Raw genomic sequence first — 60,948 nt, forward strand, 5'->3', positions numbered from 1 at the left:
CTTGAAATACTATGGCTCTCCTTGTGCTTCACTTTTCTCATTTCCCTGTTAACCAAGAAGCCTGGGCTTACAAGACTCTAGACAGGACTCTGGTAAGCAAAGACCTCAGAGTGGTTTCAGAATACCAGACAGCCGAGGACTCAATAGACAAGTTTTGTGGCTTGCAGTGAATGCCAAAGAGCATAGGTAAACATTGAAATAGAAGAGATCTAGGAACCAAGCATGAATCTGAGCCTCTGGTTATCTGCTGCACTTACAACTCTGTTCCCTGACCCCACTGCAACATGCTCCAGATAACACTCCTCAAAACTGATTTATTTCAGAAGAGACTGCTCCTTAAAATTTGTGACTGGGTGCCAGCTGGTACTTCTTGGCCTTGGGACCAAAAGCCATGAGAAAAGTGACTGAACAAACTCTGAGAAACAATCCAGTCCATGGTGACTTAGTAGCTATAACTACATCCTTGTGTCCTGAACTGGCACCACTAAATTAAAAAAAGAAATTAAAAAATAAAAATCCCAAGGCTGGTCCAGAGTATAGCTGATCTCCAACAATTTCATTATGTCATTGAATCGTATTTGTTAGCAAGTCAGTTTTCTGAATGCTTAATTGATCCATTCAATTCCTTTTAGCAGTTTCTTGAGAGCCTTGGAAGTCATCATAACTACTGATTTTATGGAGTCTAGAGAACCTTACAGGAGACACTTTCATGTATTTCAAATATACTAATTCACTGTGAAGTACCTGAAATCCAAAAGCTCTATAAAATATTGACCTTGTCTACTTCTGAAGAGCTGTATCAGGAATTCTTGAGCTAGGTACCAAGGCAGTTAGTATGTCAGATAATCCTTTAATTAGATTAGAGAGTGCAGCTACTATATGTCAAATACCTATTGGTAAAAGAAAAAGTCTGTCTTGGGGTTTCCTAAGTATGTAAAGTCTATTTATTTGTCATACAGTTGATTTAAAACTACTTCTAAAGGACTATACTGTTCAGGAGAATAGCTAGGTAGGTTAATCTGACCTGAAAAACCTTGAAACATTTCCATTTGTTGTGTGAGCCAGGGACATATTTCAGATCTAGGAGACCCACCTCCTGTCACCCTGTACGGCAACATGCTGGAAAGAGGTAAACATCAGCTCACTGCTCGGCAGCACAGGAGAGGATATATCTTGAAACCTCAAAGTTTTATATGTCTAATACCAAAAAGCAGCCACTTGTGTAACATCAGGTCCCTGGCTAGGAGGCAGCTTTGATCTGAGTTATTTCATTGACAATTACATGGTCATTGCTCAGTGTAGTACTTTCCAGATGTTTTCATCTGCCTCCCTGCCCTCTGAAGTCAGCAATTATTGAAGCTGTATCCCTTCTTCCAGCACAAAACCCAAACTAGTAGTCTGCAAACAATTCTGGCTAGAACACTTTTCTCCCAGAAAGGGACTTCATAGTACAGAAAGGTGTCTTTTCCTCTTTCTAGCAAACTCTAGGCATTGGAGCAAGTCAGCTCAATGTCAATTGAATTACACCAAATTCTATTTCAGCTGAATTTTTTTCAATGGCATCTTTCAGCTGCATATACATGTAACATACCAAATACTGGGTCATGACTCTGGAACATGGAGAACACTAGTATTTATAGAGGCTCTCAAAGCCCTTCCCACTTTGCCTTACTTATAAATAAAGCCCCTGTTCCCAGTACTCAATAGCTATGTCCTTATTCTGCAATTGAATAAAGTATATATTTGCATACCTATGTTGAGAAAAGGTTGGGTTTTTTACCAAATCAAACCTGATTTCTGTTAATGTCATACAGTGAAAAGTTTCACTATAAACTGTATTCAAGATCTTTACTGTTTAAATGGGAATTTTGAGAGTATAAGCTGTGTTGTTGTTTTTAAGGACTTAGTAGTCGAAAAGAAATTCCCTGCATCTACATGAAAATTGCATCCAGTAATGAACTTGTCCATAAAAAGCACAGAGCACTGTTTTGTCTCATGGACATGTTGCTGGTCTTTTTTTTTTTTTTTTTTTTTTTTTTTTTTTTTTTTTTTAACACAAAAGAGGGCTTAGAGCAGGATGATATATGGCCAGCAGGATAACAAAACCACAGAGTGAACCACTCACCTTAATATGTTCCAACAGTTTGTATGAAGTAATGAACATAACTACAGAGCTTTTAGCTGCCTCAGGCCCTGTACTAGGCACTCAGAATACATGGAAGTGATATGTCAGAAAGGAAACAGTATTTGATTTTGAAATAAGAATCAATTTTCTAAGCATCTTGTACCCACCACATCTGTGAACTTCTTGCATAACGTGAAAAATATTGAAATACATGGCCTTCTGTGGGCTAAAGAGTAATAGAATCTGACAACATAAATCATAAAACAAAGCTTTATTGAGGCAGTAGGAATGATGAGACTATAGCAGCTCACACAGTTGCTGATAGCAGATACAGGATCATGACTGATGCCATGGTTCTGGTGGACGGCCAGGGACACTTGGTTTCTGGGGCATATGGCAGCAGCAGCCAATCCTGCAAATGTCTTTTGAATGCAGTCAAGAGTCCTGCCACTCCTTGGCTCCACCAAAGAGAAAGTGATTTGTGAGAATCATACCTTACATGAATAATGTGGCATTCTCTCTACACTACTGATTTTGGCTGAAGATGTGGCATCAGGATGCTGGGTGTCACCTTTTATTTAGGAATAGACATTTATGTATGTGTGTGTATATATATATGTTTAATATTCACACACAAAATTTCATAGAAAATATCAAAAAACTGCATACTGAACTTGGGCGAATATGTATCGAGAAATCTCTCTGTTGTTCTTGTTATGTGGAGAGAGTATTATATCTCTCTTGAGGAGAGAAAACCAGACAATGGTCAGCAATTGTCATTCAGTGCTCAAGTATCAATCTACCTCTAAGGCTTGAAAACACATTTTAATTTCTAAACAATGAATCTAAACTTTAAAATTGCACAAGCACTTCTTTTCAGCTGACTAGACAGAAAACTTGGATACATCCTTAGCCTAAGTGATATTTATATTTTACTCACCATGCATGGTGATAGTGTTAACAAAAATAATGATCATAGTAGCTATTTTCCATTCTCTATTATAAATATGGCTAAAATAAAAATAATTTTCCATTAGTTTCTTTTATTCTCTTTACTTCTATCAGCTTCTGAAAATGACAAACGAACTGTTTTTAGAAAGGAGTGACAGAGTTGTTCTGTATCCTTCTTTATACGAGGCAAATCTGTTGATCTGTTGTCATTTAGAAGAGCAAATTTTAAGACAACCACCTAAAAACCTCTTTTCTTTCTCCTAGCCTACCTATAATTACTGCTAATTGTATCATTTGAGAAATTGGTGGAGCATTATAAGAAAGGGAAGCAGAAAAGGAAAACATCTTTGCTAAAGTTCTTGGAAGAGAAGATTATCTTTGCCTAAAGGGCATATGAGGAAGTGCAATGCTGGGAGCCTGCAGCATGGTATACTCGGTAGATGACATGTTATTGTTTATTGTATTAGTCATATTATCATCATTCCCTGTGGCGAGCAGATGTGTTCTATTATGTGAGAGTGGAGGTAAAAAATATGTAAGCTTTTGCTCAAGATCTGAAAAGGCTAGGGCTAAGACCTTAGGACTAGCTTCATAATATTGAAAAATTCAGCACACATATGGGTGTACAAGAAAAGATCTAAGATTACAAGGATGAAAAAAGTACCTGAATGAATCTTACTGTAACAACATACATGTATGAAATTAACACAGAGCTACACCAAAGATTAGTTTGCCCACAACTACTCCATTTTTGAACTACTATATCTTCATCAAGCTGCCCTTGAGCCTAACTTGAGGAAACTTAGATCACGAGGCTCCCTGTATTTCCCGTACATATCCTATTAAACCACCTATCAGGGAATTGATCTTGGAAAAGAGTGCAATTGGAAAAACCAAAAAAAATATGGAAAGGGGGGGATTGCATGCAAATAGACGCAGATGAAACAAGGGCAGTGAAAAGGACCAAGACTTGGTGAAAGGACTTCAATTCTAATCCTGAAATCAGGGAAGAAACGGAAACTAAGAGAGAGGAGAAGAAACTACTGCCAGAGCTGGGATGACCACAGCACTCAGAATGCTTCAATAAAAACTTCAGAGGCCCTCAAGTATCCATACTATTTTATCCAGAAATCTTTTATACATTTTCTGTATAGGAATTCTCTGGGCAGCTCCACACAGCTCTGGCTCTTTCTTTTCTTCTTCTCACTTCCTTCTGTGGTTCCAGTTGGCTGCTTTCTGTCCCTAACACGACTGCCTAACCCTATCTGTCCTTTGTACTGTGGCTTACCTTGTCCTGTCCCTTCCTCTTCACAGCACCACCAACAGTCACCAATTACCTCTCTACCAACTCTCTCTTTTATCACACCCAGGAGTGAGGGCAAGGCTGTTCCCATTCTTTGGTAATTAACACAACTGCAGTATATCAGAGGCTGGATTGCCTTTAGAACTATCCCTATCTGTCTTCCTACAAACTACAGCAACGAAATCTTAAAATAAAAACAGGAAAAAAAATTTGACACCAAGTGAGAATGGTAAAAATGAATGGGATGACAAGAAGTGCAAGGAAAGGGACAGAAGCTTGGGGAAAGTCTTCCTTTTGGGAAAGGGAACAAAATCTTGAAATCTGAGACATGAGAGTGTTTATTTCCATTCCTTGGCCTTCAGCTTTATGACCTGGCAGTGACACACTAAAGAGAAACACCTGCAACTGCCTTCCCTATGAGATCTGGAGCAGGTGTTAGGAGATCTGCTGAAGAGCACTTAGTACCAAACTAACAGGATCATTTTGACCAGTTGCTCCTTTTTATACCATATCGTATGTTAACTATTATGAAATATATACTTTTAGTAAGTATATAAATTGTCTAGATTTCAAGAGTACATGACTGTGTTTTTTGAACCTGTTGATGAAGAAAAATATGAGGTGTGGTTAATTGATGAAATATGTTGTATTTCAACTAGAAATGTTTTCAGCTGCTTATTTCTTTATTGCTAAAGCACTGGGCTAAATTTAGATTAGAAGGACCATGTTTGATATAATCACTAATGAAAGGAACATTTTTGGGGGTAAGAATTTTTGTTAAAACATGGAAAATAGATTTAGGTCTCCAAATAGATTTAGCTTCCAAATTACAGTAGAGAGATGTGAACAAACAATAGCACTACACATCACCTTCATGGTAATATACTGTTCATAGCCTTTTTAACAAGTTTATTTTAATCAGAGTAGGTAGTAGAAGCTATGTTCAACAGAGATATCAATGCCAAGATGAAGAAGCTTTCATGTTTTCAAAACAATACCCAAAACCTTGTTGGTAGTAGTCCATTTCAACAAAAAATACATATGCAAGTTTATAGGGTAATTCACTCACGGTTGTATAGCTATCTTCACTAATCAATGTTTTCTCCATTTTTGAAAAGGCAAAATCAGCACATGTAAACAGTGCAAACTTGAGAGCAGTCTGCTATGATACTCATCCCAGCCTGGCACAGGCAAGTGCCCCCAGTGACAACACACAGGAAAAATATTAAGATGATTATCCTTTCTTCAGGCCTGAAAAATACACACAACCTGGAAGCCTAGGCTTCTGTTGGAGAGTCAAGTAATGTGACATCTGTGTATTTTCAAACCACTGCTTGTTTTCATTTCCTAGCTACCAGTACTGCCACACAGGCAGTTAAATAGTACAGCAACAATCTTCTCTTTCAAGAGTCGTGTTATTTAGCTAAAACAAAAGAAAACAAAAACCCCTTCCAATTATAGACATTAAACTCTTATTCTGCTTGTATAGCATTCCCTACCCCAAATGCTTCATAATTGAAATTATCTATCAACATCCTTAAGTCTCACTCACAACAAAAGTAATTATGAAAGACAATGGGGAATGAGTTTTTCTTTTTGTTAGTGCTCTTTGGCTTTTTGCTGTTTTGGAGAGGAAAGGATGGAAGCAGAAAGGACCTTCTCCTATTTACTCTCTCAGCAGCCAGCAGCCCTGTGACTATGGATAATGCAGAACTGGCCAATAATCTCTGATAAAAAGTCCTATCTAGTGTCTGTGTGCCATCTGTATGTGGCTATATGGCTTCTGGTGGACTCAGGGCACAAAGTCCGCCCATGAGTGGCTGAGCAGACATATGTTAGATAGCATTACCTGGTAACATCTGCCATAATAATTAAATCCTGCTGAAGACTGGCAGGGTCTCCTACAACAGCTGCTCTCATTCTGTTCCTATAGGAAAGCATTCATGTAGATTAAAAGGTTATCTGACTTCTTTTACAGGTCTGCAGGTTTCTTTAAGGGGAATCAAGGTCTATAAAAGCTTTCTTTCATAACTCCGTGGTGGACTCTTGTTAGTTGTTGCCTAGAAGACTCCACAGCAAATAGTGAGCATCTGGATCATAAAAGGTTAGTTGCTGGTTAGAGCTGGATCCTGGAAGGAGAAGCTTCATTGAAACAGAGCAGGAAAACCTCAAGAAAATATTCTATCTCTTGTTCTGTGTGTAAAGCACAGCTGTAGGAAAAAGCAAGATTTTAAGCCCTTACAGCTAAAAGGCATGTTTACTGGAGAGCAAGCCAAAAAAGGACTTTCTTTAGGTGTTTGGAACTCTTAATTAGGAAGATACATGAAAGGAAATACAGTGATTTTTGTCTCTGCTTCTAGTTGTAAGGGGAGGGTCCATAGTCAGAGACAGAGGGAAATTAAGGCTTTTGGCAAAGTGAAAGCTATTGAACTTGATTTCCTAGGAGAAACTTGTAGAGATATATTCTGCATCAGCTTCCCAACTGGGCTTTTGGCTGTCCTATTTCTCTTAAGCAATAAACTGTTTTGAACATATCTTTAAAAATCTATGAACTAGGCCTGCATAGGGTTTTTGGTTTTTTTTAACAAAGACCATTCTATTTATGAAAAAGCTGTATCCAGCTCTTCTAGATAACAGGCCTTTAGCCTTTTATCAACTAGCACATATTCTTCTGTAGGACAGATACCCTGAATCAACCTGTCGAGGCTCTACCTGAGTGCATCCATCAAGGGTGTTTTTATTGCATTATTTATTTATTTATTTATTTATTTATTGTCCAGTTTGTTAAAAGTCTTTGTTCAGAAGCTTTTACATGTTAACAAGTGGCAGGACAAAGCAAGAGGAAACGGCCTCAAGTTGTGCCCCAGGAGGCTCAGATTGAATATTAGAAAACATTTCCTCGCCGAAAGAGTTGTTGAACATTGGAACTGGCTGCCCAGGAAAGTGGTAGAGTCGCCAGCCCTGGAGGGGCTGTTTAAAAGACATGTAGCTGTGGCTCTTGGGCACATGGTTTAGTGGTGGAATTGGCAGGGTTGGGTTTATGGTTGGACTTGATGATCCTAAAGGTCTTTTCGAGCCTGGATGAGTCTATGATTTTTGCTCTTCATATCATTTTACACAATAGTGTAAGAGAAAAAAAGCTGTGACTGGTTGATTAGCCACAGGAGACTGCAGCAAGTTAGAGAGCAATGGTGGAAACTCAGCTGAGGTTCTCCTTCCAGAAAAATCCTCAAAGCAGGCACTAGATACCTGCTTTTGCTCATATTACAGATCCTAGAACTTGATAGAGAGTACTTAAAAAATGCCTCTAGCTAGTGCCTTTTTCCTTTTCTCTCTCTCTTTCTGTCTCTCTCTCTCTCCTTCTTTCCTTCTTTCTCTCTCTCTCTCTTTCTTTCTTTCTGTTAAAGGCAAATACAGGATTTTAAAAGCTGGTAGAAATGTTATAACCAGAACAGAAAACATTCAATATTTAAAACAGCTTGGTAATTCTTCTCCTTCACTGGTCTTTGAAAATAACTGATGTGCACTTTTTTATGTAAATTAAAAGGTTCTGTACACTGGCTTTAGTTCATATTTTGTTTTATTCTCTAAAGTAATGTTTTCTGTATGATAATTTTCTTTCCCTGGGAATACATTCTTTGCCCTGAGGTGCACACTTAATAAGGGACAGAAAAGAGTAAAAAAAGAACAGAAATCTTCAAGCCCCTTGAAGGATAAAATCAGAAGTTCACCTTTTGGAATATGCCTATTATGTTAGTTCTTGCTTATCAGCTGCCTAAAGATGTGTTGTCTTCATCATATCTGTGCTCACATCTAATTAATTATGAACACCTCAATGTTTATTTATGAAAACACCTAACCTCTTTTTGGAGATCTTCTGTTTAAATTATTTCTTTACAATTAAGCCTGAGCCAGTGAGTGTTCCAGCACGTTGAACTTTAACTGCCTGTATTAGTGGTAATTAACACATTAGCATTGCCAATCACAAGAAACCACCACTGTAGGAGCAAGAGCACTGATGTAGGAGCAGCACTTTTCATCCTGAAACAAAAGAAGTAGGGCATTGTTTGGCTGTTTTTTTTAAATCAGAATAAGAGCAGAAATAACAGATCTATAATTATTCCCTGAGAAGTGCTAACTACTATATTTCCATGCTGTTTTCTCCATTTCCTTTGGTTACATGTTTACAATGAAACAGTAGTGAAAAATGGCAGCATATGGTGGTGAACAAGAGTGAGAAAACAGAAGTGAGGGAATGTACCAAGGCAAAAATAAGTAAAAGTCAAATCTGTGCTGCTGGGTCATTTTCTCTCATATCTCCTTGCAATAAATTAACAGCAAAATATGCCTTATGCACATTAATGTGCCCACTGAGTCCCAAAGTAAGTGATTCTGTCTTCATCCATTAAATTAGTGAAATAGCTTGTGTTTCTTAGCCTTGAATTTTAACTAGAGCTTGAGAAATAGAAAAAAAACCTCAAACAAATAGAATTTCAAATTGAGCCTCAGAAGCATTTTGGGTCTTCAAAATATGTGACTTGCTGTATATCTGAGTCAACAATATGATGTTGGAATACACTACTTTGGCTGCAGCTGGAAAAGAGATGACTTGTACTCCCTCTTTTTAATTCTATGAAAGACCAGGTACTTAATACTATAAAAAGTTACTTCCCTGGTCCAGCCTGAAAGGGCAATGATGTTGTAATTCCGCAAATCCGTAGCTTCTGTTTGTGTCATCCACTCCATTTTATTTCCATTGTAAATAAATCCTAGGTCTTACTGCAAGAAAAATAAAACGTGTTTTTTTTCTTAATTTAATTTAAGGGAGAAAGGAGGAGAACACGGCTTTTAGTCTTAAAGAGATGTTATTTCTTCTGTTGACACACATGTCAGTAAAAGCAACAGTTTTGTTGCTGGTACAAGAGCTGCTGTGATTTGACTAGCAGACTACAAACAGTCTTGGCAGAGTCAGTAAACTGTGACAGCAAGAGATTCTAGCTATAGTAGAGTACAGTTAGGTAGGATGTAGTGCTAAATGCCTGCCTGAGGGATGAAAGAACACACATTGAAGTTCCCTGCAGAGATTTTGGATCTAGCACATATCCTGTAGTAGGACTAGTGCTGAAAAGGAGCAATCTCTTCAATGCAGTGCATAGAGTCTGCTCTCTTTTCTGTCTCTCTCCTCTTCTACCAAAAAGCAGATTTTGGATATTTTCTGCAAGAAGCAAACCTAATAGCATTGCCATAAGTCTACACATACTTTCTCTCTAAAAAAGATTGTCACTTCATGACTACTTCCTATTTGTGTTGAGCAGAGTGATGGTCGTATTTGTTCACTGACTCTAAGTTTATGAAATGCTCTGATATATATTTGAAACAAAAATAGTTCAAAGTAAACTTTAGTCTATATTAACCTGTTAATCTCATTACTGTCTTACTTCTTCTTTATTAAGGCATATATATCTGCTATTATCTGGACATTTGTTTTCTGTATTTCTGGTTGCCATTTCTTTTTTAATACTGAGTTTTCAGATAATAATAATATCTTAGTCATCTATGCGGGTGTTCAGGGCTGCTTACTGGCGAGCCAGCTCACCGATTCTTCATTCAGGGGTACAGCTTTGTACCTTTTAGGTTTGGTGGGTCTGAACCTCAGGTAGAAGTGCGGCAGATGGCGTGGAAGAAAGGAGGACTCTCACATGGGTAGCAACCAGGGTTTATTCCACCTGGAGGGCCCACCTGAAAGTGAGGACTGGCCCTTGGGTTTCAGCTTAACTTCAGGGGGTGTAGACAGAGCAGGGGAGAACCTAGAACCAATCCAGGGAAGGGGGCGGGGGGGGGATGTGACCCAGAACAGAGGACAATTAGCAGAACAATCTATGAATAAAAAGGGGAGTGGGGAACCTGAGAACTTGCTGAATCACCCTGAAGCCTCACTACTCTCTAAGCTTTAGGGCAGTGTGATTGACAGGACCCACCACCAGGGAAAAGCCTAAGGAGTTTGATCATGAAGGTATAGGGACAAACCATTACAAATAACCAAAGCATACAGAATTTTGGGAAACCCAAAATGCACACCGCAACAGTCATCAGTGTAAAACTCCCATTAATTTTCTTCATGTCCTTTACCTCAGCAGTAACTGTCATTTTGAGACTAAATATATAAAGCAACATATCTTATGTTCATCCATGATTCAACATATTCAACTATAGAACTGGACTTATGTTTGTCAGTGTTGTGTGCCTGTGGTTGCTGTTATTGACCTGATATATTCAGGTGTCCAAAACCACACTGTTTTTTGAAGTATTTTTGTTTCTTAACAAGAAATAGAACTGAATTCCAGCCTCTGAAATATTGAGAATATGTCTTCTAAAATAGTGGAGGTTTTTGTTTAACATGTGATAGAAGAGTGGAGATGGCTTCCTACCATTTATCTAGTTCCTACATGCAGAAATGTTAAGGAATTACTCCTCAGCTGATGATGAAATAGAGCAGTCCAAAATGTTCTCAGGACAGCTTAGATATTTTCAGAAAGCAGTGATTTGCCATCATTTTCTCTATGCACTTTCCACCTAAATGGCTGAAAAGAGAAGAAATGGATAGAAAATTTGATTATGTGGGGCAGCGGGGAAGTCTCTGCTGTGCCACAGACTCCCTGTGTCAGCAGAAAGGTACAGAAGCAAAGAAACAACACACCTTTTTTCAAATAGATGAGATTGTTATCATAAAGGAAAAGGGGGAGAAAAGCAGACAACTTTAATTCCTGTTCACAGGTTGTGATCTATTTTACTTATCTTTTTGGCTGTTAATAATCCTGCTAACATATGATAGCCTTCAGCATGCTTGCTGCTGTGCTTATGGAGCATAACCCATCACACATTGTATTGGTATCCTATGTTATCACTTGATTTAAGCACAATGAATACCAAAGGCATATTTAGAGTTGGTCTGACTGGTGTGTCTTCTAATGGTGTGCCTAGGTAAGAAGGAGACTAAAGGTTAGATTCACTCTGTGCATCCGATGATCTGACTGACTTAGATTAAACACAAATTTCCATGGACAGAGCTATTGTCATTAGGCCTGTATGTAGGGGGTAATACCCTCATTTCACTCTGTAAGTATCCATCCAGGCTGATTATGCCATTGTACTTTATTTGTGGCATCTAAGGTGTTGTCAAAGGCAAACTTTGCTATGTAACAGCATTCCTTGCTTTCCCAAGGGAAGCCACTAACAGTCCAGAGCTCTAGAAAGCCTCCTGAATGTTGCTTCATTTTGTGTTTTTTCTCCTCTTTCATAACTGCTCAGCATCAGTAGTTGCTTGGCATGTGGTCTTAAAACTATTCCTGTATTAATCACCTGTACAACAAGAAATGTCTCCCTTGGGCTGCTGCATGACACCAGGTAGTCAGTGGACAATGGACATAAATCCTGACTTACGTATCCGGACAATTCAGCTGAAGTGCCACTGCTTTTCATACCCACTTGCTGTCCTGTAGACTGATGGGCTCAGGTCTCTGCTAATTTGGATGTCTTTACACTGTAACCCTCTCTACAGTATCCCACATACTGATATAGCAAATAGCTGCCAGGCAGCTCTGAAGAACTGAGCTGTAATTGCCTTTCTCTAATGAGAAGAGATCTCTGGCAACGTTATATAAGTCCATAAGCAAGAAAACAAAAACAAACACATGATGGACTTCCTACTTTATTTGCATCTACCTTCATTACTGCCAGTGAACTTGAACAGGAATAAGGCTGATTCCTCCGTTGCCTAGGCCTTCTTACTTGTATGAAATGAATATTTTTGCTGGCATCAGAAAAAAATTCAAGTAAAACTCTACTCTGTCAAACCACTACATACTGCTTTAAATAGCTCTGAACATCTCACTTACATATGTCCTTGTGCTTTTCAGCAATCACAAAGTGAAGAACAACATATGTGCATTGACCTTAGTATTGCTCTTTTGCAAATTCTTTTTTCTCATTTTCCTTTGAGTTTGGGTAATACAATCAAATAAAAGCATTTAGCCCAATTGAGCAATATTTCTCTATTTTCTGTCTTGTTCAGCAGATTTAATTTAGTGAAACTAATCAGTTATTCCAATTATACATGTGAGGTGTGCATTTTATTTTTGCTACCAAATTTGTTTAATGAGGAACAAAATGGCAAATTGGAAAAAAAAATTCTTCTTTAAAGGCACTGATGATTTGGGGTGTTTTGGTGGTTTCTCCTTTCACCTTGCCACCCTAAAAACACCCCTTTTATTATAAAGTATGAGTGGGCATAACCAAACTTAAGAGAATTGACCTCTAAAGTAGAATAGGAAAGGTAGGAGAAGCTTCTTTATAGAAGGGAAATCTAAGTTCTGTTTTATCTCCAGAACAGGCTGTATTTATTTTGCAGTTTGGGGGAGTGTCAATAAAAATCCTTGTCTTTGCTGCAGAATTGTCTAAACTTCTGTAAATAATTTAATTGAGCTGTGAATATTCAATGATTGAAAACTAATTATTTTGGCTTAATTTGAGTACTGCCTGACTGCTCTGGAGTTGCAGGTAATTTAACAATGTAGATAGTGTGTGAACATGGAATGTTAAACAGTGACTGGGAGAGAGTTAAAAAATAAAAAAATAACTTGTAGAGTTTACAAGTATGCTGTGGGCTGGGCTGTTTGTAACATCCAAGGCCTTTCTGCAGACAGTTTTATGCGCAGTGCTTTCTGAAGCATCTATTGCAATATTTTTGTACATCATTAAGTAATTGCTTTCTACTCCTCATAGAATTTTGCAATAATTTTGCTCATAAAGATTAATGATGTAGCACAATGAATCGCATTCACTCATGTGAGCTTCAGCTTTCAGTTTTAATCATTGTTTAGGTATCATGCAAATATTTTTCCTATGAGTTTCTTTAAACATTTCAACCACGAGTCTCATTGTTCCTGGAGGGAATGTGATGTCTATGCTTTTCCTGAGGAGGCATTTCAGTCATGTTAAATTGTGCAGTACGCAATGCTCCTTCATTTTGTGTTGCTGATATCTGTAAAATGCAGACATTATTGAATATTCTTCCTACAGAACTTTAAGCCTTGTTTTCAGGAGTCATGACAAATCAACACTGTTTTTCTTCTTATATATGATTGCATGCCTCTAGTTTTCATCTGACTTGTAATAGACTCCTGATATGAATGTCTACTGTTAAATTATATAGGGAATTAATATTTAGCTGCCCATAAATCAGAAAACTTCTAAAGAAGGCTGCATTTTAAACTACATTCTTATTTTTTAGAAGTGATTAGGTGAAGTTCAGGGAGTGTATGGAAGGAGTTAATTTTTTAAAAAAATGTGTACTATGTACTTTCCAGTGGAAAGCAAGGGAAATGAGACCAACTGAACAATGGAAAAACATGAATAAAGATGATATACTATGCTTGTACTGTTCATCTATTATTCTATAAACCAGTCACCAATAGTGATGTGGTCAATAGTTTACTAGCATTTTACTAAAATGAATAAATAAGAGTTCCAATTCATATAGTGGTTTATTATCTAACTTTCTGTTCTATGTTCACATATCTCAAGGAAAATATGTAAGAATTGTCAGGAGAATGGGTTTAAGAGTTATCTGTGTTTCATGACAATGAACTGAAAGAATTTCAAGGTCCTTCTCTACTGAGTACTGTGATGGTAGAAATACTTGTCTATTTTGATTTTCTTTTCCTAATTATTTTACATGAGTAAAATGAGAACTTTTAACAAGAAGTTCTCATCTTCAGTAAATTAACTAAGGCCACAAGGGGAAGCATCCTGCAAAAGGCCTTCAAAGGTAACATGCATTGAATATGTTATATCACTTCATAAAACTTGCAAAAAAAAAAAAAAATCTGGGAACATAGTCTGAGCAATCCCTGAACCTGAAGAGAGGCTGGCTATGCTCTCTTAAGAGGAGGGTTCTCCTTACTAGGTATCAAATAACCTCTGAGATGGGTTTCCTGCAAAGCTGAACAGAGTTTAGTACTGCTTTTGGTGTGCCTGTAACACCATAGGGTTAGTTCTTGGGAATGACTGTAGCAATCCCTAAAATCTGATAGAAAAAATAGTCAGCTAAGCTATGAGTGCAGCAGGAGAGGTTTCACCTATTAAAAAAATAAAAATCTAAAATCCAAACCAAAGCCAAAGCAATTCCACACATGATCATGATTGGCTGAGATGTTATGGTACTTTTTCTTAACGATCTAACCTGCACATATGGAGAGCTTGCAACCTGTCATGCTGTTACACAACGGTCACCACAATGGACAATAGAAAATACAATAGGTACAATAGGACAAGAGAAGAGACACGTACTCAAAAATTGTCCTCCATGGAGTCTCTGAAGCCTATGACTTCCAACCAATCTTTTTAGACTCGAGCTAGTCTAGTGTGTAGCAAAATAAGGACAGAGCATTCAGCTCACCCACAGGGCAGGGGAGAGAATAATTCATACCCTGCCTGAACAGTACCCGAGGACTAGGAAGGTCATATTTCACTAAGTTATTCAATAAACAGTATGCTAGCTGGATCTGGATCAAGGATCTAATAACTAATTTTGTGATCTTTTACTCCTCTTATTGTCCTCATTTTGGCAAAGGAAAGCGTTAAATTTTTTGCAGCAGCCATGAGGGGGTGGAGCTGGAGCCATGTGGGAGTGACCAAGCCCTTGGCATCATTCAGTAACATCTTATGTCATGATTGGGGGTGGGAGGGCAAGTCTTTCTTCTTTCTGGGAAGAAGGATGTTCCTTTCTGGAACCTGGAAAAATGTGGTGGCTGGAAGTTCTGTCTGCCATTGTTTTCCATTGTCCCAGGCTTGGTGAGCACTGTGCAAAGTAAAATGCCCTCTCTTTGTACATCAAAAGTTATTACTGTTTATTTTCTCATTTCATTGCTGTTTTCAGTAAATTGTTCTTATCTAAGGCTGTGATCTTTACCTTTTGTGCTTACAGCTGGAGGGGGAGGGAAGCATTTGCTGGCACAATTTCAGTGAGAGCAATAAATTGGGGAATGCCATTCCTAAACCACAACATTTATCAGCCTTTCCAATATGTCACAATACACAGTATAGAAAAAACTTCAGACCCCTTCAATTTTGAAACATAGTCACTTAAAAAGTTCTCTGCACTCCAGAGGATATGAGTAGCATCTCTTTTTGATTCTTCCCTCTTTCCTTCACCCACAAAATTCTCTGTGATTGTGTTCATAACAAGAGTCTCTGGCACAAGGGGATCTGAATATTTTTAGGGTATGCTTGCGAATGCTTTAATCACATGTGGTTTTCAATTTTGAAATGAACCTGAAGAGTGCCTTTAACACAACTTATATATCCAGTTTCCCTCTGGGATTGTCTTCAACCCTGAGGAGATTTTCCAGAAATTATATATATATATCCAGAGTGTGGGTCCTCCAAACTGTCTAAATGCCACAAAGTGCAATTCCTTGACTCCTGAGTATAAAACAATCTAATGGTCCAGATGTTGTTTTCCTAAAAGCATTTGGCAACCCTAGAGGTACAGAGACAAGGTTAAATACTTTCCTGTACTGTGAGACTACATAGGAATACAATAACTTTCCTAAGTCTGTCAATATAATGAATATTTTCTCTACTTGCTTTTTAAAATCTATGAATACTCTTACAATGAAAGCCATTATAGAAGTACTCTAGAAATTCTACTTTTCTGGGAAATTTTTCTTCAAGTAACCCACAAGTTTAATCCAGATTAAAAGTTGTCAGACTGCTTTAAAAGTCTGTTCAAAAGTAGGACATGGACAAGGGTCTTCTTCTCCTGTGTTTGAGAGGGTGGAAGGAAATAGCTAGCCATAAAAAAAACCCCACATACTTCAAATTCTTTTTGAGACAAGGCATTATTATTTTCTAGGGCTGTTATTGCAGTTGTTTAACTTCACCAGCAGCAGTGGGAGAGGAGCTGCAAAACAGAGAAGTACAGAGAATTCTACGAATTCTGTATCAGGTGGATAACTGATGGATGAATGTGTGATGTATCTCTTCAGTTATCCAGCAGAACACAGAAGTTTTGAGTGACTGAACAGATTTTTATATTCCCAGTGAGCTAAAAATTGAAAAATAGGATTATCCTTCACTGTGATTTACTTTGCTATATGAAGAGCAATGAGATCAAGTAAGGTCCTAGTAGTAAATGGGAGCACCACAGTGGGTTTGAATGTAGTTGAAACACTTGTCACCATCAAAACAGGTTCAATGACTCACCACAGCTTGAGTCTATATGCTGACTCTAGTCAGTAAACCAAGTGCAGGAGACTTCAGACTTCCTGAAGGTTAAAGCTTGTTTTTACCCAGCACCTTGTTCTCCAATTAAGCCAATCTTCTTAAATGTGATGTTAGTAATGGCATACTGTCAAATGGAACAGATGGAGAGAAGTCTAGGTGGCCATTTGTTTAATAGGAGTGGAAACTGTGAAAGTGAGTGTGCCACAGGATTCAGTGTTAATAGCATGTGATAAAAAGGAAGAAGTATCTTGAATTGTGAAACTAGCACTTTTATTGAAATCACAGAAAAATTAGGTTGGAAGGGACCTTCAGTCAAAGCAGGGGCAACTTTTAACTTATATCAGGCTGCTCATTCCAAACTGTTGTGGTTTGAAAGCAAAACGAGTGAGAGGCTCCAGGTCAGAGACACAATTTAATAAGAAGAAAGGTAAAAAGGTAAAAATAAAATAAAATAAATGCAATAACACAAAGGATCACTGACAGAGTCAGAATACAACCTGAGCAGGATGGTGGAAGCAGTCCAGGTGAGGTGAGGTGCTCTTCCTGAAGCAGTGATCCTGTAGAAAGGTCTGGTAGCTCTGGTCCTCTGGGAATCCAGTAGGTAAGGGCTCCTTGCACTGTTCCAAATACCAGTTTATATCCAAGTGAGAATGCTTGGCTCCTCTCCCTGGGCAGAGCATCTCACAATGGGATGATGAGCTGTGAAGTGGGTCCTTGATGGCCCATTAAACAGAGATAATTCCTGGAGGAAGTTACCTGTGAGTCATGGGCCAGGCATTAATGGGCCATTAGCAGAAGACAGCCCAACACTAGAGCACTGCCCCACTTGGTTTTAACAGTTCATGAAGATGGTGATAGAATAAATACTTTGTATACATCCTACACTACAACCCAGTTCATAAACATAATTCAAAGTAAGCCTTGGCAAGACAGTGAAGAAGAGTCACATATGGATTTATTTGTTTGTTTGTTTGTTTCCTGAGGAAGCAGTCCATTTTATTCACAAGCTTCTTGAGGGTTTTGATAAATTGCAGCTTTAAATACAGGAGTAAAATGCAGGACATGGCTACAAATTGTCACATGCTGTGTTTCTGTTCTCAGTCTTCCCTGGATCTTTTCCTTGATGTGCTTCTGCATAGCACAAGGTAGATCACAAGAAAAGGTAACAGCCACTCACAAGGGAAACTACAGGTATCTGAAGTTGACCCAAGCTCTTCTGTTCTCTGTGAAGAGAGAGGCTTTTGCAGAGCATCAGAGGTGAAATCTTGCTCTGAGTTGTCCTCTAGAATTCTCTGTCTCCATTGAATAGAAGACTAGTTTCCAAATCTAGGCTACTTTCAAAAGTGTGAATGCCTCCCAGGGTACAAGCTGATGTAAAATCAGAATCCCAAAGGCCCAAGTGACCTTACCATCCAGGAGGTCACATATTCATAGCCAACTTTTTGCATGTTGTCAGTGTCTGTTTGCTTGAGTCTTATCTGGATAGTGCAAAGATTAAACAAGTATTTATAAGCAATCTGACCTAGTACTGTAAATTATATGCTCCCTTTGCACATAGCGAGTTTTTAATCTGAATTCAGTGAAAGAGGTTATTTTTCTTCTGCAAAATCATCCTTTCTTCACTGATTTTTGTTTGTTTGGTTGGTTGGTTGGTTGGTTAGTGATTGTTTGTTTGTTTGTGGGTTTTTTGTTTGTTTGTTTGAGGGTTTTGGTTTTTTGGGTTTTTTTTTTGTTTTTGTGTCTATCTATTAAAATGCTTCCCAGCTCTATTCACTTTTAAGCATGCGAGTATTCGATAAGTGGAAATATCCAATCAACAAATCTTTCATGTTTGTATTTTTCTTGCTTTAGGAAGGCATTCTCTTAGTCAGTTTTAGAAAAGGTACTGCAGTTCCTAATATGACTTGGTTCTTTTATGGACTTCTCCCTTGTGTAAGAAATTATGTCCAAACTGGCTGCATACTGAGAGCTTCACATCTGTGGGGAACAGCAAATATTGCTTTGGAAAACGTGAAAATTTTTGCGACTTTCTCTGTGCTTTTGCAGCCTCTCTGAAAGGAGGTTCCTAAAGTGATTGGTATTTGATGGAATAATACAAGGAAACTTTGTTTACTTATACTCCCTCAACCCTTCCTATACTTCATTTGTCTTGGATGCTCCCCTCCACATAATGAAAAAACAGTAACCACTTTGACTTCAAGTTATATTTTCCTCATTACTTTTACACGTTTACAGGATGACTCACCGAGATTCAGATGAAATCTTTCCTACTCACATTGATTCAGGAACTGTAAGTTTGGGAAGCCTGTAAGAAGCCTGGTTTTTTTAATTCTCTACCTTCACAGGAATACAAATGGTCTTGTTTATCACAACCATATTTACAATGCAAATCTGTGTATAAGTGTAAATTCCGAGTTTTTTTTTCTGCTATGTTACTTTCACACAGAGGGAGGCTTTCAAGCTATCAGTAAATATATGAAGAATTTTGAATAATGTTCTTCTTTCAATTTGAATAGCAAAATGATCACTTGTCAGAATTGATGATCATTTACCTCAGATAGAGGTAGGCAATGGATAAAGCTGGGAAATATGCTTTACTCTTCACACTCTTGCAGCAACCATAGACTAGCCCTTGAGTGAGTAATTACTTTGTTTCTTTCCAGTGCATCCATGAGGCTTCTGCTCACAGTTTCAAACACAACACCTTTACTTTACATAGTACTGATTCCTCTTCCACTAGAATTAGAGAATTGCAGTCATGCAATTTCACAAAGGTGCTTAAATATGGCATCTTTTGATTTGTATCTAATGGATTTAGGTGAGAGGAATTTCCCCAAAAGTTACTTGAGACAGGCAAAAAAAGAAAAGAAAATGTATTCAACATGTTCTAGAGCTTGCTGACAGTGGGCAAACAGTAGACATTGAAGGGGACTCTGCCTACAGGTTCAGTAATGGGGTTCCTGGTGACAGAGGAAGAGAATTCAAACCACTTTATCTGGGGGATACTTTCCCACTTCATGGCAAGAAACTGTACCTATTTCTGGAAGCTACACTCAAGTGTTACAGCCTAGCACATAGGACTGAATTGGAGAAGAATTTTTTTTCTTAGAACATCAATTAATTTTGCATGTGGTGAGATTGTACTTTACACTCTCTGTGTACTGCATTTCATCCAAAGCTACCCAAACCTTTTGTTTATGATTGAACATATTTCAGCAGGAAGAATGGAGATTTTTCTTTTGCTTTACACTGACAGGTTTGCCAGACCCTGGTCAGTCTAGACTACCTTGCAAGTCCACGTATGCTGATGGATCTTGCTTGGTCAAATTCTACCTCAAACAGTAATTCAAGTTTCAGATTATAGCACTGATTCAGTTTGCTCTGTTCACTGCCTAGTAATAATCCACAAACTTATGCCAAGGAATAATTTATTAGAAAAACCAATTTTCCTTATCACTGCTTTAGGATTAGAAATAATTTCAAACTCTGACATATAGCTATTAGCAATAGATATTGTAGAAGAATATCTGGCATTTATAGTCACAATTATGCAACAATAAATGCAATAATACTGCTTGATTAGTCCAAATGATGTGAAGTAAGTGAAAAAAGCTTATTAACACAAAGCTTGGTTTAAGGTAAAATCACCTAAGGGATCTCAGAGTATAAACCTTTTTTCTTAATACTAAGTCTTCTAATAGCATATCATGCTAAAACCTTGTTTCTGAACATAAGGCAAATTCAGAAAAAAGAGGATGTTATTTATATTCTTCAGTGCAGCTATTTCTGCTCTCAGTTATTTTTTTCTTTTCTCATTTGCCAGTCTGCCATTAATCTGTAAAGCTCTGCTCTATGTAATTGTTTTCTAACTTTCAAGACGTAGATACAATCAATTTTTTAGGATCATCTTACAACTCCAGGGGAAAGAAACTTCGTACTTTATCCTTCTGAGTGCCATAAATAGCATCAGATTGTGGAAAAGAGAATACCAATACTTTCAGGCATAGAAAAAAAATGAGAATGCCCTTTCATTTTTACTCTGCTCCCTAGTCTTTCCTTTTAACCTAATTATCCCTGGAATTGTTATGGGAAGCTAAGCATCTGACTATGTTTGGTTCTCTTCATATGTCTCTCTAAAAGCCTGCAAACATTAACTGTGCTCTGAAGCATTGCAGCAATTCTGAAACAGGGTTTTCTTTTTCTCTCTTCATACATATTCCAAAGGATTGTGCAAGGTCTCTTCACAAGCTGTTTCAGGAGATGCTGCAAAGACCTTTCTCTCAGCTTTGCATAACAGTCCAACACAGCCGGTGAAGGAATGCTGTACACCATTAACAGTATAATCTTTTACACTCACGTAGTATATGACAACACTGGAGATTAACATTTTGGGGATGTTTTTGAGGTTTATTGTAACATTTCTTACCAAAGAGAATGGGAGGAACTCATAAGCAGTTTTATTTAGATAAGATCTCTTTTGAAATGCAAAAGCACACAGGCTATTTTCAAATCAATTATTTATTGTGTTTGGGTGCTTTTATATGTTTTGCAAGTAGAAATACTTACAGAATCACAGAATCATTAAGGCTGGAAAAGACCTCCAAGATCACCAAGTCCAACCTTTCAACACCACTTTGTCAACTAGATTGTGGCACTAAGTGCCACTTCCAGTAGTTTTCTGAGCACCTTCAGGGAGGGTGATTACATGACCTCCCTGGACAATCTGGTCCAATGCCTGACCACCCCTTCAATAAAGAAATTCTTCCTGATGCCCAGCTTGAACCTCCTCTGGCAGGCCCTGGGCTATGTTGTCTTGTCCTGCACTTAAGAGTACAATGTACCATTTCACAATGTCTAATGGAAATCTTTTTACAGAACCAGTATGACTTTGACAAGATTATTCAAATAATGTTTGATAGCAACTTGAGTTTTCTTTAAATCTAAGTTTTGGAAGTATAACTGAAGACCTCAGATAGTTTCCAATTACGAAGTTTGGTCACAGGAAAATCTAAAGAAAGATGGTGATGCTTTTTTCCCTCCAATGGTAATTATAAGGATGTCCATAAGTCAAAAATATTGTATGACAGTGTTTAGGAAGATTTTTCACTTTTTCTTAAGAGTTGTCTTACGAATGTCATATTTTTTGCTATATTTATAGGTGTCCTTCTAATAAATATAAGGTATCTCAGAAGAGGATATAAAGTTAAATATTTCTATAACCTTGCAACTTCTAGTCCATTAGGTTGTCAAATTAGCTTTTTATTAACAAGGAGAAGTCTGCAGTATCAATATTATCAGTTCCACTTCGTCTGCATTAAATTACTGGTGAATATATGTTTGTTTAAATAAATTTCGTAGTCACTGAATAATTAAGTAGGAAGGGATCTCTGAAAACCATCTGTTCCAAACCATGTTCAAAGCTGGTCAAATCAGGTCATGTTGCTTAGGGTGATGTCCAGTTGCATCTTAAACATCTCTAAGATTCCCAGCCTCTCTGGGTATCCTCATGTTCAACCCCACTCAAAAGTGGGGTTGTTTTGTTGGTTGGGGGGTTTTTTATAAGTTTAAAAGAGCAATAATAATAATAAAATAATCAGAATTTCCTGTTTTCTAGTTTGTGCCCACTGCATCTTCTTTTATCGCTGTGCACCTCCAATGAAAATCTGGAAATATCTTGTCTGTATGCTCTGATTATGTAATTATATCTTTTCTTAGAGCTGCATGAAGAAAGGCTTTCATGAAAATTGTTAGTATATGTGCTGTCCATTGTTCATCAATTTTATTAATTGACTATGCCTGAAAACGATTATGTGTAGGCAAAAATATATACACTGCAAAGTTCCAATTACTCCATTAACTAATTTATTCTCTCTGTTTTGCGAAAAATAAATTCTAGAAAAGTAAGAAATCAGCTAGAATTCAAAAAGCTTCCAAAGCTTTATGAAATCTAAATTCATCAGATAATTTATTCCTAGGAAATAATTTAGCCACTTTGATTTATAATGGAGCTTGGAGCAGGGAAAACAGTACCCTCCTAACAAAACTCAGACAGATTGGTTCCTAATTACAATGTTATACGTTCCAGAGTCATGTAGTCTTCTGGGTTTTATCTGTATTCTTCTCTGAGAAGAGACATCCATATAAAACAGCTGCAGCTCCAAAAGGACTTCAAGTGGTAAATTGATTTGATTGATTCAAATTTGATTACATACTGGAAACACATTTAGTTCAAGTTAAGCACATTAGCACACATCAGCTAGAATAAAATTCCAATTGCTTCTTTGTTATTCATTAATGGAACTTAATGACTCCAACAAAACATTAATGAAGAAAAAATATTGGCTTGCATAATTCATTTGGAAAAATTAATTAATTGTTGTATTAAGGGCAGTCTATTCCATGGAGTAATTACTGAAGCTTTGGTGTGGAATACTTCATGATATTTATTTTGCAAGCTGTTGTTTACTCCTTTCATTTCACATCGATTTCGTTATGCAGATAATATAGTTTTCCTGCAGAAGGAAGTGAAACACAATTTGTAATGATGCTCCTAACTAAATATTTGTAATTGATAGGGTCACCACAGTTTAGCACTCAAGCTGTTAACATGATGTTTATTACTTCCAGCATCTACTGGGAAGATGAGAAAATTTGTCAAGAAATAATATGAAAAGTCAAGAAAGGCCTTTGATAGAGCCAATTCCCCTGTTCCAGTATACAACATAAATAGTCACTTCTGCTCAGCCAAAACTTTCTAACAAGTAGAAAATAAGTTTTGGGCCATACTTTCTTCTTGCTGACATCCATTTAGAAATACATGAGAATTTCCTAAAAATCCTTAATATTAAGACAATGAAGGCTTTACCTAGATACTCATTTTTTTCTTCTATTGTTTTCTTTTGGCTGGTTAGTTCTTCTGTAAATAAGACAGATAGAAGTTCATTGTAATTTCTGCTTTCAAAGGAGTCTTTGCTCTCTACTGAAGCTAATCCTCAGTTGATAAAATTAATTTTAATTAAAGCATGACATGAATGTGGTTTTAGGTGAAGTAGCAGATGGTATCATGCAGTAGTCTTGTTGACAGCAAAAACAAAGTTTACCTGGAGAGATATAGTTCACTGGAGCCAAGTGTCACTTACCTGATAATGGATATCTGAGAAGAAAAGCAATTGTAAAATACCAGCAGTTCCTTTAAATGTTTCCCAAGGGCAGTAGGATTTTTTGGTTTGCTTGTTTTGCTTTTTATCCTTCGTGGAAAAGATATGTTCTTTTATCATTGTTAGGTGAAAGGGAAATATGTGAGTGAAAATATTGCATCCTTCTAACCAGAATCCCAGAAGAGCCAGTTCACTGAGTACTTGGAAGGCTCTGTAGGCTCTAGATGTAAAGTGGAACCATATGTCATCATATTTATAAAACTGTACAAAATAAAGCAGAGTTTTGTTCTGTAGCTGGGTTCTTGTTGCTGCTTAGAAATTGGTGAATTTAATGAACAGTGTTTGACTGTTTAATCATGGCTTCAGCAGAAAAACAAAAGCTGTTTGGTTATATGACTTTTGGCATTTTGATCACAGACATGCTCCATGTATGATTGGGGTTTTCTTTTTTCTCTCTTTAGGAATTAATTTTAGCAACTTCTGCTGTCTAACCAGCAAAGAAACTGCCTGACCACCAGAGATCTGATCCAAAGCTTACTGTCATTTATGTTATCTTCCTGCATTAAGTAGGATTTGCATTAAATTTTGTACTTAGCAATATGCATGGAACATGGTAGGGTACAGACAGATGGTGGTGATGTGTTAGGTGGTCAGAGATGGAATTAATTACTAAAATCCTCTAAAAATATTTTTTAGGTAGCAATTTTTCAACAAATATTAAGTCCTTTTATTAGTATTATTGGAATGAAACAAAATACTGCAAGCAATGCTCCTGTGGTTTGGGTGGGGAAAGAGGGTCAAGAGACAATCTTTTTCCTGTTACTTTTATGATAACAGAGAAAAGGACATACAATTTATGTAAATTGAGGTAGAAAATGAAACTCATTACCAAATAAAGACAAATTTCCTTCATAATAGGTAAAAAGAAAAACAGTAGAAGTAGTAGAAGTCTTAATCCTTCTATTCACCAGCTTTGGATTACTACTAGGTAAGGCTTTCCAGCGAAGCTGAAAATGGCCCACAATATCAAGGCTCAGCAGCTTCTGCTCCTTTTGCTCTGTGGTAAGACTTTACTGTTATGACAGGCTGGATTTTCTGCTGGTTTTGAGAGCAAAGGACAAAATCAGGAAATAATCAGAAGAAGGAAACTCTCGAGTGCTACAGGGGATTCAAGTCTTCCATCTCTCTCCTGTCAGTGGCAGGCCAGCAGCAAATGAAAGAGAGAAACTGTGGAAAACATGCCTTTGTTTTTTCTATTAATTTTCAAAGCGTGAACACGTAACGTGCCACACGATGGCAGCACAGGCTGCAAAATGCAGAGGAGTTGCTGTACACAACAAAGGGGACAGAGACAATTGGACATTGAAGCTCCTGTCTTGCAAAAGCTTCCGAGGGGTACGGTATCATTGAACATAACCGGCTGTAACGTGAGGTTTTCCTGTGCACAGGTTGTGTCAATAGAGTTTACTTTTCTAGTAAAAACCGTCTTTTTGAGATGGTGTAGGTATTTTTTTCTCAGAATTATAAGGAGTTTATTATCTCTAGTGACCTTTTACTTTCCAACTGGCCCAAATTTCCTGTTGTTTCTTTAAAAAGAAGTAATGTCTTCATCTCAAGATGCACTGCTGCACTCTGTGATCTGCTCCACCTGCACAAGGTGAAAGCTACGGCTTAGCAGGACAGGGCAAACTTCAAGGCAGAGAGTGGTACGAGCAGAAATCTTTGCTTTCCACATACAGCTGTCTCTGGCACCATTTCAAAGATTTTAGGTTTCAAAAGGAAAAGCAAAATGAACCTCAGGAAGGAAAATCAGCTGCAATTTTGAAAACTGATTGAAGGCAAGCTAGGGAGCTGCGATGAAGAAAGGCTGGGTTTGAAAGCTGAACAAGGTGCCTTTCTCTTCTTCCTTTTTAGCTTTCCCTTTGGTTTCTTTACTTCCTTTCTGTCCCAGAAATCCCGAACATCTGACTTTGTGCTCCTTTTTCATCTGTCAGTGATTAAGTATTATCTAGCAGACAAATACACATCAAATGAAAATACAAAAATCATAACATTTACAAAAAAGAAATACCCATCTAGGAAAAAAACCAAAACTGAATACATCAATTTGTCTGGATGTGGGATTATGATATCATTTAATTTTATTTCATCCTGAAATGATTTTGGGGTTTGTTACTGCCGTGTTTAGTCTGGATTTCGCTGATTTGCAGTAGCCCAGGATGCAGTTTGGGTTGGAACTGATTATTAGAAGGTGACGCTTTTCTGCTGTCGCTTGCTGCCATCCTGAGGCCGGTTCCCGCAGTGCCTGGAGCCGCGCACGCTGCGGGCTGCCTGTGGCAGGATGCCCAAGCACTGTGCATCCCTGCCCACTGAGAGACCATCCCAGATCAAAGCTGGAATCTATTGAGAATCATCACAGTTTCAGAGGTAGCTCAAGATAATTTTTGCATTTTCATTCCAAGGAGTTGTTATAAATGCGATGGCAAAAATCGGATTAATAAAGAAACAATTTATTAATAAAACAATCCTAATCACCTATAAAGAGAGAAACCACAAATAGGACGTGCAACGCAGTGCTGGGTGGATGAGGGGTCCATACTCTAAGGCACAGTTTTCCCAAATCCACATGGAATGGATCGCAGCTCAGGGTTTTATAGGGGTTTTCGTGTCCCGAGGCGAAACAGGTGCCTGGAATAGTCCGGCAAATAGTCCAAATAATTTTCAGATGGGCTTCCCGGATTTGTCGAATTTTGCAAATAGTATTCCAGGAAGGTTCCTTTCACATGCGGATGGAGCTCGCCGGCCCATGGTTATTTCAATGTGTATTCCTTGGTGGAGAATTCTCTTTTCGTTCAGGGAGGAATTTCTCTGTCTGGGCATGATGCCGATTCTTACCTGAGTTGGCTAGTGTCTTTGTTTAACCTGATGGCTTCTGTCCTGTTCTTTGTCCCGGGACTGGGGGACAGCAGAAGCCTGGCTTGGAGGAAAGTTTCTACAGACTGTACTTTTTCACATTTTATATTAACACCAATCTAACATATATTTCTATATTCTTTTATTACTAATTTTTACCCAATGCCACATTTATCACAGAGTTAAATTAAATTTCGCTTTTAGTAAGCGCTCAAGTTTATCATGTAGTTTTAGTTAGTGTTTTTCAGTCTGAAACCATGCAATTACTATTTCTACAATTGCAAGTTAGATTGGTGTGGTTCTTCACTTGATGAATATCATTATGCCAGGCACAATCATTCTTTGCCTTTTCTGGATCATAGATCATCTGTGTAAGTGGTGTATAACTCATCACTGGTTATCTTTGGGTCCTTAACACTGTCCTAGAATTTGAGAGGATAAGTACATCACCTTCATAGCTGCACACTGTTTCTAGTGTATGTTTTGGTTATAGGAAAAAGCTCTGAAATGAAATTGGGTTTGGGATAACACACATGAAGATGAGTAATGCCAGCCAGGTGAATGGATGCTGAGAGACACAGCAGGAACTGGGAATTACAGCCATTAGGATAACAAAGGACATGATGCCAGCTCTGTGGATGGGCATGGAGAAGGAGGCAGGAGTCAAAGACTTGGGAGCAAGAGTGAGACTGTTGCAAGACTGATGCATGGTGAGACTCTGAGGGTGTAAAAGCCCTGGAGTTCCTTGGTTGGGGATCCTCCTCAAAGGCACCAGCTCGGGATGTTTCTGTTACTGCACTGTGAATAAATGGCTTTATGGAACAGACATCTGAGAATTTGCCACGGGAAACCTGGGGTCAAGCTGGTCAGGAAACCTGGTCTGACTGTGTGAGTGGAATGTGTGAGACCCAAATGGGGACCTGTTTGATCACTGGAGCCTCCTGCTGTGAAAGGGCTTCAGTCCCAGCAGTGAAAAGCTCAGGCACTGGGAGTGCAAATGCTGGAGAGGCTTGTGAATGGTCAGACTGGGAAGTTTCCATAACAACTGAGCCCCACAAGTTTCTATTTCAGCTCACAATGACATAATGGGTAAAAAGGTTTGAGTTCAAGGTGACATTTGCTCCTCTGTTCGGCTGTGGATTCCTCTGTACCAGGGAAATCATCTGCTTTGGCCCCAGTAGAAAGAACAAGTGTCAAAATGTAAACTGAGTCCTGTTATAGACTGGACTAGTAGTTAATGTAGTCTTGTATTGTGTTTCTAATATCAATTGCAGACATTTTAAATTATGAACAATAAAACTAGTTATTAGTAATAAAATTTCTTGTTTTCAACTAATGTTGGTCTTCTAATATGAAACACAGTTCCTCTAATTGTTGTCTCTGACATCTTCCACAATGTAGCTGCAGTGTTTTCTTCTTTGTGTAAAACATTAAATGCTTTAGAACTAATTGCATAAGCGATAGTGTGTTCCATATGGCTCACTGTAATATTTAATTTTAAAAATTTTCCTGGTTAGGATCAGTGGATTTGTTCAGGATGGAGCTTTACTCACAAGAAGCACGGGATGGAGCTTTAGAACATGCACTTTCTGTGGAAGGATCCAAGTTTCCCAGGTTCTCTTTCAATCAGTAACTGCCATCAGGATCCCCAAAAAACACTGAGAAATAACTCAGATAAACTTCTTTCCTGACATCTAAACAGCAGAAGAGATGGAAATGTAGCAGTAGAAAGTTGTAGGACAGGAGAAAGAGAACTTTCAAGCTCTCTGTTGTGGAGTACTTAGAGCTGCAAAACTGATTCAGGATTTTTATCCTGTGATCCTAAGTTTAACCAAGAATGTATACAGCCTGTAGCTAAATGCCCTTTTTAAAACTTCTACCAACAAAAATACATTAAATACAGAATTCTAATGTACTTTTCTGCAGGGGTTTCTTTGGGAAAACTTGAAGGGCTAGATCTAGTGGAAGTCAGTTCTGGAACTATTACATCCCCTTTAAGCATGAATTGGTACAAGTTTTGCTTATCTCTGTAAGTACATGTGCCTAGATTTGCATTTTTTTTTTCTTTAAAGCAAACTTGTGATATTATTTAATTCTTGTCTATTTATTTCTTAGGTAATAAATTGAGAATTGAGCTTGGAGAAAATCAGCTTGTAAAAAAATTAGTGAGAATATTATAATTAAAATATTAATGGCTTGTTGAAACTTGGATAATTATGAAAATCAATGCAGTAGAGAAACTCAGTTGTCATATATGAATATTAGGATAAGAAGAAAAGCCCATATTACCTCAACTGAAATAGAAAGCAAATCTTTCCATTTGTAGTAACATGAAATAAAGAAACATGAAGTGTGTGAACAAATGTTTAACATAAATTATAATTATCATTCTGAGGAAAAAAAAAAAAAAAAAACCCTCACACTTCCCTTTGTAAGATGAATGAAAATATTTACACTCCTGTGAGTACATGAGAGGAACAGTGTAACAAGTAGCAGCATATGACAAAATCCAGGTGGAATCCTGAGGTGGTGCTACATCTGTTGACTGGAGAAGCACCCAACTGTGTCAGGCAGAGTTGTACATCTGATAATGCTGTCCTTCACCTTTCAAGCAAATAAGTTCTTTTGGCTCACTTCTGTTGTGGTTTAACCTCGATAGGTACCTAACACTTGCTCACTCCCCTGCAGAGGAGTAGGGGAGAAAATAAGAAGAGCAGAAGTGTGAAAACCCATGGGTTGGGATAAAGGCAATTTAAAAGGGAAAGGAAAGGCTGTGCACACAGCAAGGCAAAGCAAAATAAGGAATTAATTCCACTTCCCATTGGCAGGGAGATGCTCTGCCATCTTCAGGAAAACTGGGCTCTATCACACATCAGAGTAACTTGGGAAGAGAGATTACATAACTCCAAATGTCTCTCCTTCCACCTTCTTCCCCCAGTTCTGGTAAACTCGGGTCAGTTGGGTGACTCCTCTCAACTGCTTGTGCACTCCTAACCTCCTCACTGGTTTGACGGGATGAGAAGCAGAAAATACCTTGATTCTGTGTAAGTACTGCTCAACAATGACAAAAACACCCCAAACTCATCAATGCTAATTTCATCCCAAACCCTTACCATAGCACCGTTCAAGCTACTATACTCCAGCCAAAACCAATACAACTTATTTAGAGTGCACTCTCTGAAGTGTAGGCTCTTCTTGTTTGTTATCTGCTTGTATAGGATAAGCACGGTCAACCTCTGACCCACAAGTCTTACTATTAGCCGGAGTAACTTCAGACATTGCAGTTTTTGGCTAAAAAGCTGTTACCAGTCCTCTTACAGGAATGAAGGATTGAGGCAAAGAAAATTAACTGCTGCAATACAAAAAGCATAAATACTGTTTTTCCAGCATGTCACATCATTACGCATTTTTACTCTCAGCCTTTCAGTGGTCTAAGTTCACTTCCTAGTGTTTTTCAAGCAACTGGAATAGTTTATGCTAATATCTTGGCGAAAGAGTTTGTCATAGCCACTGCTGTTCTAACTGGTTCATGTGCACTGGGAATTCGCCCAAGAGATGAATGTTGCAAATCTGAAAGAGCACAAAACTTAGAGAACTGCCAACTTGCTCTTGTCTGCATCTGCATCTTAGATAGCAGTGAAGTTCGTGCATTCCATCCTGGTTCACTTTTCCTGTGAAGCTCAAGAGTTATTACTTAGCACTAAGAGGGATTCCTGCCATAATTTCTTTTGCTTCTAGTCTTCATTTCCTCTCATACCTACTATACCACAATATTATTATTTTATATATGAACATCATAAAGCATTTGGGAATGCACTTGTTAGGAACAACAGTGGAAAAAAGTGATGTAGCAGTTCTGTCTACATAGCACAGTGCAGACTAATAGGAACAGATCAGTAAAGCAAATTGCCTGGTGTTGAGGGGCAGTGTCCACACTACAGGTGTGTCGGGGGATTTATGCTCAGCTACAGCTATTCTCATCCCACAGGCTGTGTGTTCCTGTGTGTGTTTCACTGCTCAAGGTAAAGGGCCAAAAACCAGGACAGTGAAAAAGAAAATACAATGGAGAAACAAAGAACTTTGACAAGCAAGAAACAGAGATTATGTTGATGACGTGTACCTAAGCAAGCTAAACTAAAGATCCACCCTTCAGCTTCTGAACTCTTGCTTCCAGGCATTTGCTGATCACGTTTGTAGTTTGGTGTTCTGCAACTCGTTATTCACTTTGAAGAGCTTAATCTTCCTTAGAGTTTAATCTTCCTTTCATATACGATTTTCTGGTTATTGTGTTGGCCCAGTTGCCTCACAGGACATTGTATTTTAGTGTACCTTTTCAGAAGAGTAAATTCAAGACTCGTCTTTTGGCAAAATGAGCTTTACTGGGTGTCTCCTGTGGCAAGAGTCAGCTTTAGTTGCTCAACATTTCTCTTCATCTACTGCATTTATGTTTGATCTTGTTCACAATTGAGTCACTGTTGAGGGAAATTTTGCAATCATTGTTCTTTGAGAATTTTATTATCATAGCAATTTTGTTGAGAGCCAATTAAATCATGTTGGTAAGACATGTTTGGACAGTAAAAGGAAACTGCCTTGTAGCAGCAGAACAGTACTCAGTAAGAGTGTCAAATCACATCAAATACCAAACCTCATGAACAAATATATGAATTTCAACTTGCTTTTTAAAGCAGGTTGCACACCAAAATAGAGGCTAGGAAGCAAGTCAATGTAAACTAGTACATCTGCCAATGGATGCAATGCTTTTAAACATATTTCTCTTTTCCTTCTCATTGCTCATCTCACTTCTCCCTTCTTTCCTCATTTCTTTTCACTAATTTTATTCATTGAGCAACTAATAATTTTAGCATTTTGAAAGGGTTGCTGGAATACATGTTTTCTCTGTTCATTTCATCCTATAACATTTCTTTCCTTTGTTAACCTGGAAGGTAAAGGAGTATTTTATATAAATCACAAGGACAAATACATAGGAAATACCATTTTGAGAAATAGAAAATGTTAATTTCAGAATATGAGGAGAAGAAGACTGTATGATTCCTGTAAAAATGAATAATTTCTTTCTCAGTGCATTAAAAGGGCTAATGATTTTTTTATATGAGCTCAAAATGTAGCTGATGCAACACTTCAACTTTTTTTTTAACTTGGCTTGAAAATTAGTTTTGAACAACTCATATTCACACAGCCCTTATCTACACTTAAGCTAACCAGTTTTGATATATGCCTTCTGCCTTGATCTTAACTACTTTTAATATTCTCTTCATTCTTAGTATGATCCTATCAGTTGTCCCAGATTCTGCACCTAATATGTCATCAAAAGTTTCTGTGCTTCACTAGCAAGATGTTCACCGGTTTCTGCACAGCTACAGAGTTACAAGTTGATCCAGACAAACAAATCCTGTTTTCCTTGAGCATTTGAGTTTCACAGCCTGGGGTGAATATGACCTTAACTTTAATTATATCAACAAATTTTTCACTTGATGATTTTAAAATGTTAAACCTGTCTCCTTTCTGCTTTTATTGCAATGAACTTGTCTTTCCATGTGGAGTGACCCAGAAAAATATGATAGCTGTTGCTGAAGGCAACCAGAAAAATATTGTATCCTCATATACCTCTAAATTTAGTGAATTATGATGAGAAATCCTTGATGAACCTCATCCAATATAAATTTAGGGATGACTCCTTACACTGTCAGACAGAAGAGAGGTTTCTAGCAAGTGCCAGGTCTCACGTGCTTTTGACAAACTGCTGGTTCTTACGTATCTTGCATTGGGCAAGAGTGCCCCAGTCATCAAAGCAGATTCTACACTGACATTTCTCTCTAGAGTACTTTGACATAAATGTCCAAGTCATCCCTACTTACTGCATGCTGATGCAGTTCTTGGACCAGTTCTGGTAGCAGCAAACTGAATTTGTTTAGGAGGAAACTCAACCAAAATCTCTGCTCTGTGTGTACATTAAATACACTCACCACTCCTAATGATGATACAAAGCTACAATCAGTGAACAGCCTACAAAGGGTCTTTAATCACAGAAGAGGACGTTCTAGTCAGGGAACCAGGTTAAATCTTGGCTGAGGTCACATGGAATTGCCCCAATCATCCTCGATGTGTAAGTAGAGGCCTTGGCACCAAGCACTTTAACCTACTGATCCAGTGTTGTTTGATGGATCGTTGGTTAATGTAAAATTAATCTGGAATTCCTACAGCCCCTGCAGGATTAGCCTCTGGGGCTCTGGTCACTCATTCATGAAGTGTGCAGGGTGGTTCTGGAAAACTCACCTCACAGCAGCAGTTTTGAGCACTATCATAGAATGGTCCAGCTGTTGGAATTTAAACAATATTTTCAAAGGAAGTGATTCCTCCCTTTTAACCAAGCAGATCTATGCAGAGGACAAATCATCTCCAAATTTTATTTTTACTCCATTTCCATCCTGTCTTGCAATAATTAACTTGTTCAAAAATGCTTCCATTTACTTTCAGTAAAAGGGTTGAACATGGTTTCAAATTTAGGTCTGTTTTCATGATGCTTGCTAATCAATGTTCTCTCTGATTCATTCTAAGACACATTGTATGTAGATGCTTACTACAGCATAAATGTTGAATTTTTTGCCTATATTTTGTTGCAATGGGCCATAGAAAGGAAATCTATGCTCTGCATACTATATGATGGATGTGATGAGTATGGGTCTGTTATCCTAATGTCAAAAAAGTCAATTAATTATTTGCATTTTTTATCTGAATTCACATGCATCATAGTACATTTATACTCTATCATACCCATAGCTGAATAATATTCTGTTTCCTGTCTTTTGCAGTTCCTGTTTCTACCATAATCCTGTTCCCATCCTTAATGGAAACAACTTTCAGTCATAGTTGTGGTTCTTGTTAACAGTAACAACACAGTATGAAGAGCTTCATGCACAGAGGTCAGGAGAGGGAGTTTTCTGTCAGTCAGGTCTGTCAGACTCTTTACTCACAGATTTTTATGCACATAAATTTATGTGGAACTGATAGCCGCTGTCCCACACCTGGTTACAAGTCCACAGTTGAAAACATAACCACAGCTTCCAGAATCAGCTGATTGCACAGGTTATCTCCTGCTAAAATCAAACTTTGTGTTACAGCTGCAATAACAACAAATGAGTAGTTTATTTTATTACAACACCTGCCCTACTTTTTAATTTTTTACCAATTAAACTGTTTCTTATCTTTCAAGCAGATATTGCCTTACAAGTGCTTAACTGCCCAACAGCTTTCAAGGTTTATCCTCCCTGTTAAAATCACATCAAAGACATTCTTCACCCATCTACGTATTTTCCTTTTTTTTTTTTTTTTTAATTGTTTGTTTGTTTGTTTGTTTTGTTTGGGGTTTTTTGGTTTGTTTGTTTGTTTTTTGTTGGTTTTTTTATATATATATATATATAATTCCGTGCATGTATATGTCCCCAGAAAAATATAGAAAGTATTTAATGGTCTGGAAAATGAGTTCCAAACTGCATTTTTCAGAAGAGTGGCCTGCAGTTTACTGTAGCCAATTGTCATAGGAGACATTAGGTTCAAATGATATTAGGAGTTCCAGAGTTTCCATAACTGTATCAAGTTTCAGAAAATATACAGTGCTGCATTCTTGGCAGGCGTGTAATACATTGCTGGCTGCACTCTGCTTTTCCCTACAGACCTATTTTCAGAAACATTATACAGAGCAGAGGTGGCCCATTCTCCCAGGCTTGGCACTTCCTTCAATGCCTGCCCATGGCTCAGCAGCAAGGGCTGCTTAGCTGGGGCACAGGCTGGGAATGATGTGGAGATGTGCACCCTCACTACAAGGAAGGATGAAAAAATTGAGGCAGATAATGCTGCCAGGAACTGTCATTCCTGCCAACAAGTCATCCTTTAGCAAGTATTTCTGTTCACCTGTCCTCTCACATGGTCCTAATTGAAGGGGTGAATACTGCCAAAGTGCTGAGAGCAGACGATAGAGGTTTTTTAAACACTCTGTGGGGCACTTAGAAAGAAATGCATACTCCTCCAAAAGTGATGGCTTAGAGATCTTCACATTGAGTATTATATCCTAGTCTGATACATGAGTATTGAGATATGGTGCCAATGCAAACAGCTAACAGAAACCAGAGCAGTTTTTGGAAAAATCATATACTTTTAATAATAATGATGGGGGAAACAAAGTTTCATTGACTTAGGTTTTACATCTGATTTCATCCAAAGACAGCAAATAAAGAGGGATAGCTATTTCCAACATCTTCCTGCCACCATTTCTCTGGTAAGTGTAAACCATGCTTTTTTCCATTTCTTCCTGATATTCATGTTACAGACCAGTGTAATCCATGCTATACTGTCATCAGTACACAAACAAAGGAGACAGCTGTCCTAGGAAATAAATTATATAAAACATCACTAGTTTGAAAAAAAAGTTGGATTTTTTATCTCTTAAAGCTAGGACAAAATAGGGTCAATATTTTATCAAACATTTTTTCCCCCCATGCAGTTTCTGTAAGATAAAAACGAGTAAAGCTAACACTCCAAAGGTTATGATTGTCTGTAGCGCTAGGTAGGATTTTGAATTGACTTTTTGATATTGTTATTTCCTTCATAATTATTAATTGTAAAAAATTATATTATTATATTATCTGTGAAAATTTATTTATATTATTTATATTATATGTGTAAATTTTTGCTAGTTGTTAACAGCACTGTGATTCTGGAGTTCTAGATATCTGGTTAATTTGAGAGAAAACAACTAATACCTTGGCTTCAGTAACAGACATCCACTGGTTATCAGCAAAGGTTTTTTTATGTTACTACAGAAGTTTTCAGTAGCATGAGAAAATCATGTATCCTTTGATTACTGCCTAAAGGCATCCTGTATTTTCTTTGTTAGTGTTACATACTTAACTTCTTCCCTTTAGTTTTGTGACTGATTGAGCTGCGTACAAAACAAAACCCAAGATATAAGATGATCTTAAAACCATGTGTTAGGAAGGTAAGGAAAAGGTGCCAATCGCTTTTGTGTTCTAGAGCACAGGTGGATCGTAAAACCTCATCACATACTCTTTGATCTGGTCAAATTACAACCTCCTTAGTGTGGGAGGAAAGAGTTGGGACTTCAGGAACCTATTTGATTTTTAGCATTTATATGATAAGTTTGTCATGGTTTGATTGTAGTTAAGGGATGGCTTAATTATAGGTTGATCCAGAAAAGTTACCTGTATTTAAAGAGTTGAGTAATGCTTCCTGACTTGCCCAAGACTTTTTTCAGTCCATTTCAATCACAATTTCAAGTGATAAAGATCATTTGCATTGAAAATCTAAGTTTTTTGGCATTAAGTGAAGCCTGGCTTTTTTCTCAACAGCATATTTAACTTTAGCTAAAAAATCTAATACTTTATTAGAAAGCGAAAAAAAAAATCACATACACACACACACACAACTCTTCCTGTTCAAAATTTTCAGTGCCTCTAAGTTTTTCAATAGAAGTTTGACTATTTTCATGGGGTTGTTCTACTGTCCAGTACATGTCTATTGGTATCATGCCTGTCCCACATGATCAAATTGCGAGTCTGATTTGCAATTTGCAGACACCCTATGAGTGTCTCTTGGCTCCTATGCAAAGAATATTTCTAAAACATGCTTTGTCTAAGGATCTTTGAAGTTGACCAAGGCTTTCCTTTTGGTTGCCACTGTAACCATAGGCCTTCCAACTGAAATTTGATACAGAGGTGGGATTCATTTGAACAAATAGAAACCTTTATCTGCAGGTTGAATGAATCATGATCCAAAGCACTATTATCTAAATCTCTGCTAACTAGAAATTCACTGCATGATGATTACCCCATTTGTAGATGTTTACATTTTTAAAATGTAAGTTATGCTATGTTTCTTGCCTTTTCTTCACAGACCCTGTACTGGTGTGCAGACCTCCCATTCAGATTCAGATTACACAGAAGCTGGACTGCATGAAGAGAGGGCAAATTTCAAAAAAGGTGTTTGACATATGAAAAAAAAAAATAAAGCCGAAACATATCTTTTGAGAGGCAAGGAATTTTACCAGCATTCATCCAGAGACGTGTCCTGAGGCCAAGGCTGTGAACAAAAGCAAAAGGGAAGAGAAAACTAGGATAAGAAAGGGATCTGGAGGCTAGAGCTAAAGAAGAAAAATCCCAAAATAGTATGAGAAGGCTGGTATCAGACAACCAAACAGTACAAATTGCTTAGGGAGTTGCTTGAAAATAAGTAGTATCATTTCTCCATTACATATGAAGCTAGTACTTTGAAGTTGCTGGTTTCTTCGAGGTATTTGGTGATGGAAAACATTGCATACAGAGTATTCAACGTGCCAAAATAAGACTCTAGATGTTTGAAAACTGCTAAAAATAATGGATGGCTTCTGTAGATCAGCTTGTTTATCTTTGCTGACCATCAATATTACCTGGGCAACTTTAAATCCAGCAAATCTGATTTTTATACATAACATTTTTTTTTATGTCACAGATTTATCTGAAGATATTACAGAAGTCTGAATGAATATTTACATTGTTCCACTTCAATATATACTGAAGGGTAATAATCAATAAATATTTCGGTGGAAATCAACAATAATTCATGGGAAAACACACACAGTCTCCTAAAAAAAAGATAAATCACAAAAGTTGCAAGGCCAAAACAAAACCATAGCAAACAAAATTATAGATTTTATGGTAGTCTATTTTCAGTGGCAACTCTGTTAGACAAGCTGGTGCCCTTCTCATCTCAGGTACATTTTTGTTCTAATAAGATAGTCCTTTTAGCCTAAAAGACTTGTCTTATATTCATTCAGAATAGGCTCTGAATGGGATTAAAAGAGCAAGAACAGCACGTAGTGTAACAGCCTCATGACAAAGGAATGTTTTGCCCCCTTACTCTCCCCCTAGGAAAATACATAAAACCAGGAAAAATGCAAGATCAGTGAGAGACTTTGAATCCTATTTTCATTTTTATGCTTAAGTACAGCCCCAGCTTGAGGTTGACTGAGGCTGAGGCAACTCATTTTCAGGTCTTTTTTTTTTTTTTTTCCTCCCACCAGTTTCTCCACAGCTCAGTTACCCCAGCACAGTGGATGGAACCACCTCCATCTCATGAGTATGGCCAGCACACAAATGCTAAGCTCAGCCCTCTGATGCTGGCTGGTTGATGAGGCAACTTGGAGTGTCATGGACCCTCTCTGAGCTGCCTGTATGACCTCACTCCTCCTCCTTCTCCTCCACTTACAGTCCCACAGCACCAAAAAACACAGGGCTGGAAAGAGGGGCATCCTTTGTATAAGCTGAAAAACACCAGTGGCATAAATGTTGACAAGGAGTGAATATTGAGGGAGGTTCACTGCCCTCAAAGCTAAGGAGGAACAAGGTGAGCTCTCAAGAGAAGCATCTGAGCCTGCTGACCCTGAGCCACACAGAGGCACCAGGAGGAAGCAGTGAGCAGGTCACCCTGTTTTGAGGGACAGATAGACTCAGCTCTCAGTCTGACCTGCTCTCTAGACAATTTTGCTGCTTGACCACTGAGAACTTATGAGAGAGGATTAAAGAGTAGACAATGTGGGTGACAAGTTAGCGTCTGCTATGCATCCCCTGACCAGGAAGAAAAAGTGCATGAGGCTTTCCATGGCCAGCCAGAAGCAGCCTCTCATCTACAGACTCTGATCCTCGTGGGGCATCCTAACCACCCTGATACCTGCTGGAATGGCATAAGCAGCAGCTTGAATGCTTGGACAGCACGGCTTAGTAGAACAGGACCTGGGGATGCTGGTGGGTACCATGAGTCAGTGTGCTTTTGCCACAAAAGACAATGACATTTTGGACTGCATGTGGAGTGTTGCCACCTGGTCAAAGGAAGTGATCTTTCTCTTCAAATCAGCACTGGTGAGGCCATGCCTGGACTGTTGTGTCTAGTTCTGGGCTCCTCAGTACAAGAGAGACATGGACATAACGGAGACAGTGCAAAGAAGGTGCGAAAACAATGAAGGGACTGGAGCCTCTCTCCAATGAGAAAAGGCAGAGGAATGTAAACTGTTCAGCCTGGAGAAAGTTCAGGGCTGATATTAATTTATACCTGAACTTGAAGTGAAGGTGCGTAGGTGGCAGAGCCAGGCTCTTTTCAGTGGTGCCGAGAACACAGGCAGCACCATCTGAAGACCAGGAAGCACATTTTTACTTTGAAGGTGACTGAGCACTGGAACACGTTTCCCAGAGTCTGTAGTCTCTATCCTCTGAGATACTTAAAATCCATATGGTCCAGAACAACCGGCTGTAAGTGGCCATGCTTGAGCAAAGAGGTTTGACCAGAGGACCTCCAGAGGTCCCTTCCAATCTCAGCCATTCTGTGAATTTCCCTTTCCTTGAAGCTGGATAATCAAACTCACATTCCACTTGTCTCTTAATCATATCATCACTCCCACTATACTAATACTCTGCAGCTTTACATGCTAATCATATTAAAATTTGGTTTATCTGCTGCTACTGGTCTGCAAATTATTTTTATGGTTTTCAATGCAGGCACTGTGTATTTTTTACAAATTGTCAGCAAGATGTAATGCTTTGTACTTTTAATATCCTGAATTTGCCAAGTATAAACTCCAGCTAGACATCTGCCCTGGCTGATGCTGCAAGGACAAGTGCTACTTGCATTACAGCAGTAGAGTGGCACAAAACCACTTGCATTAAAATTTAAAAATCCAATCCTTTTCAGAAATAGGCATACTTATCTTCATAAACTGTAAATGAAGGGTTTTCATGGAATATCGTTTTATTTTGCAAAAAAATTTATTACTCACTGTTGTACAAAATATACCTAAAAATATGATGTTAAGATAATTTTGACACAGGTAGGTAGATTGCAGATTACCTAGTTGAAGGGAAGAAATCTTCACAATTTTTAAGGCAATTCAAGACAGTAACAACAAGTGAATTATACATTTTGAAATATTCCATTTATAAGATTTACACAAATGTTACCTGGGACTTGGTATCTGTAAACTTTAATGCTTTATACAAAATTTCCATTCACATAATTAGAAGATACAACGAAAATAATGTTTTGCAGTTCTTTTTTTAAAGCATCTCACTTCTAGTTTTGGTTTTACAGAAATAGCTGGTTCAACCCAGAACTTTAGTTTTTAAAAGAGACAAGGGAGTAGAAGTGATTAGAGATTTTTACTTTGTTTAAAAATGGGAAAAAGGTAATTATCTATGTTTGCTGAAATGTAAAAAAAAAAAACCAAACCAAAAAAATCAAAACCAAATAAAACATTTTAAAGGTAAATTAGACTAGAAAAGCCTTATTTTGATTCAAATAATGTATTATTTTAACTCTAGGATGGTAAGTTGGCAGCCATCCGCTTAAAACAGCCAAGACTGATTCAATTTAAGCTCATACAAATTTGGTCTATTTTTTCAGAAAAGTACTACTACTGTATTTCATGAGGAAAGAAATCATACTTGCAGGGGTTTCTCTGCACCACTCTCCAAGTAATTTTCAAAAGAATGCAGCCATTATTTATCCTAGGTCCTTCTGAACCATAGGATTTTTATATAATTTAAAATACAAACAAACAAAAACACCACCAAACATTAAGAGAGGGAGGGGAAGACATTACTGTTACCTTAAAATGTATAGCCAAAAACTAAACATAAAGATGCAAGACACAAAGCAGCAAGAAAATCACTAGGGGACAGGTCTTCACCTGGCATAAAGTCAGCATAGCTCCACTGACAGAGAAATTCTGACTTGTATCAGTCACAGATCTGACTGTCCACATACAGAAAATTTTGTTTATGTTAGTGATAAAGATGAGCAGTGTTCAGAAGAGAAGTGTTAGCACACATTTTTTAAATGAAGCAAGTTCATAACACCTTGCTTTTCATCCAGTATTTTGCTGCTGATGACTGTCATTCTTGCCACTGGTGGTGTATTTACTTCAGAATGGATTGATTACCACTTTCAAACAATGCAGTAAAATATATTTAACGTTGGTCTATGAAGTTTTTAACCACAGCTAGTTCTTATCATAAATATTCTGAAGCCCATTTACAGTGTGAAACAAAGTTTTTAAAATACTATTTTATAATGTTGGTAAGTTTTTATAATGTTACAGGTTTTCACTGACCATTACTCATACGGAATGAACTGCAACCACTGGAAGTCAGCAGTAACTGAAATTTAGAGCAGCATGACTCTTGATTGTTAGCAATTATTTCTTTTACAGATCATTAGCTATAGTAATTTTTTAAAAATATTTCTAAGGCGTATGTTTACAGAGCAAATCCTAAAAGCAGATTTATAGCTACAGAAATAAGTAATTGCACAAGTTTCTCATAGGCACCATGTTCTTTTAAGGCACAAGAGAATTCCCAGAGTGCAGACAACAAATTACTTAACCAGGAGTGCAAATATTTAAAAAAACACTTAAAACCTGGGAAGCAGAGGTGGAATTCCACCTGCTGGTTATGGCAGCATTCAAGTCCCACTACTGCCATCTTCCAAAGGTATTTCAGACTTTCGTGTGCTTGTGTGTATGCATATATATATATATATATAGTGTATATGTATGCTTAATCTAATACAGTAACAAATGGGATTCAGATGGTTTCTACCAGAGACGTGTGTAAACACTGACCTCTACAACTACCCCAAATTACAGTCAAAACAGACGATTTCTCCCAGTGGAATTTTGTATCTCAATAAAAAGGTACCTGTAAAACACATTATTTAACACAGTGTGCTCAATCCATTTGAGCTATACCTTCTGTCAAGCTCTACTTCCAAAAAGAAACAGTTTGATGAAGTCCATAACGGGGCAAGTAGAAAAGGTAGTGGTAGCTACACTGCACAAAACTCTGGGCAATGGTCATCATTTCTGCAATGATACTATGTCAAAACTCACAAGAAACTGAGGTACAAACTTGTGTGAAGTAAACATGAAATTTAGATTGCATTCATTTGAACTATGATATTTGTGTGATTGTGTGATTTTTTATTTTTTTTTGATCTCTTATTTCCTTAAAAGAAAAATACATCCTCGCATACAATGCTGATACCCTATGTGGTGATACCATAAATCCCTTGGGATAGTAAGTTTGATGGGTGGTAACCCATTAGGAGAAAAATATATTTTTGAATATTATTTTACATATATACAATATATATATATATTTAATTTTCAATCAAAATGTAAAGTCTTCTAATATATTCATGAGTATTTTACGTTCAAAATGAAAAAATATTTTGTATCTCAGTTCATATAAGTTAACAAGGTATTTGATATCCACCAACAATACGATTTGCTTCATTTCTACAAAATTAAAAGAAAATGAAGAAACAGTGAGTTATAAAGTTTTCCTTCTCCAAAGCCAAATACAACAAAATTTTGAAGCTGAATAATTAATTAAAAGAACACCAAGTTTTGCATTGTGAGCAACCACAAGGAATGCAAAATGTAATCTAAGTAGAAACTAGCATTACTATATTAACCCAAAGAAAATATATTTTGAATTCCTTTTTTCTGATAGAATGAGTCCAGTGTAAGAAAATGTAAATTTAAAGCAAGAGTTATTTACACTCTCACCAGTCTATCTTAATTTTGATAAACCTCTACCTCCCTCAATTCCAAAGTACCTAACATCACAAAAGTATGACAGCCACTTATTTACAGGTTTTTTTCAGCACTGTGAAAGGCACATTTATCTTTTGATGCATGTTTCTGCTAATGTCCTAAACTTAGGTTCCAACTGATCTAAGAAGTCAAGTGCCTCTTCTTCATGCTGATCACTGCAGCAGCCTACAGAGCCAGCCAAGGATCCTTTTCCTTCATAGTTATATGAAAGGAGATAATCTTCAGAATGCTTCTGTTCTTCATCCTGTCTGCATAGGTGCACCTTCTGGATAGGAACAGAACAGATCTTATTACTTTCTTAAATTGTTATCCTGAACGTATTGCAAAAAAAAAATTTCTTTGTGATTTACCTTTCATTCAATTATTTTTAATCAGAGTGTGTCCTCTAATGGATTCCTACATACAAAAAATGCACATGATTGGTCTGTATCATTACAACTACAAAATATAAGTATTTAATAAAGAAATAATTTCTACTAATCATGTATGTAACAATAAAAGAGGAAGAACCTGTTTAAATAACCAGTCAAGCAACTAAAATTCACTGAACATTAAAAAACTGATTTTTACATAACTAGTTAGGCAAGTAGTGAGAGTTTTTTGATCTCCGAGAAATGGAGTGACTACATTTCTAATTCTGTACACTCATTCCTGCTCCATTGCTAAGTATGAGCTTTAAATTAGCACAAAGCAAGCAGTTAGGATAAAAGCAAACAGACATACTCAGAAAAAAATCATAAAAGCTTCAGTAATTATTCTAAATTATTCAGAATAAAAAAGAGCACACTGCCTATAGTTTAAGCCAAGAGAAGAAAGTAATTTACACTTATGCCTGAAATATGTCAAGGATTACTCCTTGAAAGAGCAATATTCTAAAGGGGATGCAGAGAAGCAAAGGAGAGGAAAAAAATTAAATTAAACCAACACCAGAAAGCCACTTCCTAGCACATTTATGCATCTTCCTTGAAAAGCCTGTATATATTGACCATAACCTACACTTCAAAGAAAATCAGTTTCAGAATACTTACTTCACCTAAACGAGGATGTGTGAAATTATGCCACTCTGAGTAGGAGTATCTACAAGTATCCATCATAGGCTGGCCTCCTCCTTCTTTAAGTGATCCCAGAGTCTGATGTCCACCTCCCTTGACTGATTCCAAGGTATGCCCTCTTCCTTTTACCATTTCAAATGTTTGCTGCTCTCCTGTTTTGACTCCATACCCTCCTTGATCACATGTATTTTGCAGAGGAATTATATTGTGATCCTAAATAAAACAAAACAAAACAAAAACCAGTAGTGAGGACATCTTTTTTCCTCCTCATTATTTTTCCCTTTTAAATTCAAAAGAAGAAATGACAATCAGAAACTGTCACAACAGAAATCTGAGAAGTCTCTATCTTGGCACTGTGATATTTTGAACAAAAGACTATCCTTAGTACTTAGTGTCTAAAGATCAGTAAATAATCTTGGGAAAGGATACTATGACAAGAGAGAAGCGAGGATATCTACATTTAAATATGATATTATATTAAAAAACAGCAGTTTTATGACAGTGAAATGCATATAATCCATATTCTAGCTTATAATAGCACTACATTATTCTTCATAGGCAACAAGAAATTTGCCTCTCGCCATCACAGTGATTTCTTGGTTTTCAACATAAAATATTGTTTTTACGCTTATCTCCTCTTCTTGGGGAAGACAATGTCAGAGGGTGGAGGATGACAGAAAAGAGATGGAGTTAAAAGAGTTATGTTCTTCTGCATGAACACAGTCCTGAACTGAACTATATTCATAGTAGACTGAAAGATGTTTCGATGCCAAAAGCAAGAAAAATTTCATTAACAGGGACTGTTCATGAAATCAACTGCATTTGAGGTCATTTTTCATGGGAAGGGCAGAAATTGCACCTGCAATTTAAACAGCTATCTGCTAAATATAAAAATCCTTCACCAAGGAAAAACAATGTTTTGCCATTAACATATATTCAACATAGGCAAAATAATAATTTTCCATCTAGTAATCTCATTGTTAAAAATGACTGGAAATGTTATTAAAATGTTCACCTGAAGCTTCCAACCAAATCCTTAAAATATGGAAGAATTACAAGTAGTCAGCCAAATGACTACAAGGTATGTTTAAATGTATACTGTACTACCACCTCTGCCTAAAGTAAGAATTTTCAACTTTTTGTTAAATAGCAGAATATATCTAATGATCCCTGCATTGATTGCTTATTTCCTTTATCAAATCACTTACTTGCAGGTGGTCCTGTTCTCAAACTGCATTGCCATGGACATGTCAATTGCAAGTTTCTATGTTGAAACTAAACAGACAACTTACCATCACTTCTTCTCCTGGAGCTTCTGTGTTTGAAATTATTAAATTGTGGTTGGCACAATCATCAGTCACCTGCCTGTGCATTACCCCAGCACCACAGCAGCCACAAATTGTGATCAGGATTACTATGGAAAAGAAAATAATATTATAAATTTTACCTCACAATGGTATCTACTTATGTTGGATAATGAATTTTAAGAGCCTAAGCTTCAAGAATGGTTTAAAAAATAATGCATTTCCAAAAATGCCCATAGTTAAAGCTTCATATATTCACTTTTGGGTTTTTTTTTTAAAACAGTATAAGGAGTAATCATTGCATTGTTGAATTATTTGATTCTTCTAAAACACATCTGGTTTTTCCAAAAGAAATGCAAGCATCCTTTATGAAAGCACTGTGACTTCCACAATTTCACAGTAATAAACATTTAGTCCAAACTCAGGTGGAAAATTGTGTCTTATGCCTACAATTAGGTTGCACATGAGATATTTTTCATGTCTGAATATGCAAATGTGAAATTATACCCTAAGGAACTAATAGGCAAGCTAAGTATCCTAATATCAGAAACTTCTGCTTCACAAGAAAGGTCAGCAGAACCCTGGAGGACTTCCAGCATTATGCTATAGAACAATCTTATTTGACCTCTTGTATTCATTTCATTCCTCTTAATAATGCTACTTTTTGTTGTCAGAGGCTCACACAGTAATGACTTTGAATAACAGAATCATGATCAACTAATACCTCTCCTAAACAAATGACTAAACCTTTCATTCAGAGAACCATCCTCTTTTCTTCACTTTTCAAATTGTTAGCTTAAAAATAAAGAAGCTCACGAGGAAGAGAACAGTTCTGCCTAACTGCCCACTGAGCAATTTGATCTCTGAACATATAAACTTTTGTGAAAATTGGCTAAGAACCACTTTCAAGCTAATTTAGCTTCTGTAGCATCAGCTGTCAGAGAGATCGGCATCAGTGATTCCAGCATGTTGCCTCCTGATGCTGACAGATGGGAAGAAGACATCCATGACAGCACTGAGCAGAGGATACACAGAGCAAAATCTATCCACAGTAAAATAAAGGACCTATTTGTAAGTGATGCAGTCAAGAGGTTGTGAAAAAGAAGTAGGTGACATTTCACACAGTTCCTCTACTGCATGTTCCCACATCTGAAAATTCCACCTTCAGGATATATCCCAAATTTGGGTACCTGTCCTGTTGAGATAAAACATTGATCTAGCTAGCCTTCAAAATATGTCCAGATCCCAGTGTTCTAGCTACTTAAGTAAGAACAGCTAGCTCAGATTCAACAGGAACAAGACAATTTTACTATGACCAAAAAAAAAAAAAAATGGATAAGAAAGAAGGAAAAAAAAACCCAACCAAATTCTGAAATACTAGCTACTGTAGCATGTCCTCTGTGTTTTTTAAGGATGTTATTAGTCTATGTTTGATTTTGGTTAAAAAATATCAACTTGCTTTTGTGTTTATATATCACTCTCATTGTCTCGCTGGCCAACAGCAATATTACTCTTCTGAAAATCTGTTTGGGTTTTGTGCAGCTCCAGTAGCATAACATATGTTCAAGGTTTTGGTCTGTTGTGTACTATTCAACCTGTCCTTTAATGTTTCTGCACCTCAGATGGGGGAGCCCTGGATGTGTGTGTAGGCTGGGGGGAAGAGATGCTGGAGAATAGAGCTGCAGAAAGGCACCTGGGGGTTCTGGTCACTGGCAAGTTGAACATGAGTCAGGAGTGCCCTGGCAGCCAGGAGGGCCAACCCTGTCCTGAGGGGCATCAGGAACAGCATCACCAGCCAGGCAAGAGAGGAGATTGTCCCACTCTGCTCTGCACTGGGGCAGCCTCACATCTAAGCAGTTTTGAGCACCACAATATAAGGAAGATTTTAAGCTATTAGAGTGTCCAAAGAAGGGCCATGAAGATGGTGAAGAGCCTTGAGAAGAAGGTGTTATGTGGAGCTCCTGAGGTCATTTGGTCTGTTCAGCCTGGAGAATAGGAGACTGAGAGGAGACCTCCTTGCAGTCTGCAATTTCCTCAGGAGAAGCTCAGGGGCAGACACTGATCTCTTTTCTCTCATCACCAGTGACAGGACTCAAGGATATGGCATTAAGCTCAGTCTGGGGAGGTTTAAGTTTGATATTTGGAAAAGGTTTTTCACCCAGAGGGTGGTTGGGCACTGGAACAAGCTCTGCAGGGAGGTGGTCAGAGCACCAAGCCTCAAAGAGTTCAGGAAGTGTTTTGACAAAACTCTCAGGCACATGGAGTGATTCATGCTGTGCTGTGCAAGGCCAGGATTTGGATGCAATGATCCTGATGGATCCTTTCCAACTCAGTATATTCAACGGTTTCATGATTATATGGAGTCTTATAAAATCCTTTGTGAATTCCAGTGTCTCAGATACTCTACGTTTTAATTCACAACACAAGAGAAATCAAAAAACATTCTGGGAAATTGATTTCAGCATTCCTAGAAACAGAAATGTTTCTAGAACTCACAAACTTTTTTTGAATTCTTTTGGTTCAAGTGCTAAATGCAGGGTTTTTTGGCCTCACTTGCATGAACATACAGAACATCTCACACAAAATCTACTTTAAAAAACCAAAAATCCACACAGTAACTACAGCACAAGATGAGAGCAGGAAGCCCGTGATACTGATACAAATAGAGCAGGTACATTAAGTCAGTGATGACAGCTGTACAACCGCCAAAATAAAAAACATTGGAATCAAGTTTGAATCAGGTTCTCTCAGCTAATTCTATAATGAAATGAATTGTACTTTGTGTTTAAAAAAAAAAAAGTACTTACGCAGCAATAATAATGATCCTAAGATCATTGCAAGGATGGCCCAGAGACCAAGGGTAACATTTCCACCAGTAAGCTGACGACTTCTGCCGTCACATTCAGTTGGAGTGAGACAATCACAGAGGTTGACTCTTACAATGTTCTCTCCTATCTTTCCTCCATTATCAGTCACACTTATAGGAATTTCATAAATTCCATATGGAATATCACTCTTTGGTGAAAGATACCAACAATCATCTGTAAAAAAAAAAAAAGACAAAACCAGATGTAGAGTCAACTTGGAACTCAATTGTCACAAATGTGACCATAATCACAATTTTCCCTTGTGTTAAAGCTATACTGCTACCAGGTCAACATTAATTACTTTCAAGTTAGATTAAAGGTGTTGATATAAAACTACATCTTAAAAGAATTTCTAATTTCAGCACCTTTTAAATGTTAGAATTGACAAAGCGCACCTTATACCACCCTCTAAAAACATATGATTTGAAACTCTGAAGTTGACTTAGTTCATTATAGGAAATGACACTATAGGAAATTACACTAATTGGGCTTACTAGTAAAGATCATTAACTAAACTGACCTTTATTAAAAGACTTTTGGTAGCGTGATTGGAATAATTAATTATAAACTTAATTTATACCTCTTCTTCTTTTTAGTTATATTACTGTATTCAGTTAGAAGGACTATTTCCAGTGAGGGAAAAAAAATCCATATTATCTGCTGCCCTGTTTAGAGGCAATGATTAATGACTGTATTCTTTAAGGGTCAAAACAAATAATTTGTAAACAAATGTACAAGACTGACACTGACGTACATAATGGTTGTTTTATGATGAGCTGTATGGAACAAGTATCATCCAAAATGTGGTTTTCAATTTGCCTGATATAAAACTTTCCTGTCTTTTGCCTTTCTTAGTGAATATCTGATGGAATGCTACAGAATCAGATCCTTTGCAACTAATTCATGTCACCATAGTAGCAAATGTATGTGCTGCTCTCGTTACCATCATCAGGCAAGCACCAGGAAACCACCATCAGCTATAACTTTTTACATCAACAAATTTCAAGAAACAGTGATTCCTTTGCTAATAAACTGTTTGTCTACTTCTATAAAAATTATAAAAATAAAAATATACATTAAAGGAGATAGTCAGGCTTTCTTTCACCCAGCTCAGCTTTACAAAAAGTGTGCTGGGTAACAGCAGTAGTAACAAAAAAACTTCCAGAACTTTTGTCAGCCTATAATCAATTTTAGATAAAGTTTCAGTTTCCCAGTTCTCCACCATAATAAGACTAAGAAAAGTTCTTATTTGTCTTTGGAATATTAGCCATTTCTTTCTTAATTCCTTATGAATTATGAATCCATAGTTCCTTTTCTAGGTGTTGATGCAATGCATTACACCAGGTTTTGTTCTTTCTCCTGATCTTACATCATGATTTCAGACAGCAGTGGCTTGCTGACCCAAGGATGCTATGGACAGATTCTTATTTATGCTTTAAGAGACAGATCTTTCTCCTTGCCTTTGGGATGCCATCAGTGTCATCTTCTCTATGGGTCCCTTCCCACTAGAGGGGAACTAGACGGGAGCTCTAATGGGACCATCACTGAGCCCCGAAGTAGCTCCACTGACTACACCAATTCCAAACAGAGATTCATCCAATCTATTCTTGCAGACCACCCAAGTGAGGGACAGCAAAGCTTCCTCTGGCAGCCTGTAGCTGAGGGAGGGGGAGGAAGTTTTAGCATACCGTCCTGTGGAGTTAACTTCCACATGGAAGCCAGGTTCCGGTCAGTTATGCGATACGCAAAGGGTGCGCTGTAAGGAGCCTCATCGACATCCTCTGCCATGAGGCAGATTGGTTCTCTGTCTCTGCACATGATATAGTCTCTTTGAGTGATTCGTGGGAAATTCTTGTTGCCAGGTATGATGCAAACCTGGATTGTTCCAGTGCCTGTTTTTCCATCTATGAGATAAAAATAACTAGGTTTAGCACTTAGTTCTAACATTCGCACATGAATTTCTAGTCCAAACTTTCATAATTAAATATCTTCAACTGTAATATCCGTGTTTAGAAGGTGGAAAGCAACAGCTGATTTAGCCAGAGAGAGAGGGAGAGTTCTCACAGCTCTCTCTTTGCTTGGCTGGCTGCAGATGCATCAGCAGCTCCTACATCTCCATATTCTGTATGTGCAGACTGAATTTTGTTGACCCTGTGTGTCTGTGTGGGAACACATACTAGTCTAACAGAAGGATAAGAGGAGGAAGAGTTCTTAAGCCAGGAGTAAAGGACACTACAACAAACAGAGACAAAAGCAGAAAGTGAAGATTTCCAGCCTTTTAACTTCTGGAACTTTCTCTACCTTTACCTCTCCTGGGAGCACAATCACTAAGGAAACAGGGGTCTTCTTTCTGTCCTCTACCCTCTAAGTCACCAGGCATTCATCAGTGGCACATACTATGTCACCAAAGTCTACACGCAAGAAATGAATGAAATCTTCCTCCTAATTACAGTTTTCTCAATACACAAATGGTCAACACTTGTGTATGCATTCCAGTGAAATTACATCAAGTCTACTTTTTAAACCTTTCTCTAGAAAGAGTTGATTGCAGATGCCTATATCATGTTTACTTTATAGAAAACAGAAGTTCTAAACCATTTAAATTTGTATTATTGACATTTAACTTTAAAATGCAAACTTGAACTGAGTTAGAAATTTTTGCTGCAAGGTCAATGACTTCTTTTCAAAAAGTCCTCTCTACTTTTTCTGTTGTCTAGCTCAGAGCTGCCAGGAGCTATCACTTATAAAAGAGTCAAGAAATAGAAGAAATGTAACCCAGAGGAAAATCTCTCCATTTAAAATTACTAAAAGGACTTTAAATGGGGCAGATAACTTCTCAAAACATTGAGATCCTGCCTGATTCCTAAAGGCTCTCCCTGCTAAATAATATTCCCTAAGCACTTGACAGAGCTATCACAAAGACAAGACAATGGACTAGCTGGGCCACTGGTCTGAACCACTACAGTTGTTCCCACGCTACATTTGCACATAAACATCTCTTCCATACCACAGAGAACACCAACAGCATTTAGTACTCACTTCTGTCTATTGCAAGGACTGTGACGTTGCATTGACCTCGTCTCATTTCTCCTATGTCTCGGTCCAAGACCCGAACAGTTCTGACTTCACCTGATTTGTCATCTATGTTGATCCAATTACACTGGCCAGGTGGTATCCGGTATCTGTGAAGAATAATTTGTCTTGTTAGAGATCCCAAACATAAGGCACATGTATGTACACACACATATTTAGATACATGTATTCATATACACTGACAGGTGTGCAGGTGCATACACGTAAACACAGCCTCAACAACTACATCCCCCTTCCTGTATCCCACCCATGCTGTACTCCAAAAAACCTAGTAAATAAGGTTGTTTCATACCTTATGCCCTCACTATTTCCAGTTTCTGGATCTTCTGCTACATATCTCCCAATAGCCGTCCCAATATCTTCACATTCTTTAACATCTAAGCGCAACAGGCAGGGTTTGAACACCGGCCCCTCATCCACATCCAGGACATGCACGGTAACAGAGCAGGTGCTCTGGGAAAGTTGTTGTGAATGGGGAGCCAGCACATAGGGGGCCTCATTGTTGACTCCAATCACCAGGATCCTTTGCTTGGCAGTTTCATAGTCCAGTCCCTGTAACAAAGGTGAGGTGGTGTTTTGTTTCCCTTCAAACCAATACAAAACCTAACACTGTTTTCACCGCGCAATTATTACAGCTGAAATTGTACCACATTTATTTACAAAAGAAGACAGATGCCCTCAGACAGGCCATCGAGACAGAGTAAAAGGACATAATTTTTTTTTTCAAAAAGTAAAGTTTTAAGTTAGTCAAAGAAAAGGGCCTGAAAGACACCCAAGCAAGTAGTACCACTGCAAAATTTTGGATAAATATTCTGAAAATGAGTTACTAAAAGAACAGAAAGCAATTAAATTTAGTAGAGGATTTTCTTCTTCCATATTTAGTTAGTCATTATTTTAGCTTACATATATTTCCTTTTTACCACTAGTCAATCTACTTCTGTCTATTAGCTACAAATCCATCTGAGAATTTATGGAGTTGGCAGTAAGTAGCTACCATTTATTCTTCAGACATGTTCTCCAAATTAATCTTGTACCTTTAATAGAGCTAATATTATCCTACAGTCATAATATTTTCTAGTCTAAACAAGCATTACAATAAACGTAAGAAATTTCAATACCAGGGACAGAGCTTTAAAAAAGTTCTAATGATTTCTAGAACAAAAATCCATAATAAATAATATTAATTTGAAAAATTATTAGCATCTCTACCTCTACAATTTACATGTTCCAATTTTAATATTAATCTTTTCTGCTCCTTAGAAGTTACCTCTTATGGCAGTTATAAAAGATAATAAAAAAGAGGCAAAGTGATGTCCTGGAGCACAGATGTAAATAGTGAATAAGAGGCCTTTTACCTCACATCTGTAGAACACTTATAATAAATAACTAAACTGACACAAATTCTTATAGGTATATGGACTTCCTCTTCTGAAAACGCCAGAAAAGCAAACCTGAGGTTGGTACATTGCAAAATAAAACCTGGAGAGTTTTATGCTGAAATAGGAGATTTACTTAACTCCCAGAGAGAATAAGACTGGAGGAGCATTCAGTCTTTCCCTGCTTTGCCACTCTCTCATATGTGTTAAAAACCATGAAGCATTCCCCAGTTACATCCCTAAGTCTAAACAACTCCAACTGTACAACCAGACCAAAGCACCAAGCTCTTCTGAAATGAAAAACCAAATTCTTTGGATTCTGAGCACACAAAATTGAGGAACAATCTGGAAGGTGAGAATTGTGTGTTATGTTTTAAAACGAAACTTGAAAATCCATAAATTTTCCCCTAGCCCTTTAATTTTTACTTACCTTAACAACACACAATATTCCTTCATTTGTGTTTTTGTCTGTTGTAATTTCAAAGGCCTGATCATCATTTCCTCGTATAATTTCATATACTGCTCCTGAGCCAGGTGAACCAGGTTCATCAAGATCAACAACAGAGACTCTCAGAATTTCCACACTCACTCTGTTTTCCTCCACTCGTGTTTCATACTTGAAGTACCCAAAAAAAAAAAAATTTAAATCAGAGAATCCTGTTCCATGAGGCAGGACTGAAGAACACCATATTTAAATAAGACTGCTTCAATTTAAGGGGTCAATTTACCATGCCACTGTAATGATTTATTTTCATGCATTACCGTATTTTTCCCACTCCTCCCTTATACCCTGCATCAAACAGTAAATCTTTCCCGATGGCACAACTGAAATCTCAGCTTCTTCATACACTCAAACTATCACTGACCTAATTAATTCTGGAACTCTCATTCCAAGAAAGGCAAATTAGCACAGTTTCCCTAAGTTACATCAGCTATAGATTGTAATTTACAAATAACATGATCAAGTTGAGAATTAGAAAAGGCATTGGGGTAAATTAAAAAATATATAAATAAACAAACCAACAAGAACTGAAGAAAAGCCAAGAAGGATTAAATACCTCTCTACTCAGATGGCAAAAGTTAATTTTTTGCATTCTCTTTTTAAAGAGCTGTGTTATTCTGTACAAGCTGAAGAACAGATAAGAGTGGTTCTCAACTAGTATTACTGATCATATTCTACAGTAATGAACAGAAAGAGTAAATTACATGTATCCTTTATGAATGATGAATTATTTTTTCATACATTTTATATTATAAAATCTCCTGTGGTATTTGAGATGCATACGTGATTATTGAGACATACTCTTTGCCCTGAATCATACACATGGCTGGAATAAACAAAGACATTTACATTGGCATTAACTGGCATTAGACTCTGTATTTGAGGGACTGTCCATCAGGAAATTAGAAAGGGGATGACAATACTTTATTTTTAACCTTTATACAGGTATTTTACTTAAGCAGACTTACTTGTAACTGTTTAAAGGATGGTGCATTGTCATTCGTATCTTCAATTTTGATGACAACTGTTCCTGTAGTGCACAAACCAAAAGGCTGACCTGCCATATCTCTCACTTCCACTAACAAAGTGTAACTGGGTACAAGCTAAAAAGAAGAATAAAAGCATACAGAAGTTTGTCATACTCATGTTCTTAATTGCATAGTTACACACAGAAGTAGAACTAAATATTTCACTCCTGTTCTGTAACTCTGCTCTAAATTCAGCACTTTCTAACAAAATGGGACAATTCATTTTGGGGCTTTTTACCCTATAGCTCAAAAGGAAAAACAGCAAAATAATTTTTAGTGACTAAGCAGAACTGAGTTCAGCACCTGTTAGTAACATGCATGCTATATCCTGTACCAAATAAAGCTTCTCACAATGTCAGTGTTATTTTCCAGAACGTGAAGTTTTGGAAGATAACAGATGACACAATTTCATCTGCTATTTGTGTCCCCTTTAAAGCAACAGAGTTGGCAGTAAGTAGCACCTGTTGCCAGCAGGTGAAGTGTTTCAATGCACGTCTCATTTCACTGAGGATGAATGAAAACTGCAGCCAGCCTCTGTCTGAGCAACACAGAGTAAGGCAATGCCTGCCCTTTGGCAGGGTCTGGCACTAGAGTTGGTGTCCTCAGTTCCAAGGGGCTCCCTGATAGGAAGCAGCCCACTTAAATCTCTAACTTGAGCCAGAACAGCAGAAAGCTTTTTTTTAATGTGAACAACCAAGGGAAGGGAGACTGGGAAAAAAGAAGTATGGGCAGAGGGGAGGGGAGGAAACACAAGACAAAAAAAGAAGAAATCCTGTATCTTATTTGCTTGAAAGCTAGCTGATGAAAATAAATGGGTGGCACATTGATTTTAAGAAATGGTATTTTACTGTTTAAGTTTCAACTATTGGAGATATTTCTGGTTAATATAGGATGACTGCCTACTTCCAGAGAAACTGGTTCATCTTCTCTATGAAGAAGCATAGCAAATCAAGCTTAATTAGGAGGAAACCGTGGCTCATGGGATTCTTGACCACAGAAAGTACTCAGTAAAAAAGTAAAAAAATCCATAGGTTGAACAGCTGAGCAATAGGAATTTCTCTGCCAAGGTTAGCTAGAATATGGTAATCTATGCAGAAACTCTCTGGCCTAATTACAGGTCTCTAAAAAGCTTCAGAAGGTCCTTACAGACATTAACAAAAAATGAAAAAGAAGCTATGTCTGTTGATTTTCATGCCAGCATTTCACAGAATCACAGAAAGGCTTGGGTTGGAAGGGACTCTAAAAATCATCGAGTTCCAACCTGTCCATGTCATGGGATTTTACCCCCATGAGCTTCTACCTCCCAAATTAGTTGGCACAGGGCATTGTACAACCTGGCCCTGAACACTTTCAGGGAGGGGGCATCCACAACCTCTCTGGGCAACTGCTCCAGTGCCTCCACCCTCTGAGTAAAGAATTTCTCCCTGATATCTAAAATCTAACATAAATATCTCATTTTTTTAGTTTAAAATCACTTCCTATTGTCCTATCACTATCGGTCCATGCAAAAAGAAGTCACTCTCCTTTTTTATAAGCCCTCTTTAAGAATTAAAAGGCTGTAAAGAGTCTTTCCTAGGCTGAAGAACTCCAACTATCTCAACCTGTCTTCATAGAAGAGGTGCTCTAACTTTTGGATTTGAACTTCTTCACGTCCCTCCTCTGGACCTGCTCTAACAGGTTCACGTCCTTCCTGCACTGAGGAGCCCAGAGCTGGATGCAGCTCTGCAGGTGGGGTCTCCCAAGGGCAGAGCAGAGCAGTGTTAAGCTATTTGTGTGCATGAAACAGCAGCTGAAAACGTTTCAGGAAACATCACCTCTCTGTCCAGCTGTGGCAGTAATACAGAGATGACACCGGTGTCACCATGCAAAGAAAACGCTGGGGTAATTGGTGGGTTTTGTGCCACAATGCGGTATTTCAAAGTGGTGTGCAGGGTATAAGGCTCATCTCTGTCCTCTGCAATCACTTTTCCAACAACAACACCTGTGAATACAATACAGCAATTTTTACTTCCAAATAGTAAAAAGTTATTTGAAAAGATATTTCTGTTTAAAATATGTGAAAAGAGCTATTTGATCATTTACTGCTGCCCTTTGCAAATTCAGCCTGCTGTAACATAATACTCCCCAGGAAATCCCAGTGAAATATCTTAAAAGGCAGGATCACACCTAGTCATGCTGGTCTGTAACAGAGCTGAATAGTGATAAGTATGTTCAGTGATTTAAAACAACTCTTACCAGGTCTTGAATTTTCAGGGACACAAAATTCAAAAAGGTCTTGTGTAAAATATGGAGCATTATCATTGTCATCCTCTATCCTGATTGTATGCACAAGTGGTACTTCTGGTGAATAACCATCTGGAGTGGTAGCAAAGCAAATGATCTGTAAGAAAAAATCAGTGCTTAAGCAACATGCAGTATTATTACACTTTTATTTCAATGGAGGAGTTAATAAAATGAAATGAAACACAGTGTGCAAAGCACATCCTTCTCAAGACCAGGCTCTTCAGGCACATGGAAGGGGAAATTACTGGTATCTTAGAGTGAAAGCAGAAAAAAATCTTTAAATGCTTTCCAATCCCACATCCATTCCTCACATGCTACAAGTACTTTAATCACTTTCTCCCTGATCCCTCCCCTCCAACTCTATCGCTCTATCCAAGTCTCCTGAAGACTTTTTTTCAGGTGTTTACAAGGCATCTCAGCTACCAAAATTTAGACATATACGTTGTTATTTAGAACAAAACAAGAACAAGAGCAAAACTAATTACCCATTATAAAATAACCTAATAAAAGGCAGCAATAGGTACTCAAAAATATGTTTTAGAAGCTGTTTCTACTAATTGCCTTCTTACACTTCTCAGCCAGTAGAGAGAGCAGTGTACCTTGTTAACAGAACTGAACAGCTTGAGAGACTCAGCTGAAAACCAGACGTCTGGGGTTTACCATTATTTTGGTTTTCTGCAGATCTTTTTAACCTTCTCTGAAAAATTCTTCCTAGAAGTGATGCAAATCCAATAGCTCACTATATTTATGCTGCAATTAGAGGTTAAGCAGAGAAAAACAAAACTACTCTCAAGATCTAGATGACCAGCTATTTATTTATTTGCTATTGATTTTATCTCTTCAACACCAAGGATATTACTCAGAATAGACAAGTGATTCCAGATCTTGTTTGCTGCCATTTCCCCTGCAACCCAACTGTCAAATATATGCATGAGAGATTAAAAAAATAAAAATAATAAAAAAAGTATATTTAATTGTATTTACACAACATAGGCCTGTACCTGAAAACTTGGATACTGTTCACGGTCTACCGCACGAGTAGCAAAGATATTTCCAGTTTCTCTTTCTATGTAAAACAAACCCTTTGGATCTTGATCAATTCCTGGTCCACTTGCAGAATAATAAATTGTGTAATTCTGAGCTGTGTCTGACTGGACCTATAAGAAAACATTTTTAAGCCCAAGGAAAAATAGCAACAGCATCTCAATACATTTCCCCCTTTTCATGATCATATTTAGCACAAACAAAAACTCCTAAAACAAAAAAACAAACTATGTACTGTTCACAGAATAGGAGGACAGCCTGACATATGACTGCCTTCCTTTATAATGTGTGTACATGAGAAGGGGAGTTAATTCAAACTCAGAAATATTTAGAACTATCAAATTAAAGAAATGACAGTATAGGGAAAAAAATGAAACCAAATCTCTCCAGAATACTTCACACATGAGGCATATTCAAATACAGATGGCTTATCTCTGAATCTGTTCAAGACATTTTAGTTTTAGTGCATTTATTGAGAATGTGGTTTGCACCTAACAAAGGAAAAGTGAAGGAAGGAAAGAAGAAAGTAAGACCACGTAGAGCATAGTTCAGAGATACGCCAATTCAGATAGCATCTGCACCTCATTACGAGCACCAAGGAGGCAACATTAGACTTATCTATTTATAAACGCTCTTCTCCCAAAATACTTTCCTTATTTACTGGATGCCAGAAGTTAGGAGGGTAAGATTAGTAGAAGAATGATTGCTCTGCACAGACTCTGTTATTACACTTGTCTCCACACATCTGCTACCAGACACTCTGTAATCTAGTGAAGGCTAGATGGATCTATGATAACTTTAGTTCTTGCATTTCTCTTTCACGCCTACTTGTTTTTTCCCAGTAAGTCGTTCTCTGAATAACAGGCCATATTCAGTCTTCAAGGCTGAAGGTACACACCTTGAGCTCCAGAAAGAAGGTATACAAGTAGGCAAAATTCACCCCAGTCTGTGTTTACAAAATCTTTTTCTAAGCAATGTTTAGTGGAGGGTTGTTTGCTGTTGGTTTTCTTTTAATTACACACACTGATTTCCAGGCCAAAGAGCTCTCTTTGATAGTATGTCTCCCTTCCTTTTTCAACTTTTGCACAATTCCATTTCACTCCAACAACTAAGATCACAAATTATTTCAGGTACAAGGTCATGAGAGATACAATAAACAGGATGGAACAAGACAGAGGAATAATAGCAGGAATGCCATCAGTAGAGAATACTAGACAGCTCATTTTCTTCATCATAAAAGTCACATACAAAACTAGCATGGGTCATAAAATTAACACTCATACAAAATGTACCTGCTGTATTTGCAGTGGGAAAGGTCCCAGTGAGTTCTCTATCATGACAGATGGAATAGGGCCCCACCTTCTTTTGGTTCTCTTGAGAACTGTATCTCTAGCATGCCTGGTCTTCAGTGTCTGGGTCAAGGAGATAGAAAGACAGATGAGAATACATCCCTCTATTCTTAACTGCTTATATTTTTGCTTAACTGCCATCCTGCATTTCCATCTTTTTCCCTCCATTCCAGTCTTCCTACTGATAATTTGTTTTTCCAAGGTCTTCTCTTCTAATTCTATCTGCGATAATATCCCAAGCTTTTTCATTTCTTGTAATACTTTGCATGACTAAGATCTGCTTTAATTCCTCAAACATGGCTTTTAAGATTCTTGACATTCCTGATTATGCTACTTGCTAGTATCTCCCATTTGAGAAAGGAAATCTGCTGACTAAAGCAACACAGTAATCAAAAATTGCTAAATAAAATACACTCTACACCAGTATTTTGCCTGATTATTTGAATTCTAAAATTCAACTACAGATACTTAGTATGAAGCTGTGTGAAAAATTATTTCAAATAAGATGTCTTGAAATTAGAAATTAACCTTTTTTTCTTCTTTCACCAAGTCAACGTGTATTTTCTTTTGAACTTGTTCTTGAATGTCCTTAAGCAATATGGTAAAAGTCTTTTTCTCAGCAGACAAAGAAAGAGCAGACGTTGTATACACAGAACCATCCTCTAGAACCTTGAAGTTCCCATCACTGGAACTGATAAACTCTGCAGACTGAAGGCATTCTTTCAAATCAACTGTAAAAAAATATTCAGACAATAACTCAAACAGCAAAAAACATTATCCCTCATAAAACAAAACAAAACAAAACAAAACAAAACAAAACAAAAAAAAAAAAAAAAAAAAAAAAACAAGTCCCAAGTAAAAATTGTATTTACTGACAGATAGACACCAAAAGCTTGTCATTCAGTATTTAAGCATCACAAATACTGATTTTAAAATCCACTTATGCACTCAGATTTGATGAAATTTTCATTAATTTCCACTCTGGTGTTTATTAGTGTTTCCTAAACTATATAGGTGTTTTATGGATATAGCTCAACAAAACACTATTACACTGGTAAAATTATGGAAGCATCAGAGATGAAATTATGTAAATTTAAATGCGAAAAATATTGCAGACATGCCCATTATTGGACCAGTAGCTATTCCATTTGCCTCGTGCTCCATGCCCTACAATATCGGTGAAGACGATTAATTAATGCAAATGCCCAATGGAGATTTTACATCTTGGAAGTTTTGCCCTCAGGAGGAAAGCACTGACTGGTACTATGTGATTTAATACTCTCGGGAGGACAAAGGCCTTTAAATTATGAGGCAGACAGATGGGAGAGATAAAGACTAACTCTAGAACAAACTATTAGCAATTTTTTAATATGTATGTGATAGAAACCCATATAGATAATTTCAGCATATTTCCCAGATATTTTTCATTGTTTTTGATATCATTTGTGGCTAAAATAGATTTTTTGCACTTCAATAAACTCAGTTCACTCAGTTTTGCACTACAGCTGGAGAAAAAGCAAAAATGACCACAATCCTAAGAAAGAATGATTTGGCACCCTGAAAAGGATGAAAGTCAGAGAGTCAAACTCCAAACAAATTATCATTTCAGAGTAGAAGAGGTGTGTCATGGTCTCAAAATCAAAACTTTTGAATACTCTTTCAAAGGTATCATAGTGGATGGGACACTGTTGTATGAAAGCTGATTGCAAAATTCACAAAGATTCAGGATTTCATCCTGTATATGTAGATAACATTTTCAACAAACTAAATTTCATTTCACTTTCAAAACTGCAAAAAAAAGATGGGAAGTATAATTTTAAATACATTGTGATTTCTTCTTCCTCTTAAGTCTGTCCTTTAAATGCACAAATAAAGATTTCCTAGACTTTCCATGGTAGTGCAACAGTGACTCCTATCCTTCTTCATCTGTACAGTGCAAATGGAGTATTGAAAAGAATATCATTGCCTCACTTAAATGTGCCTCATACTGCTGCTTATTACAGCACTGCATTTCCAAAAATACCAGACTGGAGATGTTGTTTCTGATGGTTAGATGAGTTAACTCTATGGTCCATTAGCTACAGTTTTGTGGAGGGGTTTTTTTTGTTTGTTTGTTTTTTGTTTTTGTTTTGTTTTGTTTTTGTTTTTGTTTTTGTTTTTTTTTTTTCCTTAAAACTTCTGGTATAAGATATAAAAAACTCTTATGGTTAGAAGGAAAATCCTGACTAATTTCACTGTCAAGGTATTGCCCTTGTATCAATGCAAAATATTTCTCCATAAAGGCTTAAGTAATGACATTTGTGCTATAATGGTTTCATTAAAAGTTTGGGGGGAAAAAAATTAAATTCTGTGTTATGCAATTTCTTTCAAAGCACTGCAATAACATGAAGTTTTATTTTTATATAAATTAAGTTTATTTAAATAGAGAAATGTTAGTCTGTGAAAACTCACACAGCTGTAGCAGCCTTTTTCATTTTAAAATTTAAAAGTAAGATAAGGAATTTTCACTATAAAGCTAGATTTTCTGAGCAATTGTGATGAACTATCAATTTGCTTTATTTGTTCCTTCTAGAGAAGCATGGATTAGGACTGCAGACTTGGAGCATACTTCTCTGTTCTCATAGGACTCACAAAGGGCAC

The 60,948-nt window shown here is 37.4% G+C and overlaps 1 protein-coding gene across 1 annotated transcript; it reads right to left on the bottom strand.

Moving 5' to 3' along the window:
* Positions 1–42,243: 42,243 nt before the first annotated feature.
* Positions 42,244–58,311, bottom strand: LOC310914542 (desmocollin-1-like). Its single transcript, XM_083870737.1, has 13 exons — positions 58,252–58,311; positions 56,917–57,072; positions 55,868–56,012; positions 55,447–55,613; positions 53,573–53,707; positions 52,533–52,718; positions 51,019–51,278; positions 50,673–50,815; positions 49,322–49,537; positions 47,574–47,807; positions 44,755–44,876; positions 43,439–43,675; positions 42,244–42,675 (listed from the first exon to the last, which is right to left on the bottom strand). Exons 1-13 carry the CDS (start codon positions 58,294–58,296, stop codon positions 42,478–42,480), a joined length of 2,244 nt encoding a protein of 747 aa, XP_083726863.1. The 5' UTR covers positions 58,297–58,311; the 3' UTR covers positions 42,244–42,477.
* Between the last annotated feature and the right edge of the window lie 2,637 nt (positions 58,312–60,948).

This window comes from Zosterops lateralis, assembly GCF_965231275.1.
Source record: "Zosterops lateralis genome assembly, chromosome: 1".
Classification (NCBI taxonomy): Eukaryota; Metazoa; Chordata; class Aves; order Passeriformes; family Zosteropidae; genus Zosterops; species Zosterops lateralis.

Coding starts and splice junctions, on each gene's coding strand:
- LOC310914542 (XM_083870737.1), bottom strand. CDS start 58,296: ATGATAGAGAACTCACTGGGACCTTTCCCACTGCAAATACAGCAG. Junction 44,877..47,573: donor AGGATCATTATTATTGCTGC/GTAAGTACTTTT, acceptor TCTTTTCCATAG/TAATCCTGATCACAATTTGT. Junction 43,676..44,754: donor CTCCAGGAGAAGAAGTGATG/GTAAGTTGTCTG, acceptor TGTTTTATTTAG/GATCACAATATAATTCCTCT.